Source organism: Nansenia antarctica, assembly GCF_963989245.1.
Source record: "Nansenia antarctica genome assembly, chromosome: 10".
NCBI classification, from domain to species: domain Eukaryota; kingdom Metazoa; phylum Chordata; class Actinopteri; order Argentiniformes; family Microstomatidae; genus Nansenia; species Nansenia antarctica.
Genome location: NC_137680.1, coordinates 21,735,808 through 21,804,049, shown reverse-complemented (window position 1 = coordinate 21,804,049; position 68,242 = coordinate 21,735,808). Strand labels below are relative to the sequence as shown.

At 43.2% G+C, this 68,242-nt stretch overlaps 4 protein-coding genes across 4 annotated transcripts; 1 reads left to right on the top strand and 3 right to left on the bottom strand.

The window, feature by feature from the left end:
* Positions 1–13,796: 13,796 nt before the first annotated feature.
* On the top strand, positions 13,797–17,261 carry LOC308166752 (potassium channel subfamily K member 5-like; the record flags this gene model as incomplete). The annotated part of the gene is made up of 5 exons (XM_080541077.1): positions 13,797–13,982; positions 15,343–15,454; positions 15,781–15,947; positions 16,273–16,441; positions 16,543–17,261. The coding sequence occupies 5 exons, from the start codon at positions 13,797–13,799 to the stop codon at positions 17,259–17,261; spliced, it is 1,353 nt and encodes a 450-aa protein (XP_080397203.1).
* A 1,107-nt stretch (positions 17,262–18,368) lies between these two features.
* LOC308166751 (uncharacterized protein) lies at positions 18,369–26,440 on the bottom strand. Its single transcript, XM_080541076.1, has 18 exons — positions 26,282–26,440; positions 25,809–25,879; positions 25,565–25,620; positions 25,301–25,466; positions 25,091–25,217; positions 24,467–24,667; positions 24,283–24,364; positions 22,938–23,066; positions 22,623–22,789; positions 21,817–21,948; positions 21,447–21,517; positions 21,028–21,083; positions 20,494–20,659; positions 20,036–20,165; positions 19,634–19,834; positions 19,425–19,506; positions 19,126–19,254; positions 18,369–19,023 (listed from the first exon to the last, which is right to left on the bottom strand). The coding sequence occupies exons 1-18, from the start codon at positions 26,356–26,358 to the stop codon at positions 18,859–18,861; spliced, it is 2,208 nt and encodes a 735-aa protein (XP_080397202.1). The 5' UTR covers positions 26,359–26,440; the 3' UTR covers positions 18,369–18,858.
* A 681-nt stretch (positions 26,441–27,121) lies between these two features.
* csnk2a1 (casein kinase 2, alpha 1 polypeptide) lies at positions 27,122–33,897 on the bottom strand. The gene is made up of 14 exons (XM_080540297.1): positions 33,869–33,897; positions 32,625–32,698; positions 32,316–32,444; positions 31,956–32,067; positions 31,693–31,794; positions 31,477–31,527; positions 31,050–31,109; positions 30,747–30,830; positions 30,538–30,648; positions 29,194–29,295; positions 28,903–29,003; positions 28,587–28,735; positions 28,225–28,314; positions 27,122–28,013 (listed from the first exon to the last, which is right to left on the bottom strand). Exons 3-14 carry the CDS (start codon positions 32,414–32,416, stop codon positions 27,898–27,900), a joined length of 1,179 nt encoding a protein of 392 aa, XP_080396423.1. The 5' UTR covers positions 32,417–32,444; positions 32,625–32,698; positions 33,869–33,897; the 3' UTR covers positions 27,122–27,897.
* An 18,013-nt stretch (positions 33,898–51,910) lies between these two features.
* Positions 51,911–56,444, bottom strand: LOC308167015 (basic helix-loop-helix transcription factor scleraxis-like; the record flags this gene model as incomplete). The annotated part of the gene is made up of 2 exons (XM_080541359.1): positions 51,911–51,943; positions 55,887–56,444. 2 exons carry the CDS (start codon positions 56,442–56,444, stop codon positions 51,911–51,913), a joined length of 591 nt encoding a protein of 196 aa, XP_080397485.1.
* Positions 56,445–68,242: the final 11,798 nt, after the last annotated feature.

The window sequence follows — 68,242 nt, the reverse complement described above, 5'->3', positions numbered from 1 at the left end:
AATGGCTGTGATGAAAAAAATAACTGAGCCAAGCCCTTGGAAGTAGGTGTTTTCTAGCCGTTCAAAGGGGGACAAGGTTTGTTGTTTTAAAACAGTCTGGAAGACATCAGCAATTCAACCGAAGGAAAAGCCAGCAAGATTTTTAAACACCAGAAGAAGCCATGCCAATACATTGAGGAGAAGACAATAATACTGTGGTTCATCACCATGTCCTCTCTTCATTTCAACAACAACCAGCATACACACAAGACTTCATGTCTAGACAATGTAGTCATGATCAATCTGATGAATGACCACAGAGAAAGACCACACACCACATGTGCCTAGAGCAAAAAATACCAAATTCCAACAATTGATTTACAAGTTTACAAGCATGGCAAATAAAACATTATTATTATTATTATAACTCCATCTTTCTCAAGAAATAACCATGTGGGAAAACAACATGACATGAGACGAGACTAATATTCCAATGATTGCAACGCTACACTCCATTAGAGTTATTTCATAGTAAGAATCTGCTGAGACATTAGCAATTCCTCTTTCCTGCAACAAACATAGATTCCACACACACAGATTCCACACCATTCAACAAACATAGATCCACACCATTCAACAAACATAGATCCACACCATTCAACAAACATAGATCCACACCATTCAACAAACATAGATCCACACTATTCAACAAACATAGATCCACACCATTCAACAAACATAGATTCCACACTATTCAACAAACACAGATTCCACACCATTCAACAAACATAGATCCACACCATTCAACAAACATAGATCCACACCATTCAACAAACATAGATCCACACCATTCAACAAACATAGATCCACACTATTCAACAAACATAGATCCACACCATTCAACAAACATAGATTCCACACTATTCAACAAACATAGATTCCACACTATTCAACAAACATAGATCCACACTATTCAACAAACATAGATCCACACCATTCAACAAACATAGATTCCACACTATTCAACAAACATAGATCCACACTATTCAACAAACATAGATCCACACCATTCAACTAACACAGATTCCACACTATTCAACAAACATAGATTCCACACTCAGCCGATGCCCTCGCGTGGCCATTCTTTTTTTTCTTTTTTTTAAATTCTCAGTTGTATCGACAACTTATGCACCGCTTTTGACTGACGAAATGTTAATACGTGTTGAAATAGGTGTTGCCTTCAGTATAGGTTTGATACATTAAGCTGAAACTGTGAAGATTAATCAAATGCATCAACCAATATTTAAGATATAATTTCAACCGGCAAAAGGCAAAACAAGGGAAACTTTAATAGGGTAGACTTTAATCTCTAAAATGCTGAAAGAACATCAACCACGGATTTCTATTGATTTATTGACGGGTTGATATGATCACGCTATCCCGTGGCATTTAAATCATCCGTGTATGAAAATGGCGCCGAATGTCGCCTACTAAACAAATAGGCTTAACATAAACTAAGTACCGGACTGGCAAATGCAATGCAAGAAATTAACTTAGAAGTTGCGCTTACCTAAAAAACGACTATCATCAATGGAGAATTATTAAATCCTGAATTTCAACAAACCCCCAGTATTCCGCACACTCAGTGAAGTTCCAATGTTGCAGAACGACACATGCTTTGTTGTGCTTTGGAGATGCTTATCGACGCTAGTAAAGGGGCGGAGTCTCCTTCTGAAGGGGTGGACTGTGTTGACCTCATGCACCAATCGGAGAGGTGGGGGCACTGGCGGACTCGTGGGCGACCGCCCCTCCTGGTGCCCCCACGGTTGAAAAACGTCTTTCTTAAGTGCCCTTTTGAGTGGCAAAAATGCCATTTAGAACGGTGAAAATGAGAGGACGTGCCCTATTGGTGCCCCTCCAATGGTCTAAACTTGACCATGTGCCCCCACAGTTGAAAAACGTCACACTAAAGTGCCCTTTTGAGTGGCGAAATTAGAGGATGTGCCCTATTGGCTGCCCTTCCAATGGTCTAAACTTGACCATGTGCACTGATGGGGTCCCATGTTGTGCAGTAGGTGCTCTTTTTTCCTTTTCGCCCCTGCCCTTCAAACAGCCTGAGTCCACCACTGGGTGGGGGCACATCTTGGATGTGCGGTGAGAAACTTTGCAGCCTCCGTATCAAAAGAACAATCTTCACATTTGAACGCTTCGTCGTGAGCATCACATTCTAGACCTTGGATGAGACTCCAGACAGTGTCGCAGCCTTGGCAAGCATTCAAGAAGCAACTATTGAAATAGGCTTACCTATATAGACTATACTATAGGCTAACTATTGTAATGGAAATAGGAAATCATGCAAACACAAGATCTATCTCATCTATCATGTTTAGACATCGCACAATTCACTGTGACAAAGCTAATGAGTATTCCATTAATTCATCTACCCTCGTTGTCCTCCCGCTCCCCTCAAATTAATAATGATGAAACAACTCGTTTTTAATCGGCCAATCCATTACACTTCAAACTACACAGCCTGCATCCTCCAGCTCCAGGGCTGGCCAGCGATCCCTCCTGGTGCCGACTCTGGCTGTCATTAGCACAGCACACTGCCCAAGGCAGAGACGTACCCAGCAGTACCCTACACAGTCCTCCAACCCCTTTCCAGGCAACACCACCCCAGTGCTTTTGTGGTCACAGCATGAGGGAGGCACCCCCTTTAACTCCCGATGCTATACTGTGGGAGATAATGACACACTGGAACTGTTTAGAGTTCCAACAAATCCTCAGAAGGTTCCCAATTGAAAGTAGAATGGTTGCATTGCTCGTTTTAATATAACACACACATACGCACGTCGCACGCACACACACACACACACACACACACACACACACACACACACACACAATGACACGGTCCCCACCCATCTGCCTGACCCCATTAGTGCCATACGGCTCATGGTGGAGGCCGGGGGGGGGGGGGGGGGGGAGGCTGAGGGGGGTTCATTATTCTCTTCAACAACACAGTTAGTCACCATCACCTTTGTCTCTGACCAAGTTCATGTAGTGAGGGTGTCAAGCCCAACCAGGGCATTCGCAAAGAGCACATTGCATTTTTGTTGTTGTACTTGTTACTGTACTAAAACCAAATCAATCAACCCACCTTGAATACCTGTACTAGCATGGGGCATGAGAAAAAAGATGTTCTTTTCGACCGTGCCTTCTAGACCTATGACCTCTTACTCCTGGAACGAGGCAGCATCGGTTTCTAGTAAGAGCAGAAAGGATGTAGATGGGTGTATGTGTGTACCTGTGTGTGTGTGTGTGTGTGTGTGTGTGTGTGTGTGTGTGTGTGTGTGTGTCTGTGTGTCTGTGTGTCTGTGTGTGTGCGTGCGTGCGTGTGTGTGTGTGTTTTGCTTTCCCTCCCCTTTGATGGAGAAGGGGAGGGGTAGATCAACTCCACACACCCCTCCCTCTACACTCCAGTTGCCTAGGAACCCCTCCCCTCCTCTTTCCCTAATGCAGGGAGCAGGTGCCGAGCTGCTGGACCCCAGAGACAGAGACAGGAAAGGAAGGCAGCACTCACAGACAGCATGGTCCCCTGAGAGGATGACAGACTGTAACCACAGACCAAAAGACACTGAAAATTACTCTCTCTCTCTCTCTCTCTCTCTCTCTCTCTCTCTCTCTCTCTCTCTCTCTCTCTCTCTCTCTCGCACTGCACTCTTGTTGAGCACATGGGAGTGTTTATTTATCTCATCTTTATTCCTCTCTGACTCCATCACTCATGACATAACAGCCACCCCCCTCCCACCTGAGTCCTCTCCCTTTGCCTTTTTCTACCTCATCTGTTTGGTTCTGCATCTGGGTAGACAGCTCATGCCTTGTTCTGCATAGCAGACTATGTCTTGTGTATAACAACATGTACAGCTAAGAACATCTAGCATTAATAAAATAATGCTACTGGCCAAATATGATGGTAGCGTGGTTTAGAGGACTTTATTTGAGCTTGAGAAAAGCATTAAGAGAGCTCTAAAAAGCACTCATGGCATAACGGTGCATTAATATTGATAAAGCACCATTATGGTATAAAGTATTTATGATGCAGGAATGTTCCTTGTTTCTGCCATTCTCCCAACAACAGATAGCAGTAGCTCCCCCTCTTCTGCCAGGTTTAGATCCTCTCGCCCATGAGAGACTCTGGTTGCAAAACACCAGGATACCTTTCAGAGTATTATATCTGTTTTACAAATAAGCAAGCCAATGAGCAATTCTACCACGTGAAGGTGTCTCAAACTATCACCTGAGGTGATAATGTTCTCATAAGATTCAATAGCCAAAGACAGGGACCTTTATCATAGCACTGCTCTGTCTATATTGAAAAAGCTTGTTTGACTTCAAATATATGTCATACATGTGCAATGAGCTTTGTTTACTTGTACTGTTAATCCTGTATCTGTGGCTCTATGAGCTGCATCTGACAACTTTAAGTTTGTGCTTCCACCAGGTGGCTGAATCTGGCACTACAGTTCATTTTCCTTCATTGAATGAATATAAGCTTATATTAATACTCTTGTGGCAGCTACTTCTCACATACACTTTCATCTTGTGGGTTTAAATGCAGGAATTTACTGAGATAACACTGATCTGTGGCACACATAACAAGTTATTTGGATGAAATATGAACGTCCTGACTCACTGGAGTTGAATAGCTCTACTTGTTAGAGTAGGAACCCAAAGAGGAGCCTAACCTGTCCTTCTCTGCTACGGTACAGTAGTGCATGCTGGGACAGCGAGTGTTTGTTAGAGATAAAGGCGCCTGTTTGTCCAGAGGGCCTCAGACAGACCTGATGCCACCCCTCCCAACACTTCGTCATGGGTAACGCGGCACGCCAGCTTCAAAGGGCGGGCATGCCAGAAGCCATATGCTCCCTTTAGACCATGTGTGTTATCCCCTTGAGTTCCTTTGGTCTTTCCCATGTAGGCCTACTCTCAGTCAACAGTACAGTACACGACTAGCATCTGGCTCAATGTGACGCTGTCTTCTGTTAAGGGCACCTGATTGGAATTGTGAAGTTGAAGAATAATGTTTTCGGTGGTTGACAGTTTGTAATACAAGGAGAACTGGGCAGTCCTCCTATCAGTGTGTGCATGCACAAGATATAGACGGAACCTGAAAGCATTCCAGAACAGAGTGTGTGAGGCCAGGCGGGGGGGGGGACGGGGCTGGGGACGCGGAGAGAACAGAACGATCAGATATAGAAGCTTTGTCAGGGGACTGACAAAAACAGTCGGATTAATTCAATAAAAGCTTGGAATTTTAGAGCTCATCGTTCACGCTGTAAATATCAAGATGACTGCATTCTCAAAACAGGCCTCCCAAATCAAGACCCATGTTCCCACCTGTCCAGAACCAAAACTTTCAGCTCCAAATATTGTAAATATTAGAATAGAAAGTAAGAAACACTGCACAGCACGACCAGCATTGCAATAGCATTGCATACTTACTCACCACATATCCGCACAGAAGGACAGCACCCCAGGATACAGAAGCACATCCCAGACAGAATGAGGCAGAGGGACCGAATTAAGAGAAGAGAGAGAGGGAGAGAAGAGAGAGAGAGAGTCAGGTCAATAAAGAGTGAATATCAAGTTCTGTGATACATCAGGCTAGAAAATGGACTGTCTTGCTTTACATTGCCTTACTGTTTTATAGGTCATTGTCGGTTCTCTTAGAAGTTATTTCTGAACCCAGTTATCCATAAGCCTAGACTAGGCCTAATCGCTGGAATACAGTGGAAGATAGGCACCGCTTATTTTAAAAGGTACAATAAAACTTAACACGGTGAGCGTAGGCACAGTAATCTCTGAAAACATAATCACATTGATTTAATGAGACATGGCACATAGAGGTACATGAAAATATGCACATAATAACGCACGCACGCACACGCACACACATACACACACACACATTCTCTCTCTTCCTCATACACTCACACAGACGAAAATATGATTCAGCTAAAAAGTATAATTCACCAAATGTACAGTAGATTTCCAAAAGGTATTAGGAGAAGCAAGTGCCCTATCATGGAAGACAGTGCCCACACAGGCTACTACTGTATATAGTCTCAAAAACACCTGTTAAACATCACTCTTCAATTCAGACTTGAAGGCTACAAGTGTACACGGTTCAATACAGACATGCACAATGTGTCTGTCTAGTCATTAACACAAGTATATGCAAAATAGAAATGTGACCTGAAAAACACATAAAACACAGTCGAATAGCACATTGTCTAGACTTTCTACCGTATGGAATAAATACATAGGCTATACAGCCCAAAATACGTTTTTTGGGGGGGTCAAATCTGAGTAGAAAAAACGCGCAATTTTTTATAGACTCTGTGTCACATTAAACCAATACACCTGTAGCCTACTAATGGACTATAGATAGGCTATTTTATTTTATTTTTTTATCTGTCGTTACTTTTAAAAGTAACAAATAAATGTTGCATTATCGCTGCCCTGTGTGGCATAATAAGAACCAGACAGGGAAAGAAGCGCATGTGAATTTCGAACGAACTGCAAAAAAAAGAGAGAAAAAGAATATGACCATTGTATTCAGTAGCCAACCTTCCATCTCACAAGAAAACACGGTTACATTTTTACCTGAGATCGTTGAGGGTTTTAGTCCTGTATTCGTCCTGTATTAATTCTGGTGTTTCCTATCAGAAGTTACGCATTGATCTGAGGTTTCCAGTGACGCTGCTGCATTGCAATGACGACGCACGTCTGAGAGCGCAGAGAGCGAAGTGTGGGGATGCCCCTGAGTTACGGTGTCCAAAGAAGTGACAGAGGATTAACTGGCATGAAACACTAATACGCTCTTACTTCTAAGAAAATATGCTGTAGTGTAGGCTATCCTATATTGCATGTCAGCAGCATCATGGCATCATTGTGCAGGCAGCTATCGGGTCAATGCTGGGCTGTAATATTTACCTGACTGACCCCACTGCCATCAGGTGCGCTATCATGCATCACGTGTTTGGAATGTGTGGTCAAAGAACGCTTTGTTCAGGTGGGCCTAGTGCCAGCGTGAGTTCTGCACTGCAATAAACTCGGTGAGGCTATCTATCTGCAGAATGTCAAAGGGTGATATTTTGACTGGAAACTAAACTGTGTTTGTGTCATTTTTATATTTGAGTTAGTAAGATCAACCTTGCACTATAGTCATCTTATTAACCATACACCAAAAGGCTATATATTAGTCAATGTGGATGTCACTGATGAAAAAGAAGTAAGACCCTTTTATTCCCACTCAAATATACCTTTTGAAATCCCACCCAGCGTCAAATAAATAAGCATAGTTCCCTCCCCACTGAGCTTGCTGCAGCTGCAGGGACATACACAGCTGAGCTGTGGAGCATCTGTCTCGGTAATACTTAAACCCCAGTGCCCACTATTGGCTCTTTCCCAAGGTCCAAAAATAAACATGACAGCACCGTTATTTCATCCGACCTGACCATGTGATGTTCTATTTCCCCCGTTTACTGAGCATCTCTCTAATTTAGAGATGAATTGTCTTCATTAAAGCATGGTATCTTTATTGACATTTTGAACATAATTAAATGATCGATATTAGAAGTCAGAGAGCAGAATTCACATACTGTATAGGCAATTCTTGGCATGTTAAGAACACCTCATCGCCCTACTGAGTCATTTATTTAATAACATTGAATATGCATGTGAGAATGATTATGTGTCTTCTAATCATTCACTGTGTGATATGTGTTTTAAAACCTTCAAGGATTACCACCACTCAATCTAACCTCAAGAATTAGGCTACGTTGTGTGAAAGCAGACACACACACACACACACACACACACACACACACACACGCACGCACGCACGCACACACGCACGCACGCACGCACGCACGCACACACTCACACACACACACACACACACACACACACACACACACACACACACACACACACACACTTCCAGAGTGGGACAGCCCCTCTCTCCATTATCTTATTTAGCAGCAGATACACCCAATGTGTAGATTAGCATGACACAGCTGACCAACCCTCTTGGAGCCGACTCACACAAAGATAACAGCAACCGCCGTAACTCACTCAGTCTGGCTGGGCTAAAAAAAAACAAGTGAGAGGACTGTAGTAACTCTCTAATGAGGCTTCTAGAAAATCCCTCTCGAAAAAAGTGTGTCTTAAATATTTCAAATCAACTGAAGGACCAATGCTCTGTAGAGAAAACAATCATAGTATTGTAGTGCCGGAGGAAAAAGGAAAGACGTAGGCAACGTAATGATAACTGTTTAATCAAAACAACAACTTGTACTCTCAGTACAGGACCAGAAAATGGTTACCAAAACTCGTGTGTCTAAACAGGAAGGTGCAACGTTAATAATCCTCCCCTCTGCCCCTAGTGCCAGAACTGGTTCCCTCCCACTACACAACCAACAGTAAGAGGAGAACATGAACCCATAATGTAGTCACTACACCAGCCCCCCCAGTGTTCACCTCAATATTGGAAATCCTCACGGCGAGGAGGGCGTATGGCCCGGCCCCTACGATCGTAGGTAAAGTCAGGAGGTGCGGGAGGAGGTGTGACATCGCCCATCACGTCCTCCTGCAGGGAAGGACGGGGGGCAGCGACGACCGGGGGCTCGCGAGCTGCGGGGGGTTGTCGGGGTCGGAGGGGGGAATGGCCAGGGCGCGGCAGGGGAGGTAGGACTGGAGGCCGGCCTCTGCGCGGTGGCAGGGCCAAGTCCAGGGGCAGTTCAAGGTCCAAGTGGGCCGGTTTGAGGCGATCAACGGACACACACTCAGGCCTACCCCCCATGTCAACCATGAAGTTCTTGGCTCCGGCCTCGATGACACGGAAAGGCCCGTCATAAGGAGGACGTAGTGGAGTCCTGTGGCCATCATGACGAATGAAAACGAACCTCGCTGAGTGCAGCTCCGGGGGCACCCTCGAAGTAGGGACACCATGCTGCGTAGTCGGGACCGGGACGAAGGTCCTGGCGCTGTCCAGCAGGGAGGCGCGCTGAGCGGCGGCGGACCAGGGCTCCGTTGACTTGGGAATGAAGTCACCGGGGACCCGCAGCGGCTGTCCAAACACCAGCTCAGCGGACGACGACTGGAGGTCCTCCTTAGGCGCTGTCCTGAGCCCCAGCATGACCCACGGCAGCTTGTCAAGCCAGTCGCTGTCCGTGAGGCTGGCTCGAAGGGCGGCCTTCATGGATCGATGGAAACGCTCACAGAGCCCGTTCGCCTGCGGGTGATAGGCGGTTGTGCGGTGGAGCTTGACCCCCAGATTCTCCGCCACCGCTGCCCACAGCTCTGAAGTAAACTGTGAGCCACGGTCAGAGGAGAGATCAGCAGGGGTGCCGTAGCGGGAGACCCACACCGCGATGAACGCCCGGGCCAGGTCGGGGGCTGTCGTTGAGGAGAGCGGAACTGCCTCCGGCCAGCGAGTCGTCCTGTCCACCATGGTAAAGAGATAGGTGTATCCGTGCGAGGGGGGCAGCGGCCCTACCAGGTCCACGTTTACATGATCGAACCTCCGCTCAGGCACAGAGAACTGCTCCAGGGGGGCCTTGACGTGTCGATGCACCTTGGCGCGCTGGCAGGCGATGCACGTGTCAACCCAGGCCCTCACATCCCTCTTGAGCCCATGCCAGACGAATTTCTCTGACACCAGCCGTGAGGACGGTTTCCTACCAGGGTGAGACAAGCCGTGTATCGCCTCGAAGGCGGGGCGCCTCCAGTTGGCGGGGACCACCGGTCGTGGCTGACCCATGGAGACGTCGCACAGGAGCGTGGCCCCTGCGTCACCGAAAACCACCTCTTCTAGGCGCAGTCCTGTGTCCGACAACTTGAGAGCCTGGACGGCGGGGTCGGCGGCCTGGTCTGCAGCCATGCGCGCGTAGTCCAAACCCAGTTGGACCGCACCAACCACCGCCCTGGAGAGACAATCCGCGACCTGGTTGGACTTCCCAGCAACGTGCTGGATGTCTGTGGTGAACTCGGATATGTAGGCGAGCTGGCGCTGTTGGCGGTCGGACCACGGCTCCGCCACCTTGGACATGGCGTGCGTGAGTGGCTTGTGGTCCACGTAGGCCGTAAACTCGCGGCCCTCCAGTAAAAAACGGAAGTGTCTGACAGCAAGCCACAGCCCGAGGAGCTCCCTGTCGAATGTGCTGTACCTTTGCTCTCTGGGAGACAGCTGGCGGCTGAAGAATGCAAGAGGCTGCCAGGCGTCCCCAACCCACTGTTCGTACACCGCTCCCACAGCAAAGTCAGAGGCGTCCGTGGTGAGAGCAGTGGGTGCCGAGGGCGAGGGGTGGGCCAACATGGCAGCGCGGGCCAGGGCCGCCTTGGTGTCCTGAAAGGCTTTGACACGCTCCGCCGTCCAGTCCACCGGCTGCTTCAGAGTCTTGCCCTTCTGGGCATCGTACAGAGGCCGCAGGATGTGAGCGATGTGGTGGAGGAAGCGATAGTAGAAGGTTACCATCCCGATGAACCCCTTGAGCTCGCTGATTGTGCTGGGGCGCGGGAAAGCAGCGACAGCTTCTACCTTCGAGGGGAGGGGGGTCACCCCCTCTGCGGAGACCCGGTGCCCGAGAAAGTCGATGGCGTTCCGTCCGAACTCACACTTCGCCGGATTGACAATCAGCCCATGTTGGCTGAGCCGTGTGAAAAGGGCCCGGAGGTGGGACAGGTGCTCCTCCTCCGTGGTGCTTGCGACGAGGATGTCATCCAAGTAGACGAAGAGGAATGGTAGGTCCCGGAGCACCGAGTGCATGAGGCGTTGGAAGGTCTGCGCCGCGTTCTTCAGGCCGAACGGCATCCGCAGAAACTCGAAGAGCCCAAATGGCGTGATTACGGCCGTCTTAGGGACGTCCTCGGGGTGCACCGGCACCTGATGGTACCCCCGTACCAGGTCCACTTTGGAGAAGAAGCGTTTGCCTGCCAGGTTCGCTGAAAAGTCCTGGACATGTGGGACCGGGTAGCGGTCAGGCTTGGACGCGTCGTTGAGGCGGCGGTAGTCCCCACATGGGCGCCACCCGCCGTCTGACTTAGGGACGATGTGCAGGGGAGACGCCCAGGGGCTGCTCGAGCGCCGAACGATGCCCACCTGCTCCATATGCGCAAACTCCGCCCTGGCGATGGCCAGCTTCTCCGGGTTGAGGCGCCTGGCCCTGGCGTGGAGGGGAGGCCCCTCGGTCTCGATGTGGTGCTCCACTCCGTGTTTCACCGTGGGCGCGGAGAAGGTGGGCTTGGTAAGGTCGGGGAATTCGGCGAGCAGCCGAAGGTACTGGTCACTTTCGGCGAGCGTATTGGACCACCCGCTGTAGACCGCCTCCCCCTGCGTACAGGCGAATGAAGCGAAAGTCTGTGAGTTGACCAGGCGCCTGTTCCCCACGTCCACCAACAGGTTGTGGGCGCACAGAAAATCCGCACCAAGGAGGGGAAATGTGACAGCCGCTATGACAAAATCCCACGAAAAACATTGCCCTCCGAAGCACACGTCCACCGCCCTAGTGCCGTAAGAGCAGATAGGTGTGCCGTCCGCGCCTGCCAACTGCGGACCACGCTCCTCCTTCGCCATATCCGATCTCTCCGCCGGAATGATGCTCCACTGGGCACCTGTGTCACAAAGGAAACTGCGACCAGAGGCGGTGTCTTGTATGAAGAGCAGCCTGTTGGTGACGCCAGCGCTCAGGGCCACTACTGAGCGCCGGCCCCGCCGTTTCCCGTCGGTCCGAAGGTGCAGGGTGAGCGGCACCGTTTGGCCCTGGCGCCAAAAGTGGCGTGGTAGAAACAATGGCCCGCAGCGTTACCCTGCTGGCCAGAAGGTCTGGCGTCATCCTTCGCTCTCCTGCGACGGTCGGGTGGCGGGGCGGCCGCGGGAGCGAGCAGGTCGGGGGACCGTTGAGGCATGGCCAAGACGAACCGGTCCGCCTCCCTGGCCAGGGCGCGGGGCTCCATGATGGCGGTGTTGGCCAGCGCCATCCTAACTTGAGCTGGCAATGTGCGCATGAACAGCTCTGTGAAGAGGATCATGGGGTCTTCTGTACCGAGCAGGTTTAGCATCCTCTCCATGCTCGCAGAAGGCCTCTCGTCACCCAAGTCTGACATGGCAAATAGGCGACGCACCCTCTCCGCAGTGGACAGTTCAAATGTCTCTAGAAGCAGGGCCTTGAGGCGCTCATATTTGTTCGTCGTCGGGGGAGCAGACAAAAAACCTACCACTCGAGCTGCGGTGGAGCTGCCCAACATTGCCACAGCATGGTTGTACCGGTCGTCGTCGTCATCGATGTCACTTTTATTGAAATGTGCCTCTACAATAGCAAACCATGCAGCAGGCGTCGAGTCCCAGAATTCTGGTAGCTTGAGAGTGGGAGTGTGCGCACCACGCGTTACCCTGACAGGGGATGGTGATGGCTGCCGCTGGTTCGAACGTCTTCCCCGCCCGGACATTTTGCAGGATTGTAATGTTCGTCGCTGGTTTTTGTACACAATTACGTTAACAAAAATCCACGTCGGGTCACCAGTGTAGTGCCGGAGGAAAAAGGAAAGACGTAGGCAACGTAATGATAACTGTTTAATCAAAACAACAACTTGTACTCTCAGTACAGGACCAGAAAATGGTTACCAAAACTCGTGTGTCTAAACAGGAAGGTGCAACGTTAATAATCCTCCCCTCTGCCCCTAGTGCCAGAACTGGTTCCCTCCCACTACACAACCAACAGTAAGAGGAGAACATGAACCCATAATGTAGTCACTACAGTATCTAAAAAACCTAAAATGTTAAACTACACTGAAGAAAATAAATGCCTGAATAGTTGGTCTACTACTCTCCGTTGATCAACAATATGTTGATTTGATTACAGTTACATTAACAGAAACGTTGACAAGTTAATATAATATAACTGACGTTGATTTTTTAAGTTGTTAAATTGGTTTCTACAACTACACACCATCCACTGTTTTTTTTTTTTTTTACTGTGTATAAACCCCTTATAAACCCTTTATAAATGGTGCCTCAGTTCTTTCAATGAATGATGATAACATGTGATGCTCTGATACACCTTAATAGCTCAAATCACACAATAGAACGCTTTAAAATACTCTATTCCAGTCTCCTTTAACCTGTACTATAGCAATGACAATAAAGACCATTCATTCATTCATTCATTCATTTAAGTATAATACACTTCTGACATGGCGCTCTACTTATATCACAACGAACCAACCTATGCCCTATCTTTACTTTATTGTAAACATGTATTTTGTTTGTCTTGCCCTCTGGTAGCACCTGTGTGTGTTTTTGTTGTTGTTGTTTATCTGTTGCTCTCTTTTAGTTTTAGTTTTAGTGTTTTTGTTTTTTGTTCTGTTTGGTTTTGTTTTGTTTGTTGCTGTTTTTGTTTTATTTGTTTTTTCTGTGTTCTTTTGTCTGTTTTGCCCGGATTGTGATGTGGGTATTAATGTGTGTCTGTCTTTCCTGTTGGATGTTGTATTGTCCTAATCTCAAGAAAAATAATAAAAAATATTTGCGGGAAAAAAAAAGTATAATAAGGAGCACACCTACAGCATTGCTCTCGAATGAACCCATACATGCCAATGCAGATCACCTGCGGCGGCCTGTGCAGGTAGAGGTACAGGTGTAGGTGTGGTGTCCCAGGACGAACAGGAAGAGACGTTGGAATTGTGTCACGGAGCCTTTCAGAGGGATGCGACTATTAACACATCGTACATGATGTGAAGTGTGTGTATCATATGCTATGGCTGATAAAGGTCCTCTTTTAACGTCAGCTATCATTTTTTACCTATCGATCGGGGCGGCGATATTTCAGATTTTGGAAGAACCAAATTGGAAATTGGCCAGATCCAAATATACCAGTCAAAAGGAAAGGATTCTTACAACATACCCCTGTTTAACGAAACAAGACCTGGACAATATTTTGGAGGTAAAAAAAATGCGTCAAAAGACTTGCGCCAACAGTACTGCTGGATCAGTCGCTTTACTCATCTTGATCTTTTGCCTGTTATTGGTAGGCTGGTGTACTGAACGGTGTATCAGATCTTCAATGTAAAGTCAATGTAAAGTCAAAACTAAAACAAATAAGAACTATTTAGGGTACACATCATAATGTCATGTATAGGCTACATTACATTTAGGAAAACGGTTCTTGTTACAGTACAGGCCAAAAGTTTGGCCACACCTTCTCATTCAATGTTTCCTTTATTTTCATGACTATTTACATTGTAGATTAGTTACAGTGCTCTACAGAGCATTAACAACAAAAAAGCAAAGGGTGGCTACTTTGAGGAATCTAAAATATAAGACATATTTAGAGTTATTTCACACTTTATTGTTAAATACATAATTCCTATGTGTTCATTCATAGTTTTGATGCCTTCAGTGAGAATCTACAATGTACCAAATAGTCATGAAAATAAAGGAAACGCATTGAATGAGAAGGTGTGTCCAAACTTTTGGCCTGTACTGTAGTTACTGTAGGTGAAATTGTAATATGAGTCCCACTGTAGGCCTGCTTCTATAGTGGGTATCAGTACAGAAGCAACAGAACAAAGTGAGACCACTCTGGAGCATTTTGTGTTTCACTGCTCTTCAATCAACTAGCAGGCAGCAGTGTGCATGTTGGGACAGCCCAGAACTGGTTTTGCTAGTTTCATCGCTTGGGGGTGAAACAAGACATTGTCTTTGTAAAATCAGTAACATGGTTGAGTGAGTTTGTAGGGTGGTGGCATCTAAGTAGGCTACAGGCAATGACAATCAGTCGAAATATTTAACTAATCCTTTGTGTAGGTTCAACTTAGTTCATGTGATTAGTTTTTTGATAAAATGAGAAAGTGTGAAACTACGACCATAGTGGTGTGCTGTACCTGGGTGTGTATATTCCACAGAGAGAGCACAAACTGAGATAAGATTACTCAATGATGGTGTCTGAGTCACAAGCTCAAATATTGGCAGAAGGTGTGTCTTCAATTCTCAATTTCAATTACTGTGCAACTGTTGCTACATTACTGCCAACTTAAGCAAGATCTCCAAACTATCTTGACTATCATTTCCATGAAATGCCATTGTTATGACATTAACTGGTCACATTTGCTCGTATGATGGTATCTCTAGGTGGTTGTATTAACATGTAACACATATGCTTGTATGATGGTATCTCTAGGTGGTTGTATTAACATGTAACACATATGCTTGTATGATGGTATTAACACATATGCTTGTATGATCTTACCTCTAGGTGGTTGTATTAACATGTAACACATATGCTTGTATGATCTTACCTCTAGGTGGTTTCGGAAGCTGCTGGGCAAGGTGTGACCATCACTGGGGAGAAGTTCTTCAACAACTGGGACTGGTCAAACTCTGTTATCTTTGCAGCCACTATCGTCACTACCATAGGTGTGCAATACTTGAGACTTAGCTGGTCTATGATCTCTGCTTTCTCAAAGCTTTAGTACAATAATCCAGTTCTAAGACTCCTGGATGAGAATGAAGTGGCCTAGAAATTCATTCATCCAACCCTGGCCTGGAGCATGGAGAAATGGGACAATACGGAGAGGATTTTTTCTCAATAGCAAATTATTTGAATACAAGACAGGAGGCACTGAATCACGTACATGATTCTGCCTCATATTAAATGCAACCCATCCTATTAAATGTTGCGGCGAAATTCAGCGGAAATTGTAATCTCATTTGGTGTCTTGATCTTTTTTTTCCATTTGCAGGTTATGGTAATGTTGCTCCAAAGACGGTTGGGGGTCGTATCTTCTGCATCTTGTATGGACTCTTCGGGATTCCTCTGTGCCTCACCTGGATCAGTGAGCTAGGATCCTTCTTTGGGGACAGAGCCAAGCGCCTCAGCGAGGTCCTGCTCCGAAAAGGCCTTTCTGTGGTAAGAATCTTTTTTTCTTTTTTTATTATTTAACCTTTATTTAACCAGGAGGGCCCTTGAGATTAAAATCTATTTTTCAAGGGAGACCTGGCCAAGATAGAACACCAGTACAAGCACAACGTTACATAACAAAAACAGACAAGAGACAACAGATAAAAAATCCATCATCTCTGGAGGTACAGGGATATTGATAGGATGCTTTAAGGGAACACTGTGTTATTTCAGTTGTGTACAGGGGACATTCCAAACACCATCATTTAAACGTTTTTATTACATTGTCAAATAGAGTCAGATTTAGTTTTTTATCTCATTACTACGTTTTCAGAAAAAGGTCCAGTTGATATGTACGACCATCTTCCTCCTGTATGGGCTGCTGGTACACTTGGTGTTCCCCCCGTTGGTGTTGATGTCCCTGGAAGGGTGGTCCTACCTGGAGGGCCTCTACTTCTCCTTTATTACCCTCACCACAGTCGGATTCGGAGACTATGTAGCAGGTAGAGTCAGCTTTACATTTTGGGAATTGTTAGAGGAAATTCAAGTGAAAATAAATATACGTATGTGAAAGAATTTATTCAATTTAACTCTTTTCAAACAGGTGTCAATCCAAACATAGACTACCCGAGACTGTACCGTGTTTTTGCCGAGGTGTGGATCTACATGGGCTTGGCCTGGCTGTCTCTGTTCTTCAGTTGGAATGTGCACATGGTGGTGGAAGCCCACAAAGTGTTGAAGAAGAGGAGGCAGAGACACAAGCTCCTTCTGGACCAGCAAGGGGAGCCTGAGGAGGACAGACACAGTCCGCGCCGCCTGCTCACCGCTGTCGACATTTTCAACTTCATGTCTGAAAAGGAGGAGAACTACAGCACTGTCATCAAGGAGATTGGTGCTACGGCGAAGACAGGGACGACAGCTTCAGAGGAGGTGAGCCGCTCGAAGAGCTGTAATGACCTCCTGTCTGATCTCCGCACCCTGGAATGCTCCCCGCGTCAGAAGCGCCGCCTCAGCATTAGTGCGAATGTGTTGATCAGGCCAATGGACATAATCAACCCTGGAGAGGAGGGCCAGAGGCTTATCCCAGAAGACTACGGAGATCCCGCGCCTAAGGAGAACAGTGTGAATAATGACACTGCAGAGGAACAGGTCGGGTCTGTGTTTGACTCAGAAGAGAACCTCAACCCTGTCCCCCCTGGGCCTAATGACAGCATCAACAATGAGGAGAATGTTGTTCAGAATCTCGATAGCGGAGGGACGAGGTTTACTATATCTAAAGTAGTGGAGGGAGCTAGGAGAGAGGAGAAGGATGAGGAAGGGTGAAGCCTGAGATCCTCTTAAAGGAGAACTCTGATGTAGGAAATGATGTCCATGAGGTCCTGACCCCTTCAGACCACCAGAGACAATCACATGCTGTCTCAGGACAAGGCAGCCCCATGTCTCCCACTAGAATGTGTCTATGGTGGAGATCGAGTCAAGTGGTTTTACTTTTTTTCATTTTCATTTTCATTTTCATTTCCTTTTCAAAAGTATTCCATAAGTTAACTCCTTTAACTGTTATACATCTTTGTTTTGCATTTGTTCTAATCTTTGTTTTCATAAACATACATATTCCTCTGAGTTCGTAATTACTCTGTCTAACTTGAAATAGTCTCTGGATACAGTCTGGAAGCATCTTATTTTTTACTTTATACATTACTTGTGCCATTTTGAAGTCCACCAATTCTTTAAATTTGAGATCATAGGTGTTTATGAATAATTTGTTAGTTGGTTCTTGATAGGCAGCTCTGTTTATAATTCGTATAGCTCTTTTCTGTAGTAAATAAATTGGATTTGTGATTGTTTTGTATGTGTTTCCCCACACTTCCACACAGTAAGTTATGTATGGAACTATTAGAGAACGGTATGTGGTGAGAGAGAGAGAGAAGGGATGACATGCAGGAAGTGGTGAGAGAGAGAGAGAGAGAGAGAGAGAGAGAGAGAGAGAGAGAGAGAGAGGATGACATGCAGGATATGTCCTGTAGGAAGGATGGGGTGAGAGAGAGAGAGGATGACATGCAGGATATGTCCTGTAGGAAGGATGGGGTGAGAGAGAGAGAGGATGACATGCAGGATATGTCCGAACCCTGTGGTTACATGGTCGACACTTAGTGTGTTATGCACCTAAGCCCTCAAATGGTTTTACTTAAACTTAACTTGCCTATAGTTGGTGAGTATACGTTAGAGACAACTTCCTGTTTTACTTTTAAATGATTATCTCTCCAGAAAACACACTTTGGTGTGTAAGAGGCACCAATCGTTGAGTGCATGTTAGCAGTGAAGTGAAGAAAGGTTTACAGGTGGACGAGTACATGTGGTATGGTTTTCTGTCCTCTCTTTTCCTAATGATTGTGTCTTATTCTCTCATTTAAGGATGATTGTACAGATAGCAACATTGCACTGTCTATGTTTAATATGGACTGCCTTAAAAAATACAGTTGACATGAATGAAGGTTATTGACATGTGTTGTTTAAATATTTTATATTACGTAACAAAATGTCTGCAGAGTTGTTGTTTGTATTTTTCTCTTTATGTCTTCTTTTTTACATCTGTTTTTATATCTCCCATACATGTTCCTCAGTTTATTATTCTAATATAACTCCCTGAACTACTTGAGTTCACAAATGTTCATTCTGATTGTCAATGGCCCATTCTCATCTTACAATCAACATTCAACATTGGCAAACACGTTCATTGCAGACATTCCACCCATATTATCGCTGACCTAGCATTGAGCTTTATTATCACTATCAGTGCTCCAACAGAAAGTGCAGTGAAGTAAATAGATCATTCTTTTGTTGGCAAATTAAATTACAAAGTTCACATTGGATGCTTGTTGCTTGTTGCTTGTTGTCTTGTTTGTTCTATCTAAGAAAGCATTTAGTTCTTCAGATCACAGATCAGGGCTTTGTGAAAGGCTGTGCCTATGAGAAGCTTGCCTCCGTAGGGAGCCGCCACAGTGGATCCCATTAACACTCTGCCGTTGTCCTCATAGACCCGGGACACTACCGGCTTCTCAGAGAGGATGTCCTGAATCCGAATGACCTAGGAAATGATAAAGAATAATAAGTAAATGCACATAAATCTGAGGCCCTTCATGATCTTTTAACATTTTTAGGATGGGTCAGGATGAACGCACACACTAACCTCAGAGCCAGGTGGATCCGTAGGATCATATTTGGTTAACTTTTCCCCATTAGGGTGACAACCCAGCCATAAATCTCCTGTTTGGAAATCCACCTCGATGTTATCACAGAGTGACCCAACCTTTACAGACTGGATGGAAAATATCATCCTGTGAGTGATCTGTTGTTGGACTCTTATATCTTAGACATTATTAGAATTTCTCAAAGCAATCAAATAATAATTATGACAATTCTTTGGGGTATTCTTGCATGAATGTTGGAGGGATTTATCAAATAAAAACATTTCATGTGTTACTATACCTTCACATGAGTCAAATCCTCATTTCCCTGTCTCTCAAGAACATCAATCTCATGGTCCATAATGTCTGACACATATAGATACCTGAGTAAATAAACAAGCATACCTAAGTATTACATACAGACGGTAACACACATATCCCTTTGGGAAGTAAGAAGATTTGAAAACATGATTTGTGGAAAAAGCTTTGATTTGTGGAAAAACTTTTGACCTTTGGTCAGGTGACATGTTGATGCCATTTGCAGAATAGAAGCCATCCCCCACCACCTTCACTTCTTTAGGACTGTAATAAACTGTGTTACACCAAGACAGACCAAGCAAGACGGTCAGAAGATTCAGTGCTTCGTTGGTAAAGGAGCGATAGTTTGTGGCATAGAAGCTCTCCACTCCCACAGCAACAATGTCATTCACACTGAAAGAGTGAAAGATAAAAACATAAAGAGGATTAAGCACACCAACAAACAAAACAAAAAACCCGCTGGGGAATTCTAACAGCGGAAGGTCATACATAACCAACATAATGTGCTGCAATGCAATGTCCGGGTCCGAAGCCTGTGACGTAACAAATAAACTTGAAACTACTGAAACGATGGTGAATCCATATTTCACATACCTATGAAGTAGTTCGTGTTGGACAGTTTTCAGGTGCACAATACAGTTGTCTTCTTCAACAAATCGAAAGACCTCTACTTGGCTCGTATGTTGTTGAGGGTGATTGACAACAAACAGGTAGACAGATTTATCTGGAGAGAGATTGGAGCACAGCAATGAGAAACCTGCTCTCTACTATTCTCTGGTGTCAGAGAGGGAATTCACATGAGGACATTAACAGGTGACAGGCTGGGGCACATAGCACTAATTCGATGGATTCCAGGCTGTCATTGGTTGAGTAGGCCTACAGTATCCTCCATAAACCACTGGCTTAATCTGGTCCGGAATGGGGGGTTGTGAGACTTCTGATTTGAGTAATTGAACAATTACTGCTTGCAGTTTTGTTTCAGATGTATAGTCCCATTGCACCTTTCCAGTTTTTGATTTATTTAATGTGAGAGCAGATCTTTTAGAACTGACCTGTCTCATCAATGTAAACACTTAATCCATGGGGATTGAAAGAGTTCAGGTCCAATTCCCCTTTGATTTGTAGCTCCACAGGTTTCAGTCTGGGGTCCAACATGTCCAGGGTGTAGATCTTTCCTGGGTCATCCGAGAAGGATGGTAAAGGAGGAAACTTCAAGCCCTAGGCAGCAAGGAATTGATGGGTGAGAAGGGGTATTGTAGGCCATCAATGCCATTTCATTAGAAAGAGTAATTACATAGCAGGAGTGAAAGGGATGTTCAGAAAGAAAATATAGACTATTTCTACATTTTCACTAGCCAGTTTGAGTATTTCAGAGTACACTTTTCATGAAAATGGTTATGGACATCATGGTAAAAATAGTCATGCCAAAATGTAACTGCAATCAATTGATATGCCCAAATCACTCTGATATTTTCTGAAAGGGGAGACCTATGAGATTATGGTCAAATGCTCAGAACATATAGGAATGACACAAGTACATAAACAATGATTTATTAAGTCAATTGTCCCAAATCAATACAACTTACAGTGCTTAAGAAGGCCAGTCCATCTCTTAGTATTGTGAGGTCCTCTGCTCCATATTCTGTTTAATAAGAGTATCCCAAATAATACAATAACATTAGATTATACAATTTTAAACATTTAACTCTAACCCTATTTAGAGCCAAAGCAAGGAGTGTCATTTTGACTCATAACATCTCTTTAGCAAAGTGGACTTCAAACTCTACATTGTGTAATAGATTACAGCCAGATCTGGTTGTATTCATGGTTCATTGACTAATTGCTTTGTTATCTAGACCTGGCTTTCTCACTTCAGCATGACATTGTCTTGCTCAGGCACACCAGTGTACCGCATAATAAGAAGGAATATACATCGTTAATTAGGCTTATCAATTATTATGGTCTCACATTATTGTTAACATTTAAATGACAGATGTATACATACCAATGTTCTGTATCCGGTGACAGTTTGGGAGGTGTTTAATGGACAGTTCTCTGGTGGCAAGGGATATCTCTCTGCAAATGATATCCTCTACATAATTACTTTGGAATAAAACCAATGGCAAAACCCCCCGAGACAGATTTGTAATTGTGACTCCCCCTTACATATTACACAACATACCGAGATACATTTGCATTGCAAAGTCACATTTTAAAATATTCTAAATTATCTTGTTGAATTTCCAGTCAGTCCTTCTTAAGCTCTGACCTGACAACGGTAACATGTAGTATCATACCAAAATACATTTCTGTAAACTGTAATCAGATACCACATCCTCATATTATCTCTCACATATCCACATTATCCAGCTTACCTCAATTTAAGAAATCTTTGTACAAGTAAAGCTGCAAAAGCAGCAATGAAAACGGTCACAAGTACCCACTTCATTGTGGTGAAACCCTTTCTCTTTAGTTGGTCAAAGGTCAGTCCGAGTCCAGCAGTGTGTGCTACAGTGTGTGTGTGTGTGTGTGTGTGTGTGTGTGTGTGTGTACACTGCTGAAGGTGCACAGTTAAACCATAAGGGGAGCTGCAGTTTAGAAATTCTCAAAAGAGCAACAGTCCCAAAAGCACAATTCCATGATTCTTCTTTACATTAGCCATCATCCCTCCTTTGACACTTGAGTGTCAATTTACTAGACAAGGCAACATTGGTTAGATCAGGTGTATACATTTAATGTAGATCAGAAAAGTCAGCTTTACCACATATGAAAAAACTATAGTGCGATCACAACTGATTAAATTTCACATTAGGAAGAGGGCACAGATAATTTCCCTTACCACACCAGTGAGAATGCATGTAACAAAACATAAAGTAAGTGATTAATACCAATACCTACATACCAGCTTAATCTCTACCAAGACACAAATGCTGTGCATTGTGATTGTCAATGGCCCATTCATCTATCATCTTACAATCACTTATTCAATATTGGCAAACACGTTCATTGCAGACATTCCAACCAGTATCACTGACCTAACATTGAGCTTTATTATCACTATCAGTGCTCTGACAGAAAGTGCAGTGAAGTAACTAGATCATTCTTTAGTTGGCAAATTAAATTCCAAAGTTCACATTGGATGCTTGTTGCTTGTTGTCTTGTTTGTTCTATCTAAGAAAGCATTGACTCCTTCAGATCACAGATCAGGGCTTTGTGAAAGACTGTGCCTATGAGAAGCTTGCCTCCGTAGGGAGCCGCAACAGAGGATCCTATTAACACACTGCCGTTGTCCTCATAGATCTGGGTCACTACCGGCTTCTCAGAGAGGATGTCCTGAATCCGAATGACCTGTGATGTTAGGAAAAATAAAAAGGCGATTTGTAAAACGTGTTTTTTCCCCCCGAATTTGGAATACAGTCCAGTGCGATTGAATAGAAATATGCCACAAGAGGTGATTTGCACAACAAGTTGAATACCATATGGAAGGTGAACAAACCTCAGACCCTGCTGGATCGTCTGGGTCGTTCTGTAATAGTTTCCAGGCGTTAGGATGACAACCTAACCATAGGTCCCCTGTCTCGGCCTCGACTTCCACGTTGTCACAAAGTGAGCCCACTGCTACTGACTGAGGAGGAGAGAGCGAGGGAGAGAATGCTATCAATAAAGAGTTATCTACTCAGAGGGGCCTGTTCAGACATGATATAAGTGAGCAATGATACACAAATACACAATATTTGCCATAGATGACACATCCAGTGTTTTAGGGGGGATCATGTTGAGGGACAACATTCCTAGCACTTTTTAATTTAGTCTATAGCTGGTACTTTAGTCTTGCTTTCCAATGGTCAATTGCAGTAAGTGAAACATTCAAAGTAATGCCACAAGGCCAGGAGTCTCATTTCTAAAGCTTGCGTACACCCAAAAACTTGTGTACGCAAATTGCACAGATTTGCACATATAGCACAGCACTATATGTTATTGCTCATATAGATGTATTTGAATCCTGTTCTTTTACCAACTGCTAAGACAACAATATAGTGAGCTAGTTACTTTAGCTAGCTAAAGATATTGGCCCCCAAATCATTTTACAACTTGTTTAGCTATTATGTTCCGACATTTCTGTCGAACCCAGCAGTAAAGGTATCTAACTAACGTAACATAGTTACCTAACATTAGCCTACAGAAGTGGAAAACAAATGTCAGATCAGATATATAAACGGGTTATTTTGATAAACTGGCCACATTTTGGAAATATACATGGTTACTTTCTTGCTTGAAAACATATTAAAACTTGTTAACACTTTTTTTTTTAAACAACAGCTTTTAGCCCATGGAGGTTTAACCTGATTTAAAATCCCAGCTGCCGAAATGCATTCCGGGATACTGAGCTGCAAACTTCAGTGTGAACAGTCGGCTGGTAATGACATACTTATTGGCATACTTGTTATGAATTTAGTAGGCAGTATATGCGCATTGATATGTAGTATGCAGTATGCTAGTATGCCATTTCAAACATAGCCTTGTTGATTGTAATTTATAAAGGGAAGCAGGCGTGGAACTTGCGTGCGCACCGTTTTATAAATCTGAATGTTGGTGTGCGTAAACGTTCTTGCTTGGTGTACGTACACAAGCTGTTTGCGCCAGTTCTACGCAAAGCTTTATAAATGAGGCCTCAGGTCTTCCGCATCTTCAAAGTTTCACTCAGGGATATCTTCTAATCTGTATAACAATATTGTCTACCATCAACTAAGCAGCATACTTACACAATCAAGCTTCCAAAAGTCAATAAATGCATCTATGCCTAAATGCATCTAAATGCATGAATCTATTGTATACTTTACCTTCACTGAGGCAAGAGAATTGTTCTCCTGTCTCTCCAAAACATGCACGTTGTGGTCAAATACATCTACCACATATATGTGACTGCAAGAAAAAAAAATACAATGATATAATAATTGTAACTTCTCAAATATCCTTATCTAATTCACATCACATGACAGAGCTAAGAATGTGCACACACTGTACCTTTTGTCTGGTGAGATATTGATGCCATTGGCAGAATAATATCCTTCGGCAACCACTTTCACCTCTTCAGGACTATAATACACTACATTAGTCCAGGGCTGGCCTATTAGAGGCTCCAGCTTTTGCAGGATGTGACAGGAAAAGTAGTGATCATTTGTGGCATAGAAGCTCTCCACTCCCACTGCAACAATGTCATTCACACTGAAAAGAAGAAAAATAATAATACAGTTGGTGAAAAAGTGATACGAATCCTTAAGGACTGTTTCACCATTCAATGTCTCCTTATTTCAGTTTAAGTGCCTCTGTCAGGCCTGGGGTGATCCAGGGGTCTAGCACCGCGGTCTACAGTGCACACATATGCCCATGTCGGCATGGGTTCGAATCCGGCCCATGCATGCCCTGCTGACATGACATCTTCTCCTTACTTTTCTGTCTGTCTTCACTATATCTGTCCAAATATCCTTAAAATAAAAGTACCTCTGCCGCATATCTCACACAGGTTCATGCAGTGAATTAATTAAATTGATTAATTAATTAAATTGTTGTGTAATTCACCAACGATGCTAGGTCATGCATGCGAAGGTCTACTGCTAATAGTTTGTAATATGGAAATCTGTTGCATACCTATGGAGGAGCTCATGCTCTATCGTTTTTATATAAACAAGGGTGTGTTCCTCCTCAAGAAACTCGAAGATCTCGACTTGGCTTTTAGATTCAGGGTGATTGACAACAAACAGGAATATTGAGTTATCTGGAAAGCAAAGAAACAAGGATTAAGTCACTGTCACTTCTCTTCTTTCATTTTGTGAAAGAACAGAGAGACGTGAGTTTTACCCTTCTCATCCTTGTATACACTGATTCCATGGGGATTGAAAGAGTCCAGGTCAAAGCCCCTTCCCATGCGCAGCTCCACTGGTTTCACTCTTAAGTCTTGCAGATCAAGGGAGTAGATCTTTCCAGGGCCATCAGAATATGATGGCATTCCAGGATACTTTAAGCCCTGGTAATTCAATATACAGGAAAATATAAAATCACCCAATAATTCAAATTCAAATCACACGTTAAGAGTCTAGGGACTAAGTCAATGTTCCAACTCACCGTGCTGATGAAGGCAAGGCCATTTGGAAGTATTGTGATGTCTTCTGATCCATACTCTGTCATAAATAAATAAATGTGGCTCAGGTCAATAACACCAGTTATCGTATATAATTCGATTTGTACCTACTCATGTGGCAAATAATAATAATAATAATTAATATACAAAATAATGATATAATGTTTTGCTGTGTATTAGATCCAGCACCTAAGTTGGTGCAAACTCTCTCAACAGTAGCCTACGTACCAAGGCTTTTGATTGGATGACAGTTTGGGAGGTGGTTTTGGATAAGTTCTCTGGAAGCAAGAGCCCTTTTCCTGAAACGTGTACAATAATGCTCAGAGTAAGATGTAGGCCTACACATAATGGTATAATAATAATAATAATAATAATAATAATAATAATAATAATAATAATAATAATAATAATAATAATAATGGTAATGGTATGGTACAGAACTCCTTTACTTTTCTGTCCAGTCCAAGCAATCATACAGTAGGTTGAACCTCAATCTTGCAAGAGTACTAAAATAGCCTGCAGCTCTAAGATTAGAGATCATTTGGCACCGTATTAAGTTGATATAACTATTGAGAATAATGAAATGGTGAAATGAATACTGTAATGATAGGTACTAGGTATGGTCACGTTACGTTATCCACTCCACAACTGCATCAACAGGACTCGCGCAATGTTTGCAAAGAAAGCAGCCTCATAAATACCTCAATTCAATGACTCTCACTCCAAGTAGAGCTGCCAAAGCAGCAACAAAAAGCGAAATGACAACTAACTTTCCCATTTTAAAATGCAAAACAGCAAGCAAACTAAGTTCGCATCGCCACTCCTGTCCACTGCTGTCGTCACCAGAGGGAAGTGGATGGAGAATAGGGGGGCGTCTTCAACAGCTACTTCCGGAGACACCCATGGTCAGGTCAGATTACTAAACGTTATATACTGTTTTTTGTAATGCATTGACTGGTGGCAGAATGCAATGCTTGTCAGTGTGGTGTGGTGTGACATTACTGAGTGAAACCCATGGAACAGCCAGTGCAGTGGCAGGTCTCCGGAGTGTCCCATGACCCAGCTCTGCTCTCTCCCACTCTTAACCAATACCTATGTTAACCCCTGAATGACCTGACACTGGCTCAAGCTCCTTGTAAAAACAACACTTTCTTCCTGAAATAGATACTCAAAATGGTTTGGTTTGGTCTTTACTACTAAACAGAATAGACTACTAAAACCTCATTGCGCCAGGTGGCACACCAGGCTACTGTACTTGCTTTAGGTAGTTTATAAAGTTACCAGAATCTGTCTTTTTGTCAAAATATTGTATCTCACAGTGGGATATTTCTAAAACGTGTGGAACACTGACTCCAGTGTGCATCTCAGCACATTTTAATTGTCATCTTATGAATTTACAATGTATCATTTGACATGCAGCAGCATGTGTAAATCAATTAGCCTCTGTTTCTCTGACATGGATACATCTGTGCCAGTATCTGCCTGTGTTTTACAAACATCATTCTGCTTAGATTACAGTAATAACACACAACATGCAATGCTAAAGGGATAATCATACCTGTTTAAATTGTTTATTTCTGAAGTTGTTTTTTGCAAGTGATAAGACTCCTCCCAACATAAAAACAAAAAGTTACAAAATTGTCTATGTAATCAAAATTATGTGTAAGAGACTTCATAAAAAACAAACAAACACACATACACATACAGAAGTGAAAGTAACACAAAATTGGCAAACTATTGACCCTGTGGTACTCAGCAATGGGTGCATGCAACCTGACAGTAACTGTAGAATATCTACAAATTCCAATCCATGAATGAAAGCGTCTAACAACTTGACAAAACACTGGTAACTCCTGCAAATAACAGTAGTGTATGTGCAACCATGAAGCACTGCTAGGTGGTGAACATCAGAATCCTGTCTCGTTTTGTGAAGTTGTGTAAAGGTTCACAGTGTAATACAACAGCAGGATCCCCAAACAAACTGTTCCAAGCAAGACTGTATATTTGGGACATACAAAATAAATTTTATTATCCATTCTCTTCTTCATTGTCTACATTGTATTAGAATTTCTAGACACTGGCATTGTGAAATAACACACACCCATACTAATTTCAATAATCCTGACAGGTGCGACAATACATTTCTGTCAAATCCAGATCCCAAAATATAACTGTACGTGAAAAGCAATTCAATTCGTCTTTGTTATTCTCAACGTAATAAAAAGGAGACCCATGAGCCTGGCCCTCACGGAGAGATGGGAGGGGTGGCCAGAGGCGCACACAAACACAGGTGAGGAGGTGCCGTAGGGAGGTCGCTTCAGGGCTGGGCCCCAGTGGCTGCTGGGACTTGTGTGGCCAGAGTGTTAGGGGCAGAGATGACAGGCGATCCAGCAATGTTAGCCAGTGGCTGTGCAGAGGACATGGAGGTGATACCTACAGGGGATGGATAAGCCAGTGTTATTTCTGTGCTGTTTACATGTTGAAGAGTACAGAGGATTCCCATCTCAAGCTGTTGAATAATGTAAATGCTAGATCAACACAGTGGTTTGGCTTTACAATCAAGGACTTATTTGAGAGGGAGGATAACAAAGCCGAGCCTCTCAGGGAGTCCACACACTGAGTGGTGTGTTTCATCAACACTTACCTGCCATCATACTGGAGGAGCTGACTGGAGTGGAGATGGCAGCCATCCCCCCCGGGGTGGTCCCCCTTCCCTGGTCTTTAACAATGGGGTCTGTCAACAGACACACAAACAAACATCTCAAAAACCACACAAACACACAATGCGACAATCCATCCACAGGTACTACAGTCATAATATGCATAGTTGTGTGTTAAATGGTTGATAGAGACAATCAATTAAACAAACGTCCCTTTTTTTTTCATTGGGGAAAACAAATAGGATTCATATCGAATCAATCTCGTCAGGACGTGACCACTCGTAAACGGTACGTCAGTCTTAAACCAGATTTATATCACACATGAGAAACTGAAGGGTGAACTAACAGAAGTAAGGGTGGTCCATGGCCTCTCTGGCGGTGAGGCGGGCTTGGTGGTCGTAGCGCAGCAGCTTGTCCAGGAAGTCCAGGGCCTCGGTGCTGACCAGGTGCTGGTTCTCACTGTGCACAAACCTCTCCCACCTCTTGCGGGAGTGTCTAAGCAAAGAACCAGGGGGAAGGACGTCAATATACTATTCAGCAATCATTTGTACTGTAGAGGTGAGATACGAATGACATTCACATTGTGTAGATAGGTGTAATATGTAGCCATTCAATAATAATTTCTCCAGCCCAACCCTTTCAAAGTAGTGGGATACACCTACCTGCCCAAAATGTCATTAAACCGTGGGTCTAACTCGATGTTGTACTTGTCTATGTAGTCGTACAAGTCCTCTGTGCCAAGAACTTTTGCAATTCGCACAAGCTGTAATCAAAACAACATGGAGGACTTAGCCAAATGACTCAAGATATGCACACGCATGTAGAGTGAGAGAGAGAGGGAAACATTAGCCGGAAACATCAGAGTTGTACAAGTGACTGAATCATCAATGTTGAACCAACTGTTGGATGCAACAGTTGGTTCAACATCATCACTGCTACACAGTTCTTCTGACCTGATCGTAATTGTCATGTCCGTGGAAGAACGGCTCCTTCCTGAAGATCATGCTGGCCAACATGCACCCCAGACTCCACATGTCCAAGCTGTAGTCATACATCTGCAACAATGACAGAGAGACGCAGGAACATCATTATCTTGTTGGACAAAAATGGATGTGCATAATTCAACATTTCGGTTGAGTAATCGGTGGGTGGCATGAACGAATAATCAATGTTCAATGTGTGCCGATATTCACAAAGGCAGCCATGGATCATCGGCATGAAATCACTTAATATCTTAAAGGCAAATAAACAAACGTTAACAGTGAAAAATCGATTTTATTCTGGTATTAATCCTCATGAATTTCTTCTTCTGAATACTTAAATTAGGCTAACATAACAATAATACAGAAAAAAGGCATGCCCCTAATATCGCTGCAAGAAAACGGTGCGCGCATTTTCTATAACCAATTAAAATGAAAGTTGTCCAAGCCATTTCCAATTACAATGTTTACCAATAGTCTAACTATAGCCTACCTGAAATCAAAACAGCCAAATACCCCCAAAAATGAAATGCCTTAAATGGATAAAGATTAAATAGAATTTAATTAGTCTGTGGTAATAGCTACTTTGGTCAGTTTTGGCTAAAGCATTGCAAATTGACTCATTCAGCGTGCATCTTTTAGTTTTTTACCAAAATGGAACCGTGTACTCTGGCTCTATGTATGCCATTAATTCTCGAAACCCCCTCCCCTCTACTGTACTAACAGGCAGCATATCTTTAGCCACCATGTTGGCAATCAGTAGTTTTTTTCGCTGCGGCTTCTCTCAGTTTGTCTGTCTGTTTGGGTTGGTCCCTCACCTTTGTTTACTTTGACAGTTGGATGCAACTTTTTGAAATGCGATAGCATGGTTGACGTGGAACCATGGTAAGATAATTTTGTTCCACATATCCCACACTAGACACGATTGTGTGCCCAGGCGAAGCTTTTGTGGGACTTGGACATTGTTAGCCTATTCCAACAGAATGCACTCTGTAAACTAAGTCACACAATGCACAGTTGATTGATGTCAGACTCTCGCCCCGTTCCACACTCAATAGTGAACTATATCAGGGCTCTCAAGTCTCACGCGGCGTGTGAACGGGTTGAAATGCGCGTGTCTCACGCCCAATGTGTGAGACTTGAGAGCCCTGCTATATTCATATTTATGCTTGTGTATATTGTTTTTCTGTGCATGATAAAAAATAAATACAAAAAAAGTGTTACAGAACCGACATTAGTTATGTCCGTTCTTTTTTATATATATATATATAAAACCAACTAACAGTTTCAGTACTAGCAGACTTTGACAGGTCTTACCTGGTAGTCTACCAGCAGCTCAGGGCCCTTGAAGTACCTGGAGGCCACTCTCACATTGTACTCCTGGTTTGGGTGGTAAAACTCTGCCAAGCCCCAATCGATCAGGCGGAGCTAGTGAAGAAAGATTAGGGCTTGTGTTTACAGTTGTCTGTTTCTAATAAGTGATAGAACAAGCTGCTGAGAGTGGGAGTGAGAAGGTTATCCTGTACCTTTCTGTGTTCGTGGTCAATCATTACATTGTGTGGCTTGACATCTCTGTGCATGATGCCCATACTGTGACAGTAGTCCAGCGCCTGATAGGGTTAGGAGGGAACACAGTAGGCGTGGGTTAGCTCAATGCTAGTAGTGGCTCATCTCATATGTGATAGCGAGGGACAGTCTCTGCTTTACATATATCATAGGACCTGTATAATGCTATATAGATCACCATTTTCCCATCACAAAGCCCAGAATGTTTTAGAATTTTAACACTATATGTCATGGCGAATAGGTAGTGGCTTTGAAACCCTTACCTTCAAGATTTCATACATGTAGAACCGTATGTCGTAGTCTGATAAAGTTTGATACAATTGCTGAAATACAGGGCAAAAATACACTTACAAATTAGATTTCTCCAAAATGGATGGATATAGGTTACACATTATTGTCACACTTACAATCACTAAGTTGCACCTAAACCTTGGTAGTGACTGTAATTGCTCTAGTAACAACAGTGTATGAACATGCTGTTACATAGAAAATGACTGATTCGTATTTCCATAACAATGGAGTTGAGAGGTTTGTTGCACAATTGTTCCTCAATTCACTATTTATGGTACTTATGGTGAGTACCATATAATTACCTTATTACAATGTAACATGTTCATACAATGTTGTTACTAAGGTCATTACAGTGTCACTTAGGGGTGAAGTTCATACAGTGTTACAAGGTTCTCTCACCTTGAAGTCTGTGTTGTTGACATGCTCAAAAACCAGTGCAGGAGTTCGAGACTGATGAGACAAAGAGGACAAAGGCAGGTTAAGTAGAATCACGTTGTCTTACGACAGCTACCTCATTCTAGTACGACCCGGGCCAAATTTCCAAGCTACAGTCTGGACTGGAGTGGCACTGTCATGATACCCCTTGGTATAATACAGACCAGAGGCAGAACTCACCACAGGATCCTTGACAATGTCTAGAAGGGAGATGATGTTGGGACCACCTCTCAGATTTTCAAGAATCTTGATTTCTCTCTTGATTTTCTTCTTTTTGACAGGCTGTGCGGACAAAGATTGTAAGATAAAGTGAAGGGAGCTGCAAACGCTATGTCTCCTTGACAATTGCTTACTAAACAGGGGGAGCTAAAATATGTCATGAAACAATGTCTCACGATTCCTAGCAGAATCTGTGGAAAGTATTCGATCAATAATATCAATACCTTGAGTATTTTGACGACAACCTTCTCGTTGTTTGTGATGTTTATGGCTTCAAACACTTCACTGTATTTGCCCCTGCCCAGTTTTCGCACCAGTTGGTAGTCATCTTGATTCCTAAATCATAAAAGAATGAGCAACAAGATGATACATGAGCATAACATCATCTCCTGTATATACCTCTAACTACCGTACTTGCATTACTGCACCTATCATTTATCACGTTTGATATCACTATTTGCACTTCTGGTTGGATGCTCGTCACTGACGATGTATACCACCATCAACAACTTATGAGTATAACATGCCCTTATCTCACGTATCCTTATCTTCATTTACAAACGCCATCATCAGCCCTCACGTACCCCCATTCCACCACGTGGGACTCGTAGTCCCAGTACTCCCGAGGTCTCTGTGTGTTTACATCAGGGTAAACTCGAGAGCGGCTTGGAACAGGGCCGGACATATTCTGCACAGGATCTTCTCTAGATCACCTGCTGGGACATTCAAGATTGACATGGTGTGATCAACCAAAAATAAAGTACATTCAAAAAACATTCCTAGGTAAGTAAAGTGAATCGAATCGTTCTGGGTGGCAGAATGACCGGCAGGTCAGTTAGGCTATTTGTTGCCAATCACATCCGCCACTGCTGCAGACTGACAGAGTGACGTACCTCGGAGGTTTCCTCCAAGCTGCTGATGACAAGTGGGGGCAGAGGAGCGCTGACGTGAAGTTATGTTTGAGATGCTGCAAGACATAATGCATATCGACAAGATGTTACCTGTTTACATATTTCGGGTGAGATATTAATTATTAGCACACATACAACTGTCATAAGCTGATCAAAACGGGGAAAAAATAATAATTTATTTTTCAAATGAAAAGCAACAATTTGTGCACATGCATAAAAAGTAGGAAAAACATATATAATACAATACAATAAATGAGCCTATTGCAGGTCCATCTATCGGTCTGGCAAACAGTGGTGTATTGTACGTATTGAGGTGAGACATGCAGCAAAAACAGTTGTGATCTCCAAATGATAGAATGTTTTGTGATATTCTTTTGTGAAAAGCTGTATAGCGGACTTATATATAGTTTTAAACACCTGAATGTTGTAATTAAGGAGGACATCCAACCAGTCTAGTCAGGGGGCACTGGGCTCAGTAGAGTCATTACTGGGGTCCACACTCTGATATACCCCTGTAGAAAGATCATATCAATAAATGTGATAGATAGATCATATCAATAAATGTGATCAAGTGCCAGTACTGTGCAGGTACTGTACTGTACAATTATACTTGTTCAGCAATTCTAACCTTTTACAACTACATTTGGAGTGGGTCTGATATTATCCTAGGGTTAGATTATTGAATATTGGTTTTAATCTTAGGAGTTAGAGAACTCCTTGGCGACACTCGCTTACAGACGAGCCTGATGGCCTGGCCCTCACCCTAACCCTGGCCCTCAGCAGGCGGGCAGAGCTGCACCTCTCTCCATGACCAGGAGCCCGGCAGAGGAACCAGCTAAGCTACCAGCTACCAAGCTACTACACACATGGGACGATTACCCCCAAAATGTTGGAAAATAAGCGCTGAATATGAGCCGGTGTCATAGAAGCGATATCCTCTCATGCTTAAGACGAGGATAGCTTCAACTAGGCATGGGATATTTCATTTTCAGAAAGCAAGAAGTGCTATGGAAGTGAGTAGCTCTGTGGCTAAAACAGGAGCGAGGCGCCTGGCTGACAACGCCTTGGCTCAGCAGACCTTCTGAAGGATACCCGGCTGAAGAACGGGAGTGTGGCTAACCGGACGTATTGCATGCTTCGAGTATTTAATTTGCTAATATGTAATATCCTAAAATGTTGCCTCGAAACCCATGTACATTTCTAATAAATACTCTAAATGGTGTTACCTCTCAAACGCTGGTTGGGGATGTCAATATGGCGGTGCGTGAAGTCACAAGCTTAGCGGTGGGTTTACGCCTCCATTCCTGTGGGGGGCGCTCTCTTTTTCTTCTTCGCAGTGGAAAAGAGGCGAGCTAAACACCAGTAGATCCTTTGCTGCCACCGACTGGTCAATCTCGAAGATGGCTGAATCTCCCTGGTTTTGGGGGGGGGGGGGGGGGGGGAATCCATAGGCCCACTCTAAATAAAAGGAACCCAACTCTTTATCTGACTCCTACCTCTTCTACCTCTTCCCTCAGGAAACCTGCCCATGCACTTCACTGTTATCTTATGGAACTTTTTTTGTTTGTCAAAATTCAAGCATCTCACACTGGCCTTAAAGGAACCATCACCATCATCCATCCTCCGACACCAACACAGCACGTTCAAAGGGATATAACATAGATTCACATGATATAGGTTTGAATAGTGAGACATGTTGGCTAGCTAAATACTTCTTATTCTGCTTGAAGAGCAACAGGGACACATGATATGGCTCACAATACATGCACTGTGTGTGGTATAGTTCCTCATATACAAGAGGCCACTCTCACATTGCAGGCTACTCCTGTTTTGGGAATTATAACTGATATCAATAATTAACATCGGAGCTAGTGTGCTGAGTGTGCAGCTAAACTGTGGTGTACGTTTTCTTGCTTTTTTGATAGTTCATCATATCGCAAGAATCTACCTTGGAGGTAGAAGGTTAACGAAACAAGAGGGGAACAATGATAACATTGATGCTAGAGAGGCCACCATGGTATTTGGGTGATTAAAGCAATTATAACTATACACAAAGACTACTTCTTTATTCCACAACACAACACACTGTGTGCTCTTTCTAGTTGCTGTTACAATGAAAAGGACATGCCAGAGGCTTGCTTTGTTCTACATCACCAACCACAGGAACCATTCACTTATAATTAACATAGAACAGAGAGAACGAGAAGGTCTGTTGAACGTTTCTCTCTTCAGTCAGCTTGTTGTTTGTTGACTTATATGAAATGTATTCATAAACTAATTTGTTTCAAATATTACTTGATTCCCGCAGTGATGCATTATTTTCCTCACAGATCACCTGACACAACATTCATTCTTTCTTATGATATCGCAACATCAACAACAGTCATCCGAGACAGAGGTTTTGGAGTTCACTGTTTAGATCACTGAGCAATCATGTTTAATTATTTCATTTATTAAGTAAAAGAAAATGTTTATTTGTCTATTGTGAGAGCAAAATATGCATTGTCTATTGTGCATTGTTGTTATTTGTATTTTTACTTCTGTATAATATATGAATATATTATATCACTGCACTGTTGAGAGGAAGATGCAAAGTAAGCATTTAGTTATACAGTTTACAACCTGTATCCTGTGCATATAACCAATACATTTTGACTTGACTAAATCAACGTAAAGACAATTGTCAATTCAGGGGATTGATATGATGGTGCAGACATGCTTGTGAACCCAATTAAAGCTAATGATACCTAGTCATGACCCTGCTTTGATCATAGTGACCTTAGCCAGGCCCAGTCATTAAAAGCTATTGTCTCTGTAGCCTCGACCTATCAAAGCTCTGGTGGCAGGAGCGCAGTTATATGAACTCTGCTCGCTACTCATCCAGTGACTCTGCTTGTCACCTCAATCCATTCCACAATGAAGCTGTAAGTCTCTTTATTAGTCTCTGTATTTTAGACAATTTTAAATATGTATCAGAGGGTTTTTTTCTGGAAAAATATAAAAACAAATGATTTGTCCTTTTATAGCTCGCTGTTATCTCTGTCCATTCTGGCACTTGTTGCTGTTGTATCTTTGGCACCAATGAAAGGTAATCTTTTCTTTTAATCGAACACATTTTATGCTTCAAATGTTGTAGGCCGAAACATTTTATAATTTATTGTTCTGTGTCTGATACATCAAATAATCATAATACACAAATATGTTTCTTGATTTTTAAGATATTTGGCTTTAAACATTATATTGCACTCTGCTCATGTATATATACTCTTATAACTGTACATCTATGTATATTTTCCAGAGAGAAGTGAACATGTGTTAAGCTTCTTGAATGGTGAGATAATGGCAACTTTATTTAAGTTTTTTCATTGTGTGTTTTTAGTTGGTTGCACTCTTCTAATTGTGTCGCAGCAAATGAAAGGGTGATGAAATGTAACTTTCAAAGATGTCTGTGACAGACAAACTCTAGGTTGTTCAACCTACTGATACCTCTGGAGAAGCTGTCACAGGTCTGTTCCTCACACTTCATACAGTATTTCAGTATCACCTCTAACTGAGATGGATATAAGTAGGGGAATACGCATAGGCTGTACAGTACCTGTAGTTGTAGTGTACATTTACATTTACATTTTTGGCATTTAGCAGACGGCTTATTCCAAAGCGACTTACAATCAATACATTTGAATACTAAGCATGTGAATCAGCAATCCACCATTCGTTGCAGGAAGAGTAATCTAGCTCATGAGTGTAGCTCTTTGATTATCAAATGCCGTCAATATTAATTTCCCCAAAACCTGGAAATATATTTGGTCATCCAAAAACAACACCAAGTTAGTGTTAAAAGATTTTCAAGATCTGTTTTGCATCCAATGCATTAAATTGTTAGTATTTCTGTCCCATCTTTACTAAACTAATGACCTTTTAGTTTCTGCAGCATACTCAACTCTGACAACTGCAGGACGAGAACAAAACTCTGCAGGTAGGTTTTGATGACATTTAATTTGATCTCAAGCTGTTTTACAACATTGGTTGTAAAATGTCCTCAAACTCAATAAACAGCATCAGAATCAGAATCAGAATGTCTTTTATTACATCAATGTAACATAAATACACAGAATAACATTCTTGGATTCAAGTTCATTAGACATTGGCATTACAGCAGAAATACAAAATCAATAATAAAATAAGTAAGTAAGTAATTGTCTTCCAGACATGTTCAAATGTTGCTCTGACTACGAACACTGTGCAGATAACAAGGTCAGTGAAGAATTACGTTTGAACTGGGAAGTTGCCAATAGTCAAATGTTGTGACATTGTACATCTAACTGTTACTGCTCATTATCAGACATCTCAGACTCTGAAGCTAGATCCAAAGAAAGTGGCGACTCTGTTGATTCTACAGGTACAGTTTGTTGAACAGAGTTTGAATAAAGTGTTAAAATAAATAAATACAAACAAATACAAACAGTATTTGTATACAGATGTAAACAGTATTTTATTTTTTTATTTTATAAATGTTTTCTTAATGCTTTAAAGATGCAGGAATACATGAAACAAACTCTGCAGATGAAAGCAAAGGTACAGTATATAAAAATAATAAATCTACAATCAGGCATAAATGAATGTATTCATATATATGTCTGGATAGAGGGATATTCCAAAAGTACATTATTGAAGTAATGGTAATTAAAGAGTCTTCTAACAGATAGACAAATGTTAATGCAGGATAATAATTCTGCAGGTAAAAATAATTGCTCTATAACTTTAAGGCATTCCATACGTATCTTACTGTATTGGATGCAAGATACTTGAAATCAGATGTCCTTGTCTGGTTGTAGGTAGTAACAGTGAAGAAAGAACAGATGTGAACATGCATTTAAAAGATGTCAAAAACTCTGCCAAGATGCAAGGTATGTTGGGGGCAATTTCTTAGGCAACTGTGCACTTACACAAAGAGGGAAATGAAAATGCAGGGCTTCAATTCAATTAGGAGTGGTTCATGTGGGACTAAAAGCATCTAACCATTGATACAGTAGCCCTGCATTATCAAAAAGGTATTTCTTTTTGTTGTTCTATGTTTTGTGTTTTTGACTCCTAATGCCTCTTTCCTCCCAGACACAGCGAAGGAGGACTTTAGCAGCGAAGAGACCAACTTTCCTAATGTGGGAAAATACCAGTCACCACCAGGCAGGAGGATCATAGACACAAATAACACTGAGACCATACAAGCCACCAGAAGGCAGCACCCAGACAGCCGGGACCGTGGAGAGACACGTCTCACAGGAGAGGGAGGGAGAACCAGCAGGGCCACAGTGATGCTGGTGGTGAACTGTCACAACCCTGGCTGTGTGACCACAGAAACAGGTATTGATGTCAAACCGAACAAGGGCCCAGTTGTTCAAAACGTTAAATCTGCATCAGAATGCTACTCAGGATCAGATCTATCTGGCTGATTTTTAGTTGTTTAGGAGACATCAGCCAGCTCGATCCTGGATAACAAAAAAATAAATCAGGATCATTCTGATCCAGATTAAATGTTTTGAACAACTGGGCCCAGAAGAGACAAGCAGAGATACCCAAAGCCCAAGAGAACCAACGACCAGTTAGGTCGTACGGAGTCATAGTCGTAGCTGTGTGATGAATGGCATGTCAGACACAGCCAGAGAGCTGCAGTCTTTTGAGAATGTCCACACTAAGCCAGCAGATGGAGGCAACAGCAGAGACAGACAGGGACAATGACTGTAAGTCTAGCCTCGACAGTGCCATGATTCAAAATGAGCTTTTTTCAACAAATGGAGTGCAGAATTCTGAGATTGAAAACATATTTAATAAAGTATTTTAAAAAGCCTTTAATCCTCACAGAAACTAGAGAATATAGCAGTTCTGAGAGTGATCCAGCAGGTGGGTCTGGGTTAGAACATTCTATTTAATATTAGTGGATGAGGTGGAACGCTGCTATTACCATGGTGACCATACCATCTTTATCACCAAGTTCCTTGGCAGAGGTTGGGTATACATACAGTATAAACAAGGATTTATATGAAAATGTGTATCATGCAGTGTACATTGTACAGTGTATTAAATTAGATTGAAATACCTGGGCAAAAAACATTCTGGTCATGGAAACATGCAGAGAAACGGAACATGATTTATACCCATGTCTGCACAAATACTTTGGTGAGGATTTTTTTTTTTTTAAATGGAAAAATCTCATGTCATGTATTGCGAAACCCTCAACGTTCTATAACACGTCTGATTTTGCAAAAAGAACAAGATTCGTTCAGATCAAAGTGAATCCGACATGTTGCATGTTTTGTCCATTTTAGGCTTTTCCCCCCGCTTTTCAACAGTTTTTTATTTTATTTTTTATCTCTGACCTCTTAACTCTGTGTTCTTGCCTGTGCCAGAGGCTCCAGGTAGAGTTGGCTCAGCTCTCCCCATCAGGGGCTATAAATCTCCCTGTCTCTCACTCACGTGTCGTCTCCCTCAAGCTCCACCGACTCTACCAGGCCTCGGAGAGCGCTCGCTGACTTGTAATCATGACAGAAATGTCAGTACATCTGTGAAGATTTACCACCAATTTTTCACTCCAAGTGATCATGAAATAAATGTGCTTCTTTCAGCTGTGCCCCCGGGTCATCTTTTGGTTATTAAAGTTCAGTTCTCGGTTAGGAGGGAGCTGCTCACATTCAGATTGATGAACCAAATGTGTTTCAAAAAAAGCATTGTTGATTGCATTATCCATCATCTTTTCAGCTTTCACGAGTGCATTTCTTTACATTTATTGCGAAAAACTCAATTTATTCAAAATCTACACATTTAAACAGCATTATATGTAAGAATATTTGCTAACTTTTCACAAAAGCAAATATGGCATCCATTCAGGGAGGCAAACATAATGTTGACAGAAAATGTCACTGTTACCTTTTTCCTGCTGCAGCTATTCTCCAGACATAGACCATTCTCTCATCCAAAAATAATTTTATAGTGATCTTTCCCATCTGTTTGGGTTGACATGAGGTGACTGCCCTGACACATCAGCCTGATGTTTGCACACAGGCGGTTGATGCTAACACGTTATGTGGCCTGAGGCTCTGCAACATCAACTACTAAACAAAACCAGCGGTAGGGGATGAAGACAAGATCACATCAGATATATCCATACAATTATGACAGTTTCATCAAGAGAAAAATCTATATTCTGAATCAACGACTCAGAAATGCTAGGATCTGAATGAATGGGACCATTGAAACATGCACTTAAATAGTCATCACAATTCCATCTTAATCCCTTAAATGCTACTCCAAAATGGCTTAATCTAGAGGGTGATACCAACCACAGAGATCTTTTGAGTATTTCATGACCTTCCATTAATAGACCTCCATGTACTGGCTCTTCTGCCTTATAAAATACTGTGTTCCTGTAAAACCAGTCTGCACAGGAAGCAGTGCTATCTGTGCTCTCCAAACACGTCATATATGATGCCTATAGACAAAGGAGACTCAACTGGCCAGCTGCTCTGGGTTTATGGAGACCAGAACGAGGTCAGGAATCCATAGGCAAACCTTTTTGGACAGACTTTTCTAGCTGAACCCTCAGCTCAATGTAGCTGTACTGTTCCAACATTTTTGGAGAGGTTAGGGTCTCTGCTAACCAAACACTAAGGTTCTTTATATCAAAGGCCATGAAAAGTGTGTATGTGTGTGTGTGTGTGTGTGTGTGTGTGTGTGTGTGTGTGTGTGCGTGCGTGTGTGTGTGTGTGTGTGTGCGTGCTTGTGTGCGTGCGAGCGCGTATATCGAATATCAGAGAAAGACAAGGGTGAGAGAGCAGTCTTGAGAAAACAAAACATCCCAAAACTGTTCATATCCCACTTGTATTGTTCAGACAGGACAGACCAAACAAATCTAAACTGAGTCGCCGGGTTTGTAGGTGAGGATGGATTACATGGTACTAAATGGTAGTAGTGATGCTGTCTGACAGTTCAGTTCCTCTGTGAGCCACTGCTGGGTCTGATTTCCCTCTCCTGAAGGCAGTCATTACTGGGCCAGACAGAAAGGTGTGAAGGGAAGGAGCAGCTGCCGCTGAGTTCCACTTTAGTTCTTCTTCATGCTGACAGGTCCTACAGACTCACACAGACAACGTCTTGTAGCTCTGACAGGTTAAGCATCAGAGTTGACATAGCCCATTGGTTAAACATGTCAATAAGTTACCGCTAAGAATCGAATAGATGATGGTGTAACATTACATCGATGTTTCGACCTTCATTCATTATACCAGTCTGACATTTTTTTCCTCTGCACTCATTTTCTCACAGTTTGCTGGTTTGTCACTGAGCGGTGTTCTTCCCAGAGGTGGGAGCTTACACTTCTGGAACACATTTTTGTCACCTTTGATGTGCTTTCTTTCTCGCCTGTAATAAGGTACTTGTTAACAGGTGACAGTGTTTCTTTAACTTTTGGTTGAATTCACCTCTCTATATATAACTGAACCTCTGTGAATAGAATCATTGTTCCTGTTAGGTACTATTGTGAGCAGAGGTGGATGTGGCCATGGCTGGGTTTACGGTCCCTGGGGGAGGCAGGCTGTTCAGCGGCTGTGCTCTGATCCCCCCCCCATCATCCTTGAGTCGACTGCTCCGGTGTGTGATGGCTGAGGGGGTGGAAGAAGATGGCGCTGCACTGTACTTTTGTTTCCACTCTGGGGCTCAATTCTTAGCACATGCGCCCACTTGTAAAGGTTATCCTGCAGATCAAACTGTATGACTCTCTTTTGTGATTTAGTATGTACTGCATATACTGTATGTGTGAGCCTGCATTCATCCAGACAGACTATTCAATAGGGCACACAAAGAAGCAAACATCAAGGTACAATAGAAAGAAACTTCAATGGACGCAGTTTAATTGAACAGTTTTGCAACAGTGGAAAACCTTCTTTTTTTCTTCTGTCGTCCACAGACAGTCACACTTCATTTTTCCTGGTGGTTGTGGTCAGGTAATGGGTTGCACTCATGTTCTCAATGTCCAGTGGAGCTATCCAAGATCAGTTCTTGGCTGCGCACATGCAATCTGGTCAATCCATCAGTTTTTTTGGTTATTCATTAGAACAGTCTGTATTGCATTAAGATTACATTAGGATTTTAGCTATTAGTGTACCATGATTCTTTTGAAGTCATTTGTGGCTGCAGGTTTAAATCAACTCCAAGTTCACTTATACTTCAGGAGTGCGGTGTTCTGCCTGAAACACTGGCTGTTCATGATCAAATATTTTATAGTTATACTCTCCATGTCTTTATACATCGATACAGTCCCACACAGTATACTACTAGAGCCTGATATTGCTACGGTATGCACACAGTATATATACAGCTCTGGAAAAAATCAAGAGACCATTGCAAAATTATCAGTTTCTCTGGTTTTACTATTTAGAGGTATGTGTTTGAGTAAAATGAACATTTTTGTTTTATTCTATAAACTACTGACAACATTTCTCCCAAATTACAAATACAAATGTTTATTTGCAGAAAATGACAACTGGTCAAAATAAGAAAAAAGATCCAGTGTTTTCAGACCTCAAATAATGCAATGAAAACAAGTTAATATTCATTATATTCATAATATTCATTTAAACAACACAATACTAATGTTTTAACTTAAGAAGAGTTCAGAAATCAATATTTGGTGGAATAACCCTGATTTTCAATCACAGCTTTCATGTGTCTTGGCATGCTCTCCGCCAGTCTTTCACATGGCTGTTGGTGACTTTATGCCACTCCAAGCAGCTTAGCTTTGTTAGATGGCTTGTGACCATCCATCTTCCTCTTGATCACATTCCAGAGGTTTTCAGAGGGGTTCAGGTCTGGAGATTGGGCTGGCCATGACAGGGCCTTGATCTGGTGATCCTCCATCCACACCTTGATTGACCTGGCTGTGTGGCATAGAGCATTGTCCTGCTGGAGAAAACAATCCTGGTGTACGTGGCTTGATTCATGCTTTTCAGCCTTGCTGAAGCACCCCCAGATCATCATCATCATCACCGATCCTCCACCAAATGTCATAGCGAGTGCAAGACACTGTGGCTTGTAGGCCTCTCCAGGTCTCTGTCTAACCATTGGACGACCAGGTGTTGGGCAAAGCTGAAAATTGGACTCATCAGAGATGATGACCTTACTCCAGTCCTCTATGGTCCAGTCCTTATGGTCTTTTGCAAACCTCAGCCTGGCTCTTCTTTTCTGCTCATTGATGAAGGGCTTTTTTCTAGCTTTGTATGACTTCAGATCTGCCCCTAGCAGCCTTGCTTCACCCCAGCTGCCGTTTGCCATTCTTTTTGTAGGTCACTCCTATGGTTGTTGAGTGACATTCGAATTGGCGGTCATCCTGGTCAGTGGACAGTTGTTTTCGCCCTCTGCCGGTCTGTAGCTTTGTTGTCCTCAACGTCTGCTGCTTGACCTTGTTCTTATGAAACGCCGTCTTTGAAATGTCAAGGATGGAAGCAACCGGACTCTCACTGTATCCCTCTGCCAGTAAAGCCAGTATTGAACCCTTATTTTCCTCACTCAAAAAACCTTATTTTCAACTATTTTGGCATGGTCAATAGTTCTTTTTGGATTCCAATTGCTTTTGAGGTACTACTAGCACTGTTTTTGCCATCCAGCTGGTCCTATTGCAAGAGGATAGTGATGACCACTACCTTGTTAAATAAGATTTGGTTCAGGTGACCACCTAATCAGTACCTCATTAAGTAGAATGGTGTGCCTGTGTCTGAATTCAACAGACAATGGAATGGAATGACTGCCATACATGTAGAGATGCTGATTTAAGAATCATTTGGAGTGGTCTCTTATTTTTTTCCAGAGCTGTATGTGAGAGAGGGTAAAAACTACCCACAGCATTTTGCACAAAGTTATTTTAACCATGTATAGGGTATTTTCACTATACGTACATTTTCCTTTCAGAGCTAATCCTTTGCCACAACGTGACTGATAACAGGCCAGATTGATAACAAACAAAGTGGTCCTCCCTTCCTGAGAGGAAATGGCTCCGACTACTACAGTATATCTATGGGTGCTATCAATAATGATTTAAGAAGATTGTTGATTTAGTGAAAAGTAAGACCATTATTTTCAGCCCAAAGCCAGACATAAGCCATGTAAAATCTAGACGCCAAAACCAAACCATCCCAGTTTGCATATAGTGGATAATTCTCTCTCGTCTGGCTTAATAGACAAGGTCTATTGAAAACCCTTGAACCTTGCCTAACAGGGGATGGAATTAGTTGCCAGGTTGTGCTACCTTGAATGGCAGCAATCCTAATTAGTTTCTGACTATTTTCTTTGGATTAGAAACACATTGAAACACAATTTCAATTACATTTTAAACTATGCTGAAGGAAGTGTGTAAGGCTAGAATGATGATTGATGAAATAATGTTGTTTTTATCTTCTCACCAGTGAGAACAAAGCTATACAGAATGACAAGAAAAATAGTGTTTAACCTGACAGTCAATTGGCACAATTTGTCAAGAGGTGCACACTTCATGAACATACTAGTGTAATGTTTAAATATAACTTTATTTATCAATCCCATCCTGTACGTGTTGGGGATTAATCTTATCCAATCCACATTCTTTACTTTAATGGAAGCTCATGTCCGGTGGTTTTGGGCTATTAGGTTCCTCCACATTCTCCCACTACATGTGGGAAGAGGATAGAATTGCATCCGAAACCTTTTCTGGCTCTTAACGCAACCTGTCTGCAAATACAACACCACTGAGTCTGAAATCAGCCTGTGTGTCTTTGGAATAAAGAGCCATTTCCTCTCCTGTAGATTGAAAGAGAACATGTGCGACTGCTCTGCGTCTGCATCGGGGGCTCTCAGGGAGGAAGACGTTTTTCTCTCCGATGACTTTCCCATGTGGAGGGTTAAATGAATGAAGACACATTGAGGGATATGAAAGACCTGCCTGGGCTCCTGTTGGAAACCCGTTTCCTCCTCCTCCGCCGCAGCCTCCTCCTCCTCCTCTTCGTCTTCCTCCTCCTCTTCACCACTAGCCTCAGACCCCTCTGTGCTTGAGAGCTTCATTCAGAAGCTGTAGTAGAGGAAAGGAAGGAGTGTGTGGGGGTGAGGGGGTGGGGGGTGGGGATGGGGGGTTCAAGGGAAATCACAAAAATACACACCAGCTGGCCAAGTGCTGAGGAGAGTCATCAGAGCAGAAATGGGCTCCCTCTCTGCTTTTTCGGAGGCGCTTGGCTTCAAATGAGGCACAGGACAGGAGTGCGCTCAGATTAGTCATTGGCCCCTGTGTTTGACAGCTCACAGACAGGCATAATATGTCTGGGTAGAGACGTGAAACCTGGACCTGTGCCTTTGGTAATAGGCAGGCACTGATATTGGGATAATTTCTGCTCTCTGAAAATGTGTGGCTTTTGTCTTATACCCCAGTCTGGGTCTCTCGCCAATGTTTCCTATGACGTAAACTCCATTTTGGAGTCTATTGTGGTGCATACCTGTGTGTTTCAGGGATGTCAGACAGAAAGTGAGGTTAGAGGGTATTTTCATTGAATAGTCTTGACGTTACATGTTCTCCTTGTACAGAGTACATTTGAAAAAAACTAAACAAGAGGATATTTTCTTTTGACGTGTGCTCGTGGTCAATTGAAACTCTGGGGTTATGAGCTGGAGGTTTGTGAGATGATCACATGGACCCTGATAGAAATACTGAACATACTTACTGAGTGGCGTCATTTGGTGGATCGTGAGCTACAGATGAGCTCAAGGAACCGTTCATACCATATTCATTGTTGCCACGGGCCTGTTGTGTCATTTAACTTAATTATGTAGAAGTACAGAGTTTAGTCCATCCACCATCACAGAGATCAGACAAGGAGCAGTCAGTCTATTCTGTCTATTCTGGCTCCGAGCTCTCCGACTCACACCTCCCAGTATCCCGTGCCGGCTCAGGAAAACGCAGATTAAATATACAAATGACCAAACCGCTTATTTACTTTCCATCATAAAGCAAAGCTAACTGAGGCTGTGCAAGTAAAGTGGAGGTGATATCATGTGGGTTAAGACTATTTTTCCTTTAGGAAATCTGATTAAACACAGAAAAAAGTGGCACACATGTCTGGAAGAAGGAGCTCTACATTTTTTTTTGTTGGTAATACCCAAGTTTAATTTCATGATTGGGATACCTCCAGGTGGTTAGTTAATGTGCACCAGATGGGATTTGCAGCGATCCCGATTTTCCAGCATTTGGAGAGAGGGTAATAAAAGCCGGAGATTTTCACAGTTCCGCAGACACCCTCGTGTTCAAATTCTCAGAGGGGATGGAGAGCGAGCGAGACCGCAATGTTATACTTTGTTTTTATTAAAGGCAGTGATTGACAGCCCAGAGAGATTTTTCCAGTATTAAAATCCAGGCCCAATTGAAGAGGACAGAGTGCACTGGGCCTTGGCGTTCGGCTACTGGCTACAGTGAAGACTTCTGGGAGCGTGGCTGCTCCTCCCTCTCCTCCTTCCCTACTCCCTCTCTGCTCTCTCCTTCTCCTGCCCAGAATCCCTCGGCCTTGTGGTAAGCCACGGGGAGCTGACAGATTGGCCCTGAGGAGCAAAAGGCTTCTTTTACAATCAAAACTTGTTAGCTCATTTTTTTGAGTTCAAGAATAGTGTGTGTGCAAGGTAGAGAGAGCCGGATCCAGGATGCCAGGCCCAAAGGTGCAGTGTGGAATGGAAGTCTTTTGTGCACACATGTTGGAATATGTTAAAGATGTATATCGGTTGGGGAGGGTTGTAAAATGTGAAGAGCCTCCTGCTTCATTGGGCTTGTAAAAGGATGAAACACTCACAGCTGTGTACAGGCGTTAGGGCCTTGCATTTACACACCGTTTCTCATTCTCCAATCTAACTGCACACCACACATGGCTGTGATGTTCACCACCCCCAGTAGGTGTCACTGTGCTAATATGGTGAATCAGATCCATTGATAAAACAGGGCTTTTTTTGAAAACATCACACATTGGATTATACCGTACACAGTGAAAGTTGAGTTTGATAAATTATTACCACACATAGAACATTTGTCCTCCCAGAGAATTCAGATGTAACTTTAGCTTTCCCCCCACTTTAACAAACAAAATCATTTAACAGCCTTTTGATTTGACATTCCTATTTTACACAAGCAGTAAATCATAGAGCTACAAGGTTTCAGTTTGATTCTGCCTAGCCAGGTACGTTTAATAGTTCTAATGGAGAAAAGGGATTTGCTACTGAGCGTGAATTAAATCACTTTGCCAACTCTCAGCGGCTACCAAAACGCCTTTTGTGGAAACCATGGCAGCCAATGGGAGTGGAGGAAGTGGGAGTTCGGTCAAACCCGCCCATAATAAGCCATTAGCCTCTTTCTAATACCTGCTTCTGATTTCACTTCACCCACATGCTTCTCATTCATGATTACTGGCTCTGCTGCTCTTTATGAGAGGCAAACATCAGAGGTAGGGGGGTTTGCATCACTTTTATTCTTTTTTTCCTTTCAGTCATTTGGCTGGAACAATTAAGCAAAGGGAGTGATTCATACTGAACCATTTGAACCAACGCAGACACGGTATGGTTGGTTTTATTGAATGTCCGTGCTTCTTAACCACTTCTGTTGTTGTTCCCCTGATTCTGGGTTTATCAAATTGAAACTTCTGGTTCACTGAGGGGGACCTTGGTTGGGTTTCAGCAACCACGACCAGGAATAAAAACCCCCTTAGAGATCTCTCTCAAGAACAGGCAGCCCCAATTTTCATCCACTTGGCAGCCTTACACATTGGTCATAGCAAATATCAATTTTAGCCAGGACTGACTGTTGAAAATCGGCACATTCGTTGAGAGATGAAACACCAGTTGTTATAAAGCTACACTGTGACCTCTGTTAAATATGAGCCATTTGAATGAGTTTCCACATCTGTCCTGGAAGGAAAGCGAGGCTAATGATACAGTGCTCTTTGCATGCCTTGCACCGAGAGGGAAGTAGAGCCTGCCAACTTCAGCCGTTGCCTATCTCTGAGCGCACACGGCCTGCCCCCTCTCTCTCTCCCGCTCTCCCTCGCTCTCTCTCTCACAGTGCTTCCAGATGTCCACAGCTCTTGAGCCTGATGGTGTCTGAATCAAACAATTACTGGGGAGTTCAGTCTAGCATTCTCATTCCCTCCATATCAAAACAAAAATATTCATGTGAATACATTTTGTATCGACTTGATGATATTCAATACAGTTGTTGTTTTTTTGTTTCACTTCATGCTCTTCAACTTAAAAAAAATAAAAATAAATTCTCTTCATGCTAACACAGAAAAACATGCCTCTGTTCTCTTAGAATGAATACGGTGAGACGTTTAGACAGACGAATAATATACAGTGTGCCGCATAATACGGTACGACCATGGCGGTATCAGCAGGAAATGTCTTTTTAACAGCCAATTGAAGCACAGCAGACTTGTTTTCTAAGTCAAAAGAATGTTGACACAGAGGAGCCATCAAAGAGATCTGCTGGGATGAATTGCGGTGCTACTTTTCCTTAAGTTGATAGCAGTCCGGGACCGCGGCGCACACAAGCCTCTCACAGGTGTGCACACCAGGGGGGCGGTGAGAAACAAGGGGGAGGTGGGGGGGAGTGAGGTGCTGCCAAGCTAGCCACCTGTCGTTCCGTCGTTGGGGTTTTAGGACTTCCTTTCATCCGGCCATTGCAGGGCTCCCTGTGGGCCCAGTGTGGGCCCTGCCAGAGGCCTGATTGAAAGTGAGTGCAGACGGAGACGGAGGCAGCAGGACTGTGAGGAGGAAGCTAGGCTTCATAGGCCCCATCCTCTCTAGAGAAGCCCAGGCTAGAGTCCAACAGAGTGGGTAGTGCAGGAGCTCAGGCCTGGGGATCCCATGAGAACAGATGTCTAGACCGTGGTTCGTTTCACGAGAGCAATTTGCTACTAAGATCTTGCAAATTGCTAAATCTTCTGCATGCTGTGGCATCTGCATTTCATGATGAAATGGAAATGAAGACGGAAGAATGTTCAATTCAGGGGGCGCTACTTTCACCAAAGCCTAAGCTGTTTTCATTTATGTCACAAATGGAGATCATGAAAATCCTCAACTGCATTCACAGATCCCTCTTACCGTTATGTGTGGGTGGACATTTGATCTGGTTACTGTGGGCGGAAACAGTTCCTTTGCCTAATGCAGAAACTGCCTGTTATTGAAATCAAAAGGGAACAATAGACGATATCACCTGAAAAAGCATTACTACTGACTGCCAACCAACCACTATTGAGACTACAGTTCAGGCTTTATGTTGATGGATAGGAGACCACAGATGACCATGAAAGTCAGCGTAGGTGCCCTGGAATTGTTTTTCGGGATTGTTCCATACAGCTACACTCACCGGCCACTTCATTAGGTACACCTTTTTCAACTGCTCGTTAATAGCAAATAGCTAATCAGCCAATCACTTGGCAGCAACTCAATGCTTTTAGGCAAGTAGACATGGTTCAAGACCATCTGTTGAAGTTCAAACCAAACGTCAGAATGGGGGAACAAAGGTGATTTAAGTCAGCGTAGGTGCCTTGAATTGTTTTTCAGGATTGTTCCATTCAGCTATACTCCTTCCCTTTCTATTGGTGGTGTCTTGCATGCCCACTGTGCAGCCCCGTGGTTGGGGTTGATAGTAGTGGTTTGACAGTTAGCACCGTTGGTGATGGCCAGTGGCAGTTCACAGGTGCAGAATGACACAGCGGTTCGCCCGGGGGTTCTCTCTCTCTCTCAGAAGATGAGAAACACAACCGTTTCTCAAGGAGTTGTTGTTCTCCGGAATGTGTTTTATTAGATGTCTACCCTTGTCAAAAGGACCACAAACTCTACCAAGTGGGTGTTCATTCTCTCATTCACATCAAAACTACAACGGAAACACTGGTTGTAATTTCGACGGGTGTCAAGACTGTAAATGGAAAATTAAATGGACATTTATGATACAATATATTATAGTAAATGCAGACTGCAGCTCTACTGTTCGTAGAGCTACTGGCATGAAAAAAAAAATGGAACTTTCCATTTCTTTTGTTGTTGGAATTTCACATTAACGTCTCCCAGAACTGTTATCAAACTGAGCAGCTGCTCATCCCCGTTCATATTGTCACTCCGCGTCCCTCATTGGTGGTCTGTCAGTGGTTCTTTCCACTATTACAGGGGCAGATGATGACCATTTGTTGTTTTTGGATGATAGATTAAGTTAAGAAAAGGGAAAAGTGGGTTATATGGTCTGATTAAACTGTTCACAGGTCAGAGGGTTTATATTGGGCAAAATATCACCAACCCAAACCAGATGTCCTGACGGGCTGTGTTTTCTTAGCTGATGTCACTGGTGATGATCTGAGAGGTATGGTCTGGGAATGGTAGGATTGTTCCATGCTACGCGGCACAGAGGCATTCCAGACAATCACGCCACACTGTCTCCAAAATGCCATTAGAAGATACTTTTTTTTTGTTAACCAAAAGGCCATATATAACAAATAAAAGAAAACACTTAGACATCCCATACATAATATTTAGTTTTTAAAAATGACAGTTACGTAGCCAATAAAAGTGTCAATTATCCATAACCCCCAATACATTACATAAGAAAAATACAAAACACTGGCACAATACTTTATGCCTTGATGACTTTACAAGGAGACATTTGAAATACAGGCGGGCGCTTGTTGTATAGACAAAGAAGCGGTAGAGATGCACACAGAGGGCATTTGAGTGATCTCTACACTGCACACATTGTAAAGCCATCATACCAGAGCCTCTGAGTCAGTGGCACTCCTGGGAAAAATGAGGAAGACCAGAGAGAAGAGAGAGACAGAGCACATGGAATTCCAAAGGTAAACTAGAGGACAGTCAAGGGACAGGCAGACTTCCAGGGCACTACCTGGAGATGCAATCTGCAGCCACTACCTGGAGATGTAATCTGGGGCCTGGGATGAGAAGAGGGGGCTAGGACAGGATATGACTAGGACAGAGATGACTGAAGCTAACGCTAGGACTGGAACAGAGAAGAGAGAGGGCTGAGACTAGAACTGAGACTAGAAGAGAGAGGGCTGAGACTAGAACTGGGACTAGAAGAGAGAGGGCTGAGACTAGAACTGAGACTAGAAGAGAGAGAGGGCTGAGACTAGAACTGAGACTAGAAGAGAGGGCTGAGACTAGAACTGGGACTAGAAGAGAGAGAGGGCTGAGACTAGGACTGAGACTAGAAGAGAGAGGGCTGAGACTAGAACTGGGAATAGAAGAGAGACCTGAGACTAGAACTGGGAATAGAAGAGAGGGCTGAGACTAGAACTGGGACTAGAAGAGAGAGGGCTGAGACTAGAACTGGGACTAGAAGAGAGAGAGAACTGAGACTAGAAGAGAGAGGGCTGAGACTAGAACTGAGACTAGAACTGGGACTCGAAGAGAGAGAGGGCTGAGACTAGAACTGAGATAGAGAGGATTATGGCTGAGGTTAGGATTGGGTCAGAGGGGGCTACGGCTCAAGTTAGGTCTGAGATAGAGGGGGTCAATGGCTGGGGATAAGACTGGTCTGAGATAGAGGGGGGGTCAATGGCTGGGGATAAGACTGGTCTGGGATAGAGGGGCCTGGGAGTGAAGTGCTGCTGTCCAAAGATTGTATCCCCTAAAACCCAGTACAATCAGCACAATCAGTACAATCAATCGCTAAATGAATTGCAGGATTCCACAGTCACATTTACATGCACATTGTTGAGTACACCGACTGTATTTGTTGTCTTCATTTTCCAGCATAAAGGCACTTCCACACTACACTTTTACATATTACATATATTTTATGTACACCATGAAAATCCAGCACGTAGTGATGAGAGTAAACTGCAGTCCAGATATTGCCTCTTTACTGTGTTTTTTTCCCTATAGAGCTGCTCGGAAGTATGAGGAATGTGAAGTTCTTGACACAGCTGGGCTCTTCCATGTTGGTTATATATGTATTAGTAATACCGTGCAGACTTAATATAACAAATAAAATGGGTCCATATATTATGTGTTTTATCAACATTTTGCAGCCACCTTATTCGTAAAACAACTGAGAATTTGATATGTCTGTTAAATAAACCACTGTGTTCATGATATATACATTTTTTTGTATTTAGTATACAACCATAAATACACATAACTTTTGTCGAATATTGATCTGTCCTTCACAAAAGTGGTGTGTAGTGGTGTGTATCCTCTGAAGCTGTTTCTCCTTCCCGTTAGCTTCTTAGTGCTGTTTTTCTGTCTTTGTTCTGTAAGAGAGAAAATTGTAATCAGACTCCATTGTTTTCATCCACTTTCAAGATCTCAGGGTTATTCAACGAGGACTTGACACTTATAGTAGTAGATGCGCGAACTGACATGACCCAGATCTCTAGATTACCTTATTTTTCAGTCTGCGCAATGACATCACTGACTGAAAAATACTGAGATCGAAAGGGATGTTTAGCATTCATCTGTTTTGATCAAAACAGAGCAGCACCCTTCCACTTTTTTTGCATGGCTACTTCCTTGAGGTCCAGGTTGTCTGGCCAGGAAGCGAGGCTTGGGAGCAGTGTGCCTCATATTTTCCGTTCTCACCTCTCTGTTTTGTGACACACCTGGCTTGCATTACGTCCATTCGCTGTGGTGAGGGTGTAGGTTTTTGGAATGGTATTGTTACCTCAGTCAAAGGCAGTGAGCTAAGCTGGGGCTCCTAGTCAAAACATGCTCCTGAAGTCAAATGGAATCTAATCAGATAACAAAACAAGCTCTCAGTTCATTTTCTTAGGGCTTCTTTTAGGGAATCTTATGAATACTGACAGAATACTTAATACCCCAGGGGATCATTTGTCCCACGCTAATACAATTATTATGTATTTGGTTTAGATTTTACATTATTTATTTAAACAATATTATTGTTATATTACAGTTTAGGAGCACTAGGTTTTATTTGCTTTAGTAAAATACGCCTGCCAAGGGGTCTTATCAATTTTACACATTTCTCTATTTTAGACCATAACATATTTTTTTCCTGAAACGCCATCTGAAATATGGATTTACCTAAGCATGAATTTTCCACACTCTCTTTTACTCTTTATGAGACACTTTCAACACAAACATATCATTTTGCTCCTGGCTGGAAAAAGAAAGGAAACGATTTGGAAAATGATTGTACTTGGACCCAAGTCTTCCAATCGTACGAGCAGGGTGCCACTAAACCATGATATAATGGTCGTTTCAGTCAATTCAAGAAACCACAGAGCTCGATATTATCGCTTCAACTCTATGCAAATGATTTTGACATGTGATGATGAGTTACATGCATGTGTTAGTGTCAAACAAAACATAATTTCAAGAGGTCTGATGCTACTGAAGCTAGACATTACTGTAACTAAACCCCATTTAGGCAATAATAAAAAGCAATTTCATGGTTTGCAAATACAACATTTCTTTGTTTTGCTGTCATGATTCCAGTGATAATTTCTAGAACACCAAATAACACCCACACCAGTTTAAACAAATAAATAGGTTACACAATATGTCTGTATTCCCCTGTACTATCTAAATCAAGTAACCAAATTATTTAACTAATCAAATTACTAATACTGACTGAATCAGCTCAGAAACCATGACGACTGAATGATACCATATTTAGTATGAAGTTATGGTATTCATCCACAGTTCTGCACCATAATGTATGTTTTGCTCCACTTTGGTTTCCCATTGCTGCTAATTGAATTACATTAATATGATAATTAAATACACTAAACTATTTAATTTGGAATTGGGACTGACTCCTGTTACATATTGGATAAGCCATTAACTACTTCCATCTGTCCATAATAAAATACCCAGTGAAGATAATTAAACCAATAGAAGGCACGGCATGGGCAAATAGCCGCAGGACTGCAAAGCACTCCACTCAATTAGTCCTCTCACAGCAGTGAGGAGAATACCAGTCAACAACACATTTAACTCCACATACTGTACATGCAAACCATTATATTTAAATCCTGTTACACGTTTTTGTATGGTCAAGTTACAGTATTGACTGTATATGAATACCACAGATACTGTACAGTATATTTAGCGGGGTGCGTCTGTTTGCTTGTCATTTGTTTATGCTTAAAGGGGAAACCTGATTTGTCATGGGACTGACCATACTCGCTAGGTGTCCCTGCTATTTGAACCTTGTCAGTCACTTAACATGTTTTTAACTGTTCTGTTATAACACATGTGTTATTACACTTGTACACAACTCAGCTCCATTTTCATGAAATTACAAAGCATTTACTGAATTGCTATGTAATGACATGTTGGTAATACATGTTAGAGTGCTGTATACCAGGATAATAACAGTAGCCCTACACAGGTAAAAAGTGGACTCTAGGACCGGTACAATTACAATTTCAACATGAACACAGTTAGTATTCAAGCAGCAGGATTCAGTTTTGTCTCTGAGAAAAAGCTTTACTACCCCAGATTAGAGAACTACCCCAGAGTAGGGAACTAACAATCGTTGGCGAAAAGCTGGAAGTAATAATGATTAGTCTTCTCTCCCTTCAGTCTGCTGTAGATCACAGGGCATTACTCTAAAATGTGTTGAAAAGATAAATTAGACCCATATTATACTTTGTTTCATTTAATTCTATTCTTCCTCTTCAGAAACAAAGACATGAGTCATGGTTGAGGTTACTTTTCTGTGAGTAATGAGCACTGTATGAGAGCAAGGAGTGAGTGTGGTTAAGGAGAGTGGTTTTCAGGCTTTATACCTAACATCAAAGAGAAGGCCAATCTGTTTCAAATATTAACACAGGAATTAATTGTAGAGACAAGGGCTCAGCACTGGGTAAATCATTTAAAGCACAATTATCTCATTTGCTGGTTATTTCTGCATGAGTCCCACAATGTGGAATGACTTCCAGCCATGGCAATAGTGTTCCATACGTTCCCCCTGTATTCATTATTGAGATGTATAGTCACAATGTCTTTTCATACACCCAAGTTTCCAACAGCCCAAAAACTCAGCGATATATAAAACTTTTATTGCAGTCGAGTTTTGAATCAGAACCATTCACAGCATTTGCATTATGATATATTAGTCATATAACACAGCGCTTCACGCACTGTGTAAATCTGATTCCATGCGAAGCGATTTTAGCACTGTCAAACTGTCCTGTAATTCATTCCCTGTTATGGTTTCTACTGTATATCAAGTCAAACATTGTATATCAAATCACAATGAATTAGTCCTCGATTAACACAATGCAGATGTACACTTGGAGATGTTTTTTGACTGGATTTTCAGTGTGGAAATCTACTGTCCAGTAGAAGTATACTGCACTTGGGCCTTTGTACACTTGGATGAAATACAATCATAGTCAGAAAGCATACTTATGTAGACATTTCATGAATTGTATCGTAATCTTTTTTTTCTCTCTCTCAGCAGTAATTCATATTGGAGGATAATTATGCTTGGTCTGGTGCAGATCTATAGTAATGAGAGTGCAGATTGTGTTTCAGTGTTTCTGCTCTGACCTCCTGACACCTCCAGTGGTTGGGCGCAGAGGTGTAGATTTCCTTACACTATGGAGATGGTGGGGAGTCTGCCATATGTCAACGATTCCCATATAAATGAGCTCGGATGTGCAGTGCTTAGGTTATGTCAGGTTAGTTCAGGTAAGGTTGGAATTGCCCCCTTATTATCTCCTTTAGCTAACAATATGTGAATGAAAAGAACATCTTCTGTGAGTCACTCAAATGCTTTCCAAAAATGATCTGGTGACCCACTGGATAAACCAAACAACATTTGCCACAGCCTATTTTTTTTTTTTTACAGTTTTCCATGAAGAATTTAGCCATGACTCAAGTACGTCCAAATCCCACCATGAGGGAATTGCAGATTTCTCTCAGTGATAGATTTACCTGTAATAAGAGCCTAGAACTGACTCTGAAATAATGTACGTGTCTGGAAGTAAAAAAGAAGATTTAAAGGCACTCTGGGTCTAGGATTTTTAACTTTTTTCTTCTACTCTGGTACGACTCCAACAAATAAACCATAATGAGCGACTCTCAGATATCCAACACCCCGCCACCTCTCACAAATATGAATATCAGACCACCCTGAACATACATCAGCCTATGTCTCCACACTCCGTTCTCTCCTGTCACTGTGAGGGGGGGGGGGGGGTCACACTTAAGAGTGGCACTCACCATTTTTCTCTGGTGGCTGAGGCAGAAAGTGCAGATCTGTTTGGGCTGGGCTGAGCTGTCTGAGCCCCTGCCAGGTGAGGAGCTGAGGCTGTGGGTGTGGTAGAAGGGGGAGGAGGTGTGGCAGGGCTGGCCGTCCCCGCACGCCTCGCCCACCAGCAGCACGTTACCCAGGTGGGAGATGTAGCTGGAGGCCAGGCGCAGCGTCTCGATCTTCGACAGCTTCCGGTCCGCCGGCTCGGTGGGAATCATGGTCCTCAGGGCCGTGAAGGCGGTGTTGACGCTGTTGGTCCGGTCCCGCTCCCGAGCGTTGGCCGCGTTGCGCATCCTGGGCTCCTCGATGGGGGGGCCCGTGGGGGGGGGGCCCAACCTGCCGCTGCTGCCGCAGAACTTCCTCTTCCTGCCCACCTTGATCTGGAAGCCGGAGGAGTTGTTGAGGCGAAAGGACTTCTCGTCGGAGCCCGAGCTCTCGCTGCCGTTCTCCTCGTCCTCGGACAGCATGTTGATCTCGGAGTAGAGGAAGCGGCTCGGGGGAGCCGCGCGCACCATCGCGAACGACATCGTCGCCTTCTGCGTGGAGGTTTTATATAAGGCAGGTAGGGGACTCCGAGCCCTCTCTCATATAGGAAAACCTGTAAACAATCCCAGTACGTCCTCCTCTACTTAATCCTTGGACACGAGGTCAAATAGCTCATGACGCCCCGGTTGAAATCACTCATATAGATATATTTTTCTTTCTCGATAAGAATCACTCCTTTGCTGGCTGTTCGTTTTTTTCACGCCTGCCTCTGAGTTCCTCTCACTGTGCTGTTTTCCTCTCCCTCTACACAGATACACATGTGATTTCTGTCTGAGTGTTTCCGTATGGTTGGGCTTTATAGCTGGTGGGAGGGTCTGCTGCTCTGCTCCCCCCCTCTGCTGTATGTAAATCCCCGATGGATGGAGGGAGGGAGGGAGGGAGGGAGGAGAGCCACTCTACCACTGTTTGGGCTGGGACTCCACCATGGAGAAGGGAGAGACACACAGGAGCTGCATCCGTAGGAGTACAGTCAAAACAAACACTTAGGACAAGTCACTGGGCGGGACAGTACAGTCGTTCTGGGCTTTATTCACCCTGCGCTCCTTCATGTGTGCACAACTCTGTCTCTTTCTCTCTCTCTCTCTCTCTCTCTCTCTCTCTCTCTCTCTCTCACACTCAGACTCTCTCTCTCCCTCTCTCACACACACACACACACACTTTCCCCACTCTCTCTCCTCCTACAGTACCTCTCTTCTACCTCCTCCTCCTCCTCCTGTCTTTTTCTTGCCGCCCCTCACGCATTCGTTTTTATTTACACACCAAAATCAGCCTATTCATTTCATGACAAATATTCTCTCCCTCTCTCTTCCATTAGTATGCACAGGACCATTCTGACAGTTCTCTCCAGCTGCCAGTGATATAACGTGCAGTCTAAAAACCACTGCATTGATTGAGATGGCTAGTATGTCCTCTCATGTGGGGGTTGGCAACACTAGACTGTTGTTGAAAGGTAATATCACAATGTATAATTTGTCATGTTACACAATGTTTCAGTCAACCTTCATCCTTTCTTATTTATACATAATATTTATTCTGTCAAATTGACAGTGGAAAAGTGGCCAACTGACACAGGCAGTGCCACGGTTGATTAAACAGGAAGTGCTACAGGCAATAACGCGGAGGAGGAAGTGGACGGGAGAACGCTGCCAGGTGGACAGACAGAAGGGTGGTTATGGTAGCATTAGCATTTCATAGAAATGCAGTAGCATGATTTTTCCTCCCGATTTGCATATCTCACAGGAGCGTGTGGGCAGCTCCACACAGTATTCCTTTCACCTAATCAAGTGCTTCAGGGAAGAAAACAGTTATTCTAGAACAATAATCAAATATATCGCCATATGGTCACGGTTGCCCCCCCAAAAAAGTTGTTGAAATGGGAATAAGGATACTGCGTGTACCATGGCAACGTTTTTAGATCGCTTTCTATGGCAACATTTCAGTGACAAAGGGATATATAAAGAATGCATTGAGTCATTGAAAATGCTACATTTGATCTTGTACAACTGTCACCCTTACTCTTGATGATACCCATTTACATGTGTATTGTGTATTATTGACAAGTCATACAATATACCGAATTTTGTCAACCGATTTGGTTAACTCCTGAATGGTTACTGTTCATGACATTTAAAGTAACAAATGATATAAGTTATCCAGTGTCACTGCTGTGGGACACATCTTTTATTAGTACAGTAGTACTGCGCCATCTGATTGTAATTACCCCCTCCTCCTCTCACTCCTAAAATATTATTCATCTGCTGATGAAAAACACCCTTCACAGCCCCCACAGACCATCCAACCTCCCTTGGTCCCAATCCTGTTGAACTCCTCTGGCATGGGTCAGGGACCTGTCAAAATTCGGAAACGGTCCCGGGCCCAGTACCGCAGACGGCTCGATTGGGCCATTAAGGCGTCTGTCTGCTGTCCGGGCCGATGAGCGAGGGGGCTGTCTGGACGGGGCTGGGGACCGGGCCAGGAGCGTTCCCAGCCCAGCCTGCTGCCACACTCCTCTCCCTGGGACCTGGAGTGATGCAGGCCCAACAGCTGCGCTTATTAAAAGGAGAGGGAGGCGGGAGGAGAGGCGGGAGGAGAGAGGGAACCTGCCGGGGTCAGGCTGAGCTGATGCCTTCAGTTACAGTGGAGGGAGGTCACACAACTGGAAGACATCAAATTAAGTTTGGCCTTTTTTTCTGGGGGGGAGGGCGGGGGGAAATTGTGCTTAGTCTGAGTTTTCCATTCATATCGTCTTTTATGGTCGTTTCTCACAATACGTTTGCGGTGCATTAAGTTGAAAAACATGATGAAAATGTAATGAATGATTTTTACATCCTTTAGAAAATGTAAAAAAACAAAAGAAAAAGGACAACGGGGTCAATTAATCCCGAAGCCTAAGCTTATTTATATCTGATAGGCATACATAAATATGGCAAACCAAGCCAAGATTTATGATAAATATAGATATCTTTTGTTCAGAAATCATTTTATCCTATTGACCCTTTCGATGTTGTTTCCATTGCAAGACTTCAAGGTATTTTTAAGTGTTTTTTCTCCAGACTCTTTAGAGGCTAAAGGAGCAGCACGTAAGTGGGGTAGTACCAAAGAGAACACCAGAAGTGATGTCATAGTTTCAGATGAAGTGGTAGAAATAATTTGGCAGCCGCCTTCCCTCTCCCCTCTCTTAGATGCCTACTGGTAAGTAATTCAGTTTTTGTGGCCATGGCCTTTTCCAACATCCTTTTTTTGTAATGAAGGATGAAGTCAGTCTCCTCTTAAATTCCATGCTGTAATCCCTGGGTTCCTAAGATGCCAAGGAATTCAGATCGCTGGTGCTGCTGCTGAGGAGTGGAAAACTGAAGTGTGGAGCTTGACTGGGAGGTAGTCCCCTGCTTTTATTCGCCATTGCCGTTCTGACAACCCCAAAGGCTAATTTAAGGCACTGATTCAAATGACGTGAAGCCAAAGCCATTAACTCCTCAGAGAAGGGGCCTTCTAATTCATATCAACTGGACAATGTTCTGATTCACGTCGGCGGTATGTTCCACAAATTTGTCAATCCTGACAGAAAAACGATGTGCTAATGCACCCCAAATCAATGCGTGGCCTAGAAAACCCTTCTTCATCGAGCGGGGATGTACCGTCACACACTACGCTGATCCAGACCCTCTTCTCTCATCTGTGTGTCTTCCCTATATCGTTGCCTGTGTAGACCACGAAAACTTCAACAACTTTACTGATTGAATTGTTATCAACCACGAACCCCTTGAACGCTGCCGTATCAGTCAGTTCCGTCCTCTTTTTGCCTTGTTCCAGTGGGGGGACGAGGTTAATCTCAGGCTTTGTCAGACAGGCAGTGAAGCTCCTTCCCAGAGGAGTCGGAGGAGGGCCCGCCTGGCGATCTAAAAGAAGTCATCACCAGTGAAATGTGGTTCGTGCTGTTTTACTCGCCCGCAGAAAGCTGTGAGAAAGACTAGGGGAGGGGGGGCGCCGGGGCCGAGTCACGGCCCTGTCTGTTTGATGTTGTGGAGTCTTGTAAAGCAGCAGCTGGAGAGTGCTGTCCCCGGGGAGCCCTTCAGCCCGCTTGTAAAGCCCCACTCCAGGGCCGCGCACCACTACACCACTGCAGGCCCCAGTGCAGTTCTAAGACCCTCTACAAATTTAGCAACTGTGTTAAACTCCAAAGCGCTCTGTTTTTATCCCTTCCGTCCCCATGACCATACACACACACACACACACACACACACACACACACACACACACACACTCACTCACTCACATATACACTTGCAGGTTTTAATAAAGCTATTGTTTGGAGAGATAGAAGAGATCCAACCAGGATGCTTCTTGGGGACGTGAAAAGGTTAGGCCTAGATTCACATCCATGGACATACTGTCTGATTGTCCGGTCGTAATTAGATATGGTGTGTGTGTGTGTGTGTGTGTGTGCGTGCGTGCGCGCGTTGGGGGATATTGAAATTAGTCACAGGTGTAAATCTGGTGTTCCAGGTATAGGGCATATAAATCCTGTGATGTGTTTCAAGAGGGTCAAAATTGTTCTGCAAGTCTGTACTGTGCCCTTTCAGTTTAATGAGTTATGTAATGAGTTTATAATGAGCTTGACTTAACGGTGTGCACTGTGACCTGCTGGGACTCACGGTAAACGTGTGCAGGCCTCAAAACGACATTAAGGGCAGCAATGTGTAAACTATGTTTCTATTGAATATAATTGAATATAATTGTAAAGACAACATACAGTACTGTAGGCCTACTGTGCATTCAAACAAATTTTCATGTTTCAACCAATCTGTTCCCCGCTGTATTGTATCTTTACTAATAAATATCCTAGTTTTCAATCCTGGAGCAGAGGAGAGACCATTACACTCAAATAAGTCTCCCTATTACACATAGTGTAACATTACCAATACTCACTTGTAACTTAATCCACAATGTGGAACATGTGTATGATACCATTATCAGCAATCGGGTCTCTAATTTCCTCATACAGTAGGATCATTATGCATTTGCAGTTTTTCTCTCACTTCATGAATCGGTTGGAGATACATGTAAAGGAATTTCTCTTTACTACGGCCACGACACTGGAAGAAATGACAGGCCTTTGCATATTCTTCACCTGTCACTACATTTTCATAAGTCATCCCCAACGAAAAAATAAATACATTTTGAAATATTACATTACATAATATGCAGCTGACTTCTCAGCTGAAATCTCTCTGGCTATATGGCCAGGCGCCAAGCAAACAATACGCATTGGTGAATGATTTCCATATGCACACGGAAATTATCTCATTATAGCTGTTGCAGCTGCACAACCAAACCGAGGATGTTTCTTGACTGCCCCTCAGCGCATCCACACCTGGAGCCCTGCTCCAGTCTTGCAGACAACTATGCTTTTCCCCCTCACTGTTATGGTGTATGACAGTCTGTGGTGGCCTCCCCACTGAAATGGTCACACAAGCCCTGCGCATTTCTCTGGATGACTTCTAGTCGACAGTGGCTTGACTGTAAGTAAGTAAGTAAGTAAGTAAGTAAGTAAGTAAGTAAGTAAGTAAGTAAGTAAGCCTTGAGAACCGATGGTTCTCGAGCCTAATGGTCCTTAGGCGGCAGGAGCCTATCTCCTGTTTCCGTAGCGTGAGGCGGCTTGATGTACAAGTACACCCCCCTGCACATGACGCTGGTATGTCGCAGGGTCTTACCCCCAATCCAACCCTTAAGGCTGAGTGCCAAGCAGGGAGGCATCGGGCACCATTTTTATAGTCTTTGGTACGACTCGGCCAGGGATTGAACTCACGACCTCCCAATCTCAGGACACTCTAACCGCAAGGCCACTGAGCTTGACTGAGGTCAGTGATAAAGTCTTTATCAAGTCACGCCTTTTTGTTGTGGCTCCGGACCAACTGCTGTTCCTTTTCAAGAGGCCCAAATGCTCCCATGGACTAGTTCTTGTGGGTTTGAATGTAATCAGTAGCTAACTGTCTGCTGACATCATGCCGCAAATTCTCACCGTGAAGTCACGGCTCCTCGCTTTTACAATCTGAGCGGTGCAGGTTGGATCCCCAACTCAGCCATCCACGTGTGTGTGTGTGTGTGTGTGTGAGCAGCTATAGTACAAGCAGATCCGTTTCGGACATACTATGATAACGTTTGAGCTGTCTACTCACTGAGTTCTCAGCTGCAACGGTTCAGGCTCAAATGGATTGCATCAAGGCCTACTATGCTCGTCATATGTTTGCCAGTAGCTGTTACTGGTGTTCAATATGTTTGTGCTCCATACGTTTAGGCCTTTTTCCGACCTCCCATACTGTACGCCAGTCTGAATTCCATGGACAGTGGTGATGTTTTTCTTCACTAGCTGCCATCCTGGATGGACGCCAGGACAGCTTTTAAAGGTTGCAAATCATGAGAATATATTTGTAGAAAAGCAGAAAAGTTTCAAATGAAAATAAACAATGGGTAGACCTTTTCCCACTATTCCAATGCAAACCATATTATCCTAGATGAAATACCATACAATTTATAGATTTTTTTTGCAGTGGAATTCCAAAATATCTTCATTATTTCTAGAGGTGAAGCCATTGACTTATGTCGGAAAGCTGTTGGTCTGACGTTTTTTAGGTGGAGAGGAGAGCAATGACTTTCAACCGTTTTTTAATGGTTATTGAGCACAATGTTGCTGTTGCCATCCATCACACTCCATAGCGACCAGTATTGACACATAGATTAAAGCTATATGCTATACTAAGTTATACTGTATACCCTAAGGAGCAATCTTTTTCAGAAAGGTTATTGTTTCTGTATTCTTTTTATACGGGTTGGCTGTTTTTATATGAGAATATTACACTTACATGATAGCGGCCGTACGCAATATACAATTTTAAATGAAGCTGCCATCGTTGATCTGTCTGGCGCGAGCACCAGAGGACTCAATCTCTTTGTACTTGGAAGGCCTACAGATTTCTGCACAGGCTCAGATGACAGCATAGCGTTGGCCTGGACGGGACTAGAGAACTTCCAGAACCACTAAGCCAGTACGAGAGGCTACTGGAGCAACCATGTTATTCTTCTAAGTTGCTTATAAGAAACCACTGAACCATTTCAACCGACTGGACAGACGGCTGACAAAATTGGTCACGCGTCCCTATTTAAATAAAGGGCTATATGTGATTCATCATCACGTGATTCAATTCTAGTTCATTCAAAAGTCAAAGATGGAGTGCTCTCCCCCAAGCTAGCAAAAGCAACTATAGATATGTGTCCAGAGGACATGCTTAGTTTCATACACCGCAGCAAATTTGGACTTGACAGGATAGCCTGTTCCAATATATGAAATGTGCTTCTGCCACTTTTGTCTACAGAGCTCATAAAGTGCAACCACACATGCATGGACAATGAGACTCCTTGTGAAAAGTAAGATGTTCATAGAGGTCCCTGCCAATGGAAACAACAGTTGATAGAAAAACAGTAGAGGGACTAAAAAGACATTCCCTCCGTCACGGCAAATCCATCACGTCCATGCTCCTCATGGTTGTGTGTCACAAGTATTATTCAACCAATTATAATATTTTGATGCGCAGAAAATATATTTGCTCACTCTTTTCTTGGTTCCCAAATACGGTCAGATGGGCATTACAACCTGTGACATGATTACGTATTTTTAAATAATGTGAGGGGGTTTTAATACCAAGTTAGCAGCTAATAATGACACTCTCAATGTGGACGCTACTGTAGCACGCATTGACACGTTCATCATTTAAAAATGTCTGTGTATGTCTTTTGAGACACAATGACGTCATTACATTCAAACACTGACATGTAATTATTAACTATGGGTGGTGACATATTCTCACTGGCTGCTATACTGTATAGCCAATGTGCTGTGAATAATCCTCTACAGCACGCTGTAGTCGCTCAAACTAATGTCACAACAGTTATATCACTCTCTTCCTTTTAAGGTTTTAATGTTGAAGTGAGCATATTTAGAGATTCTAGACAGAAAACCAAAAGTCGTAAAAATACCGATGTACCTACTTTTGGGCATGAAACTCCATTATAACCTCATTATTGAAGAACTTGACATCGGTATCTCTATAAAAACAGGATGTGGTGAGTTGTAGGCTCGATGACCATGTTTCATCTGGGCTGTAGATGGATGTGGTCACTTACTTTATTATTATACTATATCATATAGTATATGAGGGCTCCCTGGCTTCTGCACATAATATAAGAGTATGGCGCTCTGAATGAGTGCACATTGGTAGTGAATGAGGTGAGTTTCCCTTTAAGCGTCTGGAAAAGTGCTTACCAAATCCAATCAATTCATCACATTTCTTGGAATACTATAGAAGTGTTTCAATTGCATAGGCCTACAGTATAACCACAACAATACATTGTGAGTCATATTGTAGTACGGTCTAGGCAATTTGAATGGATTCTGAAAGCGTTTAGACATATGTCACCTTATGAATTGATCAACTGCAAACAATAAGAATCAGATTCTGAAGAGAATCCGGCTATAGTCCAACAAAACCCCATAATCACTCTCAACCCACTCTTATCATGCCTCGTGACAGCCTGCATGGTAATGGAGTAGGATCACTCCTCCCCTCTCTAACTCCCGACTCTCTCAAACGTAGAATGAGACCCCCTGATTTATTCCCCCCAAAACCTTCCTTCTCTGGCCGTCTGGCAATCCCCAACCCAGCTGTGGAGTCCCCACAGGACCATAAATCTGAGCTCCTAAATCCTTACCTGGACACTGTTCAGAAAGCTCTCCCACTCCAGGAAGCTAGGGGGCAATTTGATCCCTAAGCTAGCCTTTAACCGTATCGCACAGATAGAAAAAGCCCTTGTTTTTCTGCAACAGACAGTATGTCTCTCGGTCCAAAGTAGACAGAGCTGCTAAATGCGTTCCGTCTCTGCGTATGTTATTTGTTGTTGTAGCTGATCACATTAATGGTGGTCTGGCCCTACGGAGCAGCGTCCAGGTCTTATTGCTCTCTGGCTCGTGATTTTCAATGTTCTGTGTGCTAAGCTGGTCGGGAGGCAACGCGATGGCAGATCTCCGCTCTGTTTATTTGTTTCTTCTCTCGGTTTTTTATTGCTCTTCCCTCAGACTGAGCGTGTCAGAGAGGCAGTGTCAATCAAAGGTTATTGCTCAAGAGATGCTCCGTAGTGGATCACTGACAGTGAAATAGGGTATGTGGTTATGGGACCTGTTACTACTACCTGTTATTGAAAACTCAACTATTGGAAATTAGCCATGATGCTGGGCTTCCTCTTGAAAAGCATCCCGAAAAAAATACGTGTCGGAGGTTCTCGTGTCCTGTTATGTCATTAATCAAACCGTGTCATACTGTGTTGTGTTTGAGACAGGTCCACGCACCGCTCAACCGTCTGTCCATCAGCATACAGTACATTACACTTTTTACATTATGCAAGGCATGCTGTTATTGGCCAGCAGCTGCTTCAGTCGTTCACGCACACTGTACTAAGTTATGACACGCACCCAAGTATAGCCTACTGTGTATAGTAGAGCCTACTGTGGCCATGCCTGCACTGTGTGTGACCCTTACTGCACTCTCGGACACCTCCTATACTTGGAGGACTGCTCCTTGCTGTGCTGGCAGGAGGTTCTCCGCCTCAATGCTCATCAAACATCCACTACCAATGGACTCCATCCAACAAGCAGTGTCTTGGCTTGACAAACCTAAAGGCAAGGCCACAAAGGAGCACACACTTTTTTTTTTCACAGTATTGAAAGGTGAGGTGGTATATGATGTATAGCCTGCTGGTCCTCATTCACTATCTTGACACTTAAAACAGCTAATCAATCTTATTCAAAAACGGTCAAGGGGAAAGATAAAGGGTATTTCATGCCTGGGGACAGTGCTACATTACAGTAGAGGAACTGCTACTCCGAGTTTGAGCTTTAGCCAGGTTGAACAGACAGTTCTGTGGTACTGGCCCACGTCTCGGTAATAAGAGACCGCCAACCACATGCCAATAATGGACTTAACACCAACCACAGCAGCCTCTTGTAATGGAAGCTGGCACTCTTCTTGAAAGGATAACAATGAAACGTTAGACTTTTCTGTCTTTTCACATTAGACAAACCTTCCTGAGCAGGCACATAGTTGGAGAGTTGAGTAACCAAGTCATAAAGAGGGGCATTTTTTTTTCTTCAAGAATGGGGAAGTATGAATTATAGTATTTTGAGATTAAACTGACAATTAAGGGATTCACTACCCAAACATTATCGCATGTCGGCTCTATATACATGTCACTAAGACGAGGGCAGCCCAAACAAAACACATGAGCTCAGGGCACGGAGGTGTAACACAGAGTCTGATGCTGGGGTGGCCTACCATTGGAAATTAAGCGTTTATACGCTGAGATTTACTGATTTACTAACTGGCAGGGGTCGTTGAGATGAGAGAAAAAGAGAGGGGAACCCATATATTTGCAAGTGTTGCGTATACTCAAGAGAAGTCAAATTCTAGTTAGCAGCTGTTAAAACACAAAACTATTTCACCATGGTTAATAAGAAAAAGCCCGCCATGGTTGTAAAATAGTATGTCATAAAGGTGCCTAAATTGCCTGCTTGCATGCAGAGACTGGCACCAATGGATGTTGCCTCTCTGCGTCTGGGTCTGTAGCCAGCTAGTCCACTGAGCATCTCTTTGTATTCAGCTGATTTCAAAGGACAATATCAAAATGTGTTTGTTGAATGCAAATTCCCCAAAACAGACCACTGTTTAGGTGTTCATATGTATGTATGTTTTTTTTTATTTTATATATATATATATATATATATATATTGACTTACTTGACTTAGGTCCTTTTTCTTCGGGTGTGAAGAGTAGGGCCTCCAACGAGTTTACGCCACCGGTCTCTGTCCCTCGCCACAGCAGCCGCCGCCTCCCAGGATCTTAGACCCAGCATGTCATGCTCCCTCTCGACGGTTCTTCTCCAGGTTTCTTTGGGGCGTCCCCTTTTTCTTCGTCCATCAGGGGTCCATCTGAGGGCTATGTATATATAAAATATAATTTTACTTCCTCATACATCAGACCGCTGCCTCTCTTTCTAGAGTACTGTACATTGTACATGAACATTTAGGACAAAATCCACACCATTCTCTCATCTATTTTGGTGACCAGGAAAATGAGATCATCACCCTTGAGACATACTGTACCTGAGCTGTCGGGCAGCGTTTCCTGTAAAGATGGGTTGTACGACTGTGAAGGATTTCGGTCAAATTACCAAGCCATGAGAAACAAACAAAAAAATACTACGGTATTTTTAGCCTCTTGCTTTAATTCATCATCGAGCCAAAGTGGTGTCTGCTGCAGTGACTGAACTACCAGTGACCCCTCTGTTATTCAGAATTGGCAATGAATTCAAAGGAAAACAGAATACTACTATGAAAGATCCCCCTCGATGGGCTTTTGGAGAGGAAAAACTGTAGGTGTTTACATAAGCTATGATCCATTTGGCTTTTCCTGCCATTTGTTATTCTACCATATTAATTCTGTCCTGCCACCTGAAATGTCAGAAATAGTTTTCCTAGAAAGGTGTCCATTCGATGCTCCCTAGTTAATTGTCTCACCACCTGTGCTGTGTTGGTCTACCCCCCTGTTCAAAAGAGTTCAATAACACCTGCAGATGAAGATATTTTATGTCATGTCTGCTGAACAGATAGCCCGGCTCTGCATTGTTACCATTGACTGGAAGATCTCTAAGCACCACTGTAAATCACATTGCTAACTGGATGTTGTCTTGATAAATAACAGAAACATTAAAACAAGTAATAAAGTGGGGTTAGATGGGTCACACAGGATATGTCAACATGCTGTGTGAGTTGTGTAACATCATGACAGCTCCGTGTTGCTCTCCTTCATTTCTTGGAGTGAACAATGAGTTAGGGCCCAGACAGTCCCTGTCTCCACTCAGGATGAAGGTTGATAGCCTTTGGCTCAGAGTGACAAATATCCCATCATGTCAAGACATCTATGCCACTTTCCCCTCAATCTTGGTGGGTACTATAGTCTACAATACAAAAACTAAACATTAAAAACACCTTTGTTTCTATTCAATAGTAATCCCATGGATATCTGTGCATTTCCTCCGGTTAAATATCCTCAGGTAAGACGGAGTTCACATCCTTTGCGCGCTGCCAGTAGATCGGTTGGTGAGCACCAACACCGGGGCCAAGAACAAGCAAGATTTAAGAGAAACTCAACAGATTTCCCCCCTTTTAAAAGCTCCA

Coding starts and splice junctions, on each gene's coding strand:
- LOC308166751 (XM_080541076.1), bottom strand. CDS start 26,358: ATGGGAAAGTTAGTTGTCATTTCGCTTTTTGTTGCTGCTTTGGCAGCT. Junction 25,467..25,564: donor GCCTTGCCTTCATCAGCACG/GTGAGTTGGAAC, acceptor TTGAATTACCAG/GGCTTAAAGTATCCTGGAAT. Junction 21,084..21,446: donor TCACCGGATACAGAACATTG/GTATGTATACAT, acceptor CTTATTAAACAG/AATATGGAGCAGAGGACCTC.
- csnk2a1 (XM_080540297.1), bottom strand. CDS start 32,416: ATGTCCGGCCCTGTTCCAAGCCGCTCTCGAGTTTACCCTGATGTAAAC. Junction 31,795..31,955: donor TTGTCGTCAAAATACTCAAG/GTATTGATATTA, acceptor TTGTCCGCACAG/CCTGTCAAAAAGAAGAAAAT. Junction 28,736..28,902: donor TTTAATGACATTTTGGGCAG/GTAGGTGTATCC, acceptor TTCTTTGCTTAG/ACACTCCCGCAAGAGGTGGG.